The following is a 54,587-nucleotide window of genomic DNA, read 5'->3' on the forward strand; positions in this document are numbered from 1 at the left end:
CACTACACATAGTAAGGCAATCTTGGATTTTTATAATGTCCTTTATAATAGAGATATAAGTGAGTTCTTATAGAAGAAACTAGTGGCCTCGTGCATGAAAATTCATGCACTGGAGGGGGGGTCCCTCAGCTTGGCCTTCCCCCTCTCACAGTCTGGGAGCCCTCAGGGGTGGGAGGCAACCTGGCGATCAGGGGAAGATGATGCCCCCATCATACCTCTGCTACTGCCACTGCTGGCATTGCAAGCCTCAGCTGGCCCTGCTTACCTGAGCCTCGGGTGGCCCTGGGCAGCTGAGCAGCTGCCATCCGAGGCTTGCCTGTGCCTCAGGCCGGCCCTGGGTGACTGGGGGGCTGATGGGATTGGGAGACTCCGAAGGCAGTTGTGCCCCAGGGGGGGTGGTGGCTGAGGGGACTGGGAGCCGCCATCTTGTGGCTGTGGGTGCTGCCATCTTTGAGGGTGTGGCAGTCAATTAGCATATTCCCTCTTTATTGGCTATGGGCACCTCCATCTAGGGAGGGTGTGACAGTCAATTAGCATATTCCCTCTTTATTAGATAGGATAATAGGCTCCTGAGTGACTTAAAGAGAATGAGTCAATCATTCATTCATTTGTCACATAGTTGCTGATCCCTGTGTGTACTCCAGGTGTACAATGTAGATAATTTGGACAGAGCCCTGTAATGATGGAGCTGACAAGATTATACATTGAAGGTTTTCCCCAACAGAGGACGATATTATTTCATAAGGGAAGAGGGTACGTATCCTTTCATTTCAACATTGGCAGTTTGTGAGGCTTGGCTTTCATCTTTGACTAAGGAAAAGCAATAAGTAATATGAATAAATCACCATTTTATTGATAATGTATTTCATAAAATCAGAAATGTAGACATGTAAGGAAAAAATAGCACATGACATGATTCTTAGACAATGTACACAATTCAACATTGGATTGAAGTGTTACAGCAGATGTAAATAAATTTAAAGAAATGTAGGTGTAAGGCTAATACATTTGAATAGTAGATATAATTTTTGAAGCATAAAATGTGGTATTTCACATGTAGATGGTAGAGTATTGAAATATCCTTTTACCATTCCTTGAACATTTTATCCCAAAGGTAGAATTATCATGGGGAAATAATCTACATGTATTTGTAGAAAGAGAGGGACAAACATGCTCTTTCACCTATTACAGTCTTAGTGATGACTATGAGATTGGAAAGGAAAGCTAAAGAGAACCCATTTCCTGCAATCAAAGTACTGGAACAACTCTGTTACCCTCCCCCTAAAGCAGCAGCATGCTAATTGCATCTAAGGGGACAAGAATCTGCCAAAGAAGAGAATGCTATTGGTCTTGTTGTGCTTGATGAGGAACAGGAAGGGGTGATCACAATGGAACATTTCATAATTTGGTGCTGATGTGACAGAAATTCCTACGCCAGTAGCAGCTGCAGCCTCTGTACCCTCCTCTGTCACCTCCACAAAGGACTTGTGTAGGATTGCAGATATCACGAGACCCTGGCTTCCTGACATGCCCGAGAAGTCGGCATCCCGTGGACTGAAGGCGTCCACCATCCCCAGGGCTTTCATGGTGACCTGGAGGTTAAAGCTTTGTTCCACTTTGAACCGAGGTAAGTGAACATGCACATGACTCATGCTCATATTCTGTGAGCTCGTCCACTCTATTAATTTCTCCGCAGTGAGTTTGTCTTCAAGCTATAATGATGGAAAAAATAACAAATGACATGATTCTCAGTGGACACTAAACACAATTGAGCATTGGATTAAAATGTTCCAGCAAATATAAATACAGGAGATTGTTATATATATTTTATAATAGATAGTAATATCTAAGTACATATTATATATAATAAACCTAATCATCTGTATTATATATAAAGCAATAGAACCATTAAATAAAATTATTTTGTAAAAGATGAAATATATACCTCCATTCTTAACTGCCTGTCCACTGTATGTTTACATTTTAAATAGTTCTCTTCTAGTTAATGTTTTTTTGTACAAAATTTTTTACAATTTATAGCATCCAACTTACTTTTATTCTTTTTTTGTTGCTTGACCTATTTTTAAACATCTCCACATAGCTATATATTTCTTGAATCAAGTTTAAATTGTTATATACTGCCATTAAACTGATAGTCAATGTATATATCTTTTCATAATTAATATTTTTAAAGTATTTACTGGGTGTCAGCCCCTAAGCTAAACTATTGGCAATACAATGCTGCACCAATGTTCCCTGTTTTGAAATGTTCATTACTTTTAGACACTTTGGTCCAAATGCTTTTGCCTTGTTTAGACTAATTAGCAGAGGATAAGTTCCAGGACTGGGTCTCCTAATGTTATTGATAAGGAGGACTGCTGGGTAGGAGGAAAGAGAAAGTAAAGGCTATTCACATATCCCACCAGACTACTTTCCTGGAGGACTTCCCCTGCCAGTGTTGCCACAGTATATACTTTGAGTGTGGTAAGCTCACTGCAACTCTGGCAGCATCCTTTACTATTATAGGGATTGTATATGCCATTTTTGGAATGTCCTCAATATGTCAGGTATTGTTATTGATATTTTTTTACACATTATCTTTAATCATTATAAAATGCTAAGAGGAAAATTTCTCTTTTTTCTCTCTCACAGGAATGAGGGTCCAAATGACTTTGAGCTCTTAGGGATAGACTACTTCTAAACTGAAAAGTGAAAATCAAGATAAATCTATTTGTTTACTGTCCACAAGCTCATTGTGAGTCAGTATGCAAAATAGTACCCATTGGTGCTTTAATTTGCTTGCTTTTGTTTCTGGGTGAACCTGCATATGTTTTTCCATGTGTCACCTACATCAAAGTCTTAGTTTTTTGGTCTTCAAGTGAATAAATTGGAATATATCTGAGGTTCCTATGGTTGCAAAATAGTCCATCTGTGTGCCAAGGTATATGTATTTTTCCTGAACTGACATTCATGGTTTCATCAGAATGTTAATGGGACCTATGATCCTACAAACTTCTATATATTTTTCCATATCACACACACGTGATACTTAAGATATTATTTATTTTTTGGAACATGACCGAATGCTAGGTTCTCCTTAACACCTCTCCTTCAGGCTGTATTCATAGAAGAGACAAAGTATCTATTCTTGAACCCCTTCAGACATCACCCATGGGCTGTGAGCACCGCTTCCGTAAACAGCCCACACAAGCATTGTACTACGAGGAAATTGGGCAATAGAAAGAAGAATTGTAGATACAAGGTTTTACCTGCTGAAGACCATCTATTTCATTTGGCAGCAACAACACCATGCTCAGATCTTTGTCTTTGTATGGTATTTCCAGGATCTTGGCTTGCATGTCCTCCAGTGAGGTGAACTTAAACATATTGCTTTGTTTCATCATCTGCACAACTTTGCTTGTATCCTGCAGTAAATTAGTGTGGCAAACAAATGCCAAGGGAGGCATAAGTTAAAAAAATAATATTATTGAGAGGGAAAACACATCCTCTTTCTAAGAGATAATCTGGGACATTTGTGAGTTAGAGAGAAGAGTTTCTTTAAGGGTTCCTAACTAAATAAAGTAAAAAATAAAATAAGAAAGTGCAGCTGTGAGAAATTCTGTTCTCTACCTGCAGTTGTACATTAATCAAATATGTGTTGAAATGGAACATTCTATGTCTAGCTATGTTGCATTATATAAGTAAAAAATAGACAATACCTTGTTCAGCCAAAATTGCCCCTGCTCAGTTTTTTTTGCATCAAATTTTTCATTCCACTGCCCCTTGAAATAGATGGCATTCACCAGAACCAGAATGGTGGAGCTGTCAAGAGAGTCTTTGGGAAAGAGATCCTTGATTTTTTCTGCAAAAGAAAGAAAAACAAAGGTCTATCATGAAAGGAACAAGTGGTTTGTCTGGAAGATGCTTTGAAAATTAAAGTGATCATTAGTTATTCATACAAGTCACCACTTTAGTGATTCCATGACCAAATAGTTGACAAGGTACAATCTTTCTTATATCACCAGCCTGATGGAGTTACCCCCATGGAGAAGACAACCCTTTTTATGATTAGGAAGGTGTTCAGATTCTCTGAGGGTGACTTCAGTCATCTCACACTGAATACTGATGAACTGATTTCATCTACTCTTTCAACAAATGCGTTTTCCCCCCTCCATGCCTCCCTCCCCCCTGGACTTCCCTCCTCCTTCCTTCCCTCTGTTCTTTCCTCCCTTTCCATTCTCTTCTTTTCTTCCTTCTTCCCCTTTTTTTCCTTTTATTTCAAATTTAGGCTCATGACTCAGGGGAAATAGGGCCTGAATGTTCTTTAGAGCCAATGTCACGAGCTCTATAACCGGAAGCACATGCTCAATGTGGTCAGCTGCCATTCCCTGTGGTGTCCTCCTCTTCACTCCCCACTTTGAACTGCTGTTGGTCTCGTCTGGGCTGCAGGTGGGAGGGAGAATACAGCTCATAGAATGGAGACTGTCAAACTCTGTGCTGTGGTTGGGGAAGAAGCTGTGGGTATGGTCAAGTGGGATAGGCAGCTGGCAAGAAGGGGGATTTACAGGAAAGTTGTTTGTTTCCCAGTTAACAAAGGATAAGGGATCCCTTTCTCATCTTTTCTCTTAGGGATCGTAATACAGAAGTTAAGTCTCTGATTTAAAGTAAAAGAGGTGAACCTAAGATGGGGTCTGAGCAGAGAGTTGGGATCCACAAAGATGCTATCAGTCTCCAGCTGCATTTTCATGTAGCTGTTCCCCCGATCCCTCATGGGCTCCCCTTGTTTCTGTCCACATTTACTGGGACCATGCCACCATCCGCAGTGCCTTCCCCCAGACTCTCTGTGGACTCCCTATCCTGGTACCCCACGCAGTGTCAGCACAGGTTCATGCACAGCGGAGACTCACGGTGACTTTTCATGGGTGACCCTCTCATACTGTACCATTCGTTTGGCTTTCCACCCAGGAATTAATCATCTTTCGGGTTTCTTCTGCAGCATTTGCAAAATCAGCAGATTCCACACTGGCTAGGTAGAATTTCTTAACATTATCCAAGTATTCCTTTGATGTGGGAAGGAAGAAAGGAGGAATTAAGAGTAATTTATCAGTAACTATGTATTCCCAAGTTAAATTATGTTTTATCATGACCAACTATAGTACATCAGCTCATCCCTAAACCCACACTTTACTGGTGGGTTGTCAGGTTCGGGGACACTCCAGTGGACAGAACTGTGGTGAGGGATCCTGACTGACATACCATGAATAAATGATCCCCAGGTGGGTCAGCCAAGCTCATGTGACTCAATTTCCCCAATTTGGTCACTGGGGATAGAGGACCCAGGAGGCAGGCGACAGGTGTGGCAGATCCATGAAACTCACCTGAAAAAACTGAAACTTCTTATCTCCATAGAGCCTGTTGGCAAGGCTCAGCTTGTAGGCATCAGTGGGCTTATTTAACTCAGTCAGAAGCTTTTGAAATTGCTGGTGCACGTTTCCCGACTCTTCAACCTTCAAACATCAAAAATGAGCTCGCTGAATTCTCTGTCATTGTAAATACTAAACCATGTACTTAAGTCTGTTAGATCCATATGTAACGTTTGGCAGCCCCATAGATGACTTTTGTTGTTATTCTCTGATATTTGGTGTATTTTACCTCATATATCCTTTATAATCCTCCCATTGACTTATCCAGAAATTTTTTTCTTTCTGCTCTAACACACTCCAGTCTTTTCTCATGTGAACTGTAGGGGCAGCACCATTTCACTATTGGGTTGTCTTTTGATTGGTTCAGTGGTTAGGCTTAAATCTCCAGCTAAACTTAAGCTCCTTAAGGACCAACAGTGGTTCTCAACCTGTGGCGGTCGAAAGACCCTTTCACAGGGGTCATCTAAGACCATCCTGCATATCAGATATTTACATTACGATTCATAACAGTAGCAACATTACAGTTATAAAGTAGCAACGAAAATAATTTTATGGTTGGGTCAAACATGAGGAACTGTATTTAAAGGGCCAGAAGGTTGAGAACCACTGGACTAGACTGTATGTCATTTCTAACAGCCACCAATGGTATGAAAATGTTGAACTTGAATGTTTTAATATTCTGTGACATGAAGCCCAATTATTCTCCTTGGCAGAATTATTTCTAAGAACGATTGACTGGGATCTATGCTTTTTACTCATAATGGTCATACTGGAAGAGTGGTAACAGTGTGTGCCTGGTACATTACAAAGGACTTTACATCTACATCTCTAAGTCTTTAGTCTAATTCAAATGAAAATAAGAGTTAAATAAGTTCTCTAAGGATACAATGTCACAGAGCCAATTTTTGAAACTAGGCCTGCCTGAGTCAGAGCCTTCCACTTGCTAGGTCAGAGTTTTGGACTATTAAGGATATAAGCCATATATCTCATACAATCATTTCCCAAAATATACTTGGATGGATGCTGATTTTTCTGAATCCATTTGTGAGTTAATTAAAATTATATGATTTTAGCAATGCTATTATGATTATTAGAATCATTATCTATGCTAATAAAAGGGTAATATGCTATTAGATCAGATAGACCGGATGTCTTCCAGATGTCCTTCTGGAAAAAGCCACGGTGGCACCGGCTAAGGCAGAGGTGGTTAGGGGTGATCAGATAGGCAGGCAGAGCAGTTAGGGGTGATCAGGCTGGCAGGGGAGAGCAGTTAGGGGCAATCAGGCTGGCAGGAGAACAGTTAGGGGCATCAGGCAGGCAGGCAGAGTGGTTAGGGGCAATCAGGTAGGCAGAGTGGTTAAGGGGTAATTAGGCAGGCAGGTGAACGGTTAGGAGCCAGCGGTCCTGGATTGCAAGAGATTGTGCCTAAACTGGCAGTCGGACATCCCCTGAGGGGTCCCGGATTGGAAAGGGTGCAGGCTGGGCTGAGGGACCCCCCCATGCATGAATTTCATGCACCAGGCTTCTAGTCTATATATATAAAAAGCCAGTGAATGGAACACTGTAATGACCGGAACGACCAGTTGCTAGGATGTCCACTGTGGCCAGGGAACCAGCCCGATCAGGGTTGGGGCTGGCTGGCGTACCCCCTGTGGCCCCTCCCCCTGGCCAGCTCTGCCCCAGATCAGCTCCCTACCCCAATCAGGGGTGGGACCGGCTGGCCAACAACCTGTGGCCCCTCCCCCTGGCAGGCCCTGCCCCCAATTTGCCCCCCACCCCATTGGCTTTCGGCTCCTCCCCCCAGCTGGCTCCGCCCCTGATCAGCCCCCCCACTCCAATCAGGGGCAGGGCCTGTGACTACAGCCTGTGGCCCCTACCCCCAGCTGGCCCCATCCCTGATTGCCCTCCCTTCACACACCAATGGGGGTGGGCCAGCTGGCCAACCTCCCACGGCCCCTCCCCCAAGCCACTGGCCACTGATCGACCTGCCCACCCCATTCGGGGGCATGGCTGGCCAGCCCACTGCCCACAGCCACTCCCCACATCTGGCCCCACCCTCAATCAGCCCCCCCACCCCAATCTGGGGTGGGGCCTGACGGCCAATTGCTCCACAGCCCCTCCCCCCGGCCACCCTGGCCCTGATCATACTGGGCCGGCGGACCCCACCCATGCATGAATTTGTGCACTGGGCCTCTAGTTATTCTATAATAGTAATAACACATTATTTTTATCAAGGTTTCCAGTAATCCAGTGACTGTTGCAATGTTTTGAATGTATTTTCATGAATAGAGGCAGCTCTTTTATTGCCCCTAGTTTATTAGGATAAGGTCACTGTGGCTCAGAGCAGTTTTATCTTGCCCATGGTCACAATGTGTGAACAGCAGAGCAGAAATTTGAAGGTAGCTTTTTGGTTCTAGTACTCATGCTCTTACTCACAATGCTGATCTCCTCTCAGGAAAACAAAAATATGAAATAAATAAGCATGTAATATGAAATAAAAAAACAACAACTCTGTTTGTTTAATCTATTTTGCCTAAGATTTCCCCTAAAAAATGGACTTTTCACAGTTTATGTGAAATTCCCAATTTAAACTATGACCCTCTGGGATATTTGATGCTTATTCTAGACTTGAGTGCTGTGACTCACCTGAGCTGTTTTGGTTCCTCCTTTTGTGTTCTCTATGACCTCATTAAAGTGCAGAACCTGGAAGAGATAAGAAGTGGAACAAAAAAACTTTACTCAAAAGATCTGTCTACAGCAGAGGAAATTAAGAGAATAAAAACAAAGAAAGAAAGAATGGAAGGAGAAAAGTAAACCTAAACCCCAAACAAACAAACAAACAAACAAACAAACAAAAACCCTAAACCAAAGCAAAACAAATAAAAAAGAATAAAGAACACTTTAGCAAGAGTTTTCTTCTTGAGATAACACAGCTAAGCTGGGTTGTAACCAACCCCTTCAAAGAATCCAATTCATATTCATTCATTGCTGAGGATACATGTGATAATGTTTTCCATGGATTTAAGTCAATGCATTACTTCTACCAATAATTCTCCATTTAAGCCTCACCTCTGGTTGGTGGGCAAAGGTAGGGGTTCATTCTAGCTCCCAGAGGAAGTCTAGGAGTATGGAAGCAGTTGGACCAGTCATGGGAATACTTGCTTCTCCTGTGCTACCTATGGGGACAGCCAGCTGTGACCATCTTCACACACAACAACGGCGGGATAAGCCCAATCTAGTCAAAGTAAAGAAAGCTGACACCTACCTTTTGAATTTCTGATGCAGTGCGTTTTCGGGACCCTAAGTATGTCATGGCTAAGGCTGTTGTGATACTAAGCGGGGAATAGAAAATATTTTCCTTTGTTGATTTTCTGAACAGCTGGAACAGATCATATGCAAAGCGGGTATTTGCTTCACTGAGTGAATTCATGGTGTCGTTGGTGTGATCTGGAACTCCTGGAAAAGCAGCAGATTCATTATATAATGACTTTACCAAACAGAAGGTTACTGTTTAATCAATTTTTCTTAAAGAAACAACTTGTATTTGGGTTTTAGGATTCTGGCAACTCAAGTGTTTCTTGTTTTTTACTGTTTAAACCTTCTATAAAGCACATGTTTTAATTTCATAATTAGAAGACAAGTACAATTATTATTTTAAGAGTTTTGTGAGAAAGTAAGAGAACATTTTTATCTTTCCTTTGTAACTGGCTGGACTAGGTCTGTGTAGAAAAGACTTTATAACAGATGCCAAGACCATGTGGATAACATCCAGCCAGCTCTCCTGAGGCACCTCTGCCTTCTCCTTCAAGGCTATGTGGTTGCCTCTCTCCACAAGTGCTCCTAAGAGAGTGGTTCTTTACTGGGAAATACATTTGATAAGTACATCTTGACAAATCAAGATCAAGTATTTGATTTTTTCCCTGACAGAATAAGTAAAATCCCTCATACAGAAAGCAATGCATGTATGATAGAAAACACATAATTGCTATTATTACCCGAAATAATTCATGTTGTTAAGTTGGAGCAACTGAGCCACTTACCCGTGTTCGTGGAGGAAGCAGATAGGCAGGGAGTCTGTGAGTCTATGTGTGGTGAATGGTGAGCTCCTAAATATATACCTCTCCTGCCCCGCCTTCCTATAGTTGCAATGTCAAATAATTCAACATTTGATTTCTCAATCCTTACCCGCAGGGGCATGAAATATTTATTGGTAAAGACATGAAAGCTGCCATATTACTCTACCTTTTCCCCCCTTTACTGCAATTGTGACCATCATTGGGCCATAGGGCATGCATGCAGTTGCCTTACCAATATCAATGAGAATAAAGTTAAAATCCCAGACTCCTCACATTCCTCCAGCTCAACCACCCAGAACCAACACTTAAAAAAATATTTCTCCTCTTGAAAGTGAATTGTCTTTCAGGTCCACTTCAAACACCAACCAACCAAAAACTTACATTTGCAAATTGAAGTTATAAAAGGGCTTGTGCATCCTACCACTTCCCTTAGTGGTTATACTGCATAACCAGGAAAACAGCTCAACTTCTGACCAGGTATTGAACAATACAGGGAGGACAGGAATTATCAAAAATTGTTACAAATGACCATTTGCATGGCAGCATTTTGTGTGGCAGCATTCTAACTATGAAACAAAAATAAATCATTTGAGCAGCCAGGATCATGACACTTCTCTGTCACCCCGCCTTTTAATATGCCAGCTTCAGATTCATGGACTGGAGAATGGAGTTAATGACCTGTAAGAAAAAGTGAGAAAAAGGTCTTCATTGAATGCCATGGTTAATTTTGGTACCATCGGAGCCTTAGTCTCTTAGTGTGCATGGTGTTCCTAGAGGCGGAATAGTATTAAAGTATGTTGATGTTTATGAGCTGGGATATGTATTTGCCCACTTATGCCTTTATTAACCTATTGAAGCAGGTCTCTGTTATACCCATTTCACAGAAGATAGAACTGAGTCATGGAGCAGTTGAACAAGAAGCCCAGGTTTTTACAGGTGATGACCTGCACAGGTGAGCTATCTAGACAGATAACCTGGCTCAGGAACTGTACATGTATCCACCATCCACACTATAGTAGGCAGACTCCAGGCTAAAACAAGGTATTTCCTTGTCTTTCAATGAAGAGAACTCTTTTCGTTGGCACTCACAATAGAGAAAATATCTTCACATAGAATCCAAAGGGGCAGACATGGGTCAATTACTAAGCCCCCAACCTTTCATCTGGGCCTGACAGTCACCAGGAGAGGAAGCATGGCTTTCAGTCACCCTTTTAGGGATCCATCCAGAGGTAACCATGAACAATGTGTGGAGACTGGAATGGGGTGACCTCCTCTGGGCTCAGAGAGAGAATCAAATCATGCCTAACCCTCCCATCCCTCAAACAACTCTGTTCCGCTTGGGTTTAGTAGAAATGAATGACCTTGAGAGGGAAGGAAACTGAAAACAAGAGAGTTTTCCCCCAGAGTACACTGTACCTGAAGCATGGCTGTGGCCAGGGAGAGAGCTGGCATTCCAAGCATCTAGCTCCTATCCCACAGGGGTAGGGATATTTGTCCTGTGGACTGACTTGCCAGGGTTCATGTCCCAGCATCAAGAAGGGTTCAGGAATCTGGAAAAGGGGCTGCGCGTAGATGACATAGGAATCCAGAGACTAATAAAGAGTCCGGAGATGAGATATAATTTTGAAAGGCATTGGGTGTCAGAGGACCTTCAGCCAAAGGAACTGAAGACTCCTTCCTTGTCTAGGACCCTTGCTTTTATTAACACAATTTGTCCTAAGGCAAGGTGGAGATAATACACTTCAATGGGTAAGGTTTCAAAGGGTACAGAGGCATTGTCAGTTTGGGGAATAGCCTACAGCTGTTCAGGTGTTTGACCAGTAGGAGGCAATAACATGTAGATTAAGATGCCCTTTAACTGTCTGGCAGCCACAATCAGTTTCCTATTCAGGTTTGGGGAAATGCCTTTAGCCATTCCCAGATGCAGGTGACTATATGTGTGACTCAACCCTGTTGAGTCCCCAAGTCTCATCAACCTTTTGATGAAACTCTTGAAATTATGCCATGCTGGAATTGTTCTACGGCACTGACTTTTTAATTGATATATAATTCATAAACCATAAGGCTCACCTTTAAAATATGTACAAGTCATTGTTTTTTAGTATATTCACAAGGTTGTACAACCATCACTGTAATGTAATTCCAGAATGATTTTTATCACTCTTCAGAGAAACCCCATACACAGTTCTCCCTTCCTCCAAAATCTGAGTGGAGTGACAGGGGGTTGTAGATAGTAAAGTTTTTATTAACTAAGGCATAAGTCCAATCCTATATAATAAAAGGCTAATATGCAAATTGTCCCCTCAACTGGGAGTTCAACCGGAAGTTCAGCCAGGGGGCGGGGCCAGCTGGCCAACCACCTGCAGTCTCTCTCCCAGGCTGGCCTGGCTGGATCTGCCCTGATTGAGGTGGGCGGGCTGGACCCCACCTGTGCACAATTTTTTTTTTCAACTTGAGAGCCATTTCCTATTCAATATAATGAACCAAAAGAACTTAAGAATGAAATTTGGTCACTCACAACTTAGTAATAGTAATGTTATTTAGGTGGTTGTTTCAAAAACTCCAGAAACCCAATTGTATTTTCATCACCTACTAAGAGACACTATTAAAATACAAAAACAGAAAAGAAACATAAGCTTTGGAAAAGGTAGACTTTTAATAACTGCTTTTATCACCAGGTTAAGTCATGCAGTTACAAAGTAGTTAGAAATTTCTGAAAGGATATTATTGTTAAAAAAAGAAAAAGCTCATTCTTACATAAATAATATCTAGCACTTCATTGGGACATTACTATTCAAAAGGCCCTGGCAAAACACAACCGCCAACCCCAGGCTGTCTCCAGGCCACTGTTGAAGCTGTGCCGAAGGGGAGGCCCCTGGAAGGGGATGCAAAGTCAGGGTGAGTTGGGCTATTATTGGCAATGCCCAGAGCTGCCAGCCAGACTCCAAAGAGGGCGCCCAAGTGGTTTTTTTCTGGGACACCCCATTTGAATTATTGTTCAATCAGGCAACACAATAGATTCTGAAAAGAGAAGAGCAATTAATTAACATGAGGAGGTTACTACGTTCTTTGGACTATATGTCATCAATGTGGTTAATAAATCCTGACAGTCTCACACAACAGAAATAGGTGCCATCATTTGCTATGCACCAACAACTGGGCTTGTCACTGGAAAAAGCCAAAACAAAACCCAGCAACAAAATACTAGTCCTCTTAGAGTTTCTTGCGCTTTGATTTTTTTAGGGCTTGAGCCCTGTTTCACTTATAGGGACTAGGATGCTTGTGTTGAGTGAAAAGGAGATACCCCAATATTCAAAGCTGCTAAATGTTCTCTTTGCCATAAAGACTCCGTGTAACTGTGTGAACATTTGGGATTTTTCTCCTCCGTCCTGAGATCTCTGTCTGCTTTCTTCTTTGAGTTTCTTCCTCGGAGGATTAGAAGTGCATGAATGGAGGTTTACAGCATCTTCCCCTGCCCCAGGCTCTTTCTTGGCCATAGGCAACCCTGAGCTCAGCAAGGGCTCCTGGAGGACTGCCTGGGGGAAGCAGAGAGGGGAACGCCAAGGTGGCCATATGGTTCCAGGACTAGTGTCTTTATTTTTAACTGTGTGCTACTGCTGCCCCTCCCCCTCCTTGTCTGGTTCTGGGGTACAGTCTGCACTAGCAGGAGTTGAATGGGGGAAATGCTGGTTCCCCCCACTTTGGGGGAGGGGTAACACATTAATTGAGCAGTAGGGATAGAAGGTATGAGCCTGGGAGTGCTTTAATAAATTATTTTCCTTGTAGATTTTATTTTTAATTTATCTGTGACCTGCCAGGGGGGGGAGAGGAGAGGTTGTGAGCACATGACAAAATAAAATAAAATGGATGATTCAAAAAAAAAAAAAGACTCCAAAGAGGGAGCCCAAGTGGTTTTTTTCTGGGACACCCCATTTGAATTATTGTTCAATCAGGCAACACAATAGACTTCGAAAAGAGAAGAGCAATTAATTAACACGAGGAGGTTACTACATTCTTTGGACTATATGTCACCAATGTGGTTAATAAATTAAGTTAATAATTTTATTTTTTATGAAAAAGTCTTTATTTGAAGGCAAAACTGTAAAACCCACAAGAAATTGTTAACAGCACGTGTTTATGCTTTATATCCTGAATCAGACACATTTAAACAATTCACAGCTACAGAAAACCTAGAACAAAATCAAATATTTTATCACATCAGGTTGAAAAGTTGGAGGATTTTGCATCTTATCGAAAATAATTTTTTGAAAATGTTTCTGTACAAATAAACGGCACCACACCCTGCTGGCTGAAGATGCTAAGTGCAGCCGATCGGAGCGTGGCCGCCCGTGGCTCCCTCCAGGCCTCACCTCCTTGTGGTGCACCGGGCCTCTAGTGATAGAAGAAAGCAACAAGAAATAAGATGCAGGATGGAAAACGATCACAAACATGAGGAATAAGAATTCTCAGTCAAGGTTGTATCATAGGCCATTGTCACAAAATAGGGTGGAAATTCCTGGAGCAGGAGAAGGATGGGTTTATTTGGGCTCAAAAAGAAATCAACCTGACTCCCATAGGACAGAAGGCAAGTAGCTCAGCCTGGACATGGAAGAAATAGTGTGATGAGGTAGGATGAACTGGCCTTCCAGTGAACTTCTGAGGCTGAATTCTGAGACTAAGCTACCAAGATCCCTCATGCAGAAGTTGGGTTTGAGGAAAAGGCAGTAATTGATAAAAAACCAGCAGTTTGCTTAAATATAGAGTTTGGGTTAGCTCAAATAAGCAGACATTTCATACTCTTCCCCCTCCCCGCCCCCCCACCCTCCAATACACAGGATTATGACATCCTGACCATAGTGTCACTGAAGACTCAACAATTCTCAGAAGTTTTTGCATATGAGTACTTGTCAACTTATGTCTTTGGGTATTTTCTGAATATACACTGACATCATTGGTTCCAGGAATCCAGGAACCCAATGAAACACAAGAGGAAATTAAGTTTCAGGAACCATCTTTCTATTTCTAGTGTCTTTACAGGTTGGTTAAGAAATATTTCCTAGTTTATCCTGAACCTCACTTCCCTGTGAAGGGCATGATGATTTGACAGCATTGTTAAGTTGTAAATTATAGGGGACATTCTCTTTCTTTCTTTCTTTCTTTCTTTTTTTTTTAAACCAAGAATGTGGTTGTACCTGTCTACAGGACAACCGGTTAGTGGAGAATATTCTTTAAGCTTAGAATAATAGAATGCCTGGTTAGCACAGAGCAGGGGCTTATTGGCAAAAGAGGTTTGCAAGGTTGCTCAACTTTTGGGAAGCCAAGCTTCTGAGTCCATTCAGTCACCATATACTTCCCATCTTATTACCTCTGAAACCAGCCTCTGTATGTCTAGAAAGAATCCTGCTCTTAATTTGCATCTCCCAGACTTGCAGAAGAAGTTATCACTTCCTTGAGTCTTCCAGTGGCCCAAGTCTAATAATATCTACTCCCACACATACTAGTAATGATCCGTTATTGCAAGAGAAACTCCTATTTTTGAAATCATCCCAGTGATATCTTCTCTACACTATGAGGGTTACTTGAGAAAACATGGTAAATAATTGTATTCTATGTAAGAAAATTGTTCTTGAAATTCAGGGCATTAAATTGAGTACTCTGTCAATACTCATTTTGATTTACAATATCATTCGTATGATGCTTATCGTTTTAAAAGTATCTTTTACAAATTTCTGAAATACAAGATTCCTGCCACAGTAGTTAAGATAATTCAGAAATGTAGACAGGAAAGTATGAGAAGGAGCTTTGCCTCCACTCTCAAATAGGGCTGCTGTCATAAGGTACACAGATGGGGCTTTCTGTGACTGAAATTTATTCTCTCACACTTCTGGAAGTTAGACGTCTAAAATCAAGGTGTGCTTAGGCCCACATTACCTCTGAAGGCTCTGGGAGAACCCTTCCTTGTGTCTTCCTACTTTTGGAGGTTCTTAGTGTTCCTTGGCTTGTGCATTTAGCCTCTGTCGCTGTCTTCACATGACATTTCTGTGTGTCTCTTCTCTTCTTACAAGGGTAATAGTCATTGGATTAGGACCCACGCTGATCTAGTGCAACCACATCTTAACTAATTATGCCTATGACCTATTTCCAAATAAGGTCACACTTTGAGATTCTGCATTTTTGAGAGATACTATTCAACCCACTATAATCAGCATGCCCATCAGCCAAACTAACCACTTTAAAGAGTTTCAGGAGAAACCATCCAGCTATTTACCCTAATATATAAAAACCCTGGGTCTGTCACATCTGCAACGGCCGGGAGGCTCCACCAACTGGAAGTCAGTCCTGAAGTCAGCGCTGGGTTGCCACAGCTGACTGCTATGGCTTGACTGCTGAGGGGGCTGTGAATCAGGCCCAGAGAGAGGCCTGAAGAGAGAAGCAGGGTCTGATCCGTAGCCTCTGTGGCAGCTGTTGATCAGCACTTGCCTCTCTCTTTAGCTCCCAGCCTGATCATCAGCTGCACCTCCATTTCTCTCCAAGCCTCTACCGGGGCTACTGATCAGCCCTGCCTTTTTGATCAGGCTCCATTAAAAGGCCCAGAGATGCTGACTGGCATAGAAACCGACCAACCAGAAGCAAATCTGGGTCAACTGTGAGGAGCCAATGGCTGCCTAGGAGGTGAAGCTTTTGACGCTGACTGGCATAGAAACTGACCAATCAGAACCAAATTGGCCAGCAGAGGAGGGCAGTTGGGGGTGAGATCAGGCCTGCAGGGGAGGGCAGTTGGGGGTGATCAGGTAGACAGAGGCAGTCAGGGGTGATCAGGTTGGCAGGGAAGGGCAGTTGGGGGCAAGATCAGGCCGGCAGGGGAGGGCAGTTGGAGGCAACTAGGCCAGCAGGGGCGGGCAACTGAGGGTGAGATCAGGCTGGCAGAGGAGGCAGGTTGGGGGGAACCAGGCCAGCAGGGAAGGGCAATTGGGGGCAACCAGGTCCGCAGGGGAGAGCAGTTGGGGGCCATCAGGCCGGCAGGAGAGGGCAATTGAGGGTGAGATCAGGTCAGCAGGGGAGGACAGTTGGGGGCGATTGGGCTGGCAGGGGAGCAGTTAGGTGTTAATAAGGCTGGCAGGGGAGCGGTTAGGGGGTGATCAGGCTGGCAGGCAGAAGTGGTTAGGGGCAATCAGGCAGGCAGGCAGACAGGCAGGCAGGCAGGCGAGAGGTTAGGAGCCAGCAGTCCCAGATTGTGAGAGGGATGTCCAACTGCCGGTTTAGGCCCGATCCCTAAACCTGCAGTCAGACATCCCTTGAGGGGCCCCAGATTGGAGAGGGTACAGGATGGGCTGAGGGACACCTCCCCAGTGCACGAATTTCGTGCACCGGGCCTCTAGTTATTAAATAAGATATATATTTGTATCCATATGATCATGAATAAGCCTGAATAGCCCAGACACTGGGAGATCCATGCACTTCAAAATGTACTTCTTCATGTTTATCTATTGAGGGTGATGGGGACAAGATGGTATTAGCACTGCCAATCATCCTGGGGCAGCACATGTGCAGACCATGATGCTTGCAGTAGGTGAAACATTCTGTGGCCTTGAAGGGCCAGCCAGCATGGTGTAGAGTGACTGAGGTCATGCCTCCTGTGTTGTTTATCCACTCTAGGCCTCATGAAATGAGCTCAGGGTAAGCTGCACTCTAGTTTCTCCATTGTTTTTTTGGGGAGGGTCAGGTGTGGGGGGAGGGGTGGTCACTTCTGGTGGCAGCAGTTGAGAGACCATAGAAGTAAAGTCCTAGTTTCAAGGGCAAAGATTAAAAGGACAATACAAAAAAGTGGCATATAGCCCTTCCCAAGACCTTAAAGGAGGAGTAGTTCCAAAGGCAAGATGTGCTTAATGATGGACAACTTCTGACCCAGCCCCCTCAGTCAGATGGTGTGTGTGTGTGTGTGTGTGTGTGTGTGTGTGTGTGTGTGTGTGATTTGGCAGAAAGAAAGGGAGGTGGGGGAGAAAAACAAAGACAGTGGGGAGTCAGGAAGGAAAAGAAACACAGAGAGAGAAATAAGGAGAGAAGGAGAGAGGGAAACAGAGAGAGAAAGAGACTGTGAGACAGCATAGAAGGAAGACAGAGAGAGGGAACAGAGAAAGAGAATGACGCCACTGAAGTGGATGGCATGTCATGGAATCACTATTACTGACTGTATCTGGGAGTGAAGAGACTTGCTCTAACCCAAATGCCTTCTAAAAAGTGGTCTTCAAATTAGAGTAATCCTAAAGGTGTCCACAGAAGCTCTTCTGTTGTATGAAAATTTCTAAATATCAAAGGCATGTGTTCTCTTCTCCAAAATTTATCTGCCTGAAAATGTCCTGTGTTCACAGTAGTAGGTTGCCCAATTCTCCCACATTTCACAAAAGAAAGGCAAACTTGTCACCTGCCTCAAATCTTATACCAGTGAGATGCCCAGGAGTGACAGGCAACATCTCATTGGGTCAATCAAGATGCTCTATGCTTTAGGGTTTCCTGCTTTCCCATTTTATAGGAAATCCTGGAAACTGAAGAATGGATATCAGACCAAAGTATTTTAGCTCAGATTGACTTGTTCTGAATAAGAATATTTAAAAATTAAGGCGGCAGTGGTTGGAGTAAAGACAAATTTTTAATAACAACACAGCGTCTTTGAAGCTTAGATGACTGTCGAGATTATGTTCTTCTGAAGACAGAGCATAAAAATATCTACAAGAGCTACTAAACACTAAATATGATTTTTCTACCCATGAATTTACACGTGAGAAAATTTTTTCTGCTATTCCTGATACTTACTGCAGGCATAAGAAAATGCAATACTAACTGGCATGTTTTACTGGGTTATATATTTTCAAGATACATTGGATAAAACCTATGGATAAAACCTATGAAATTTATTTCAGATTTGCCATGCACTCATCAATTAAAACATAAAGTTGATTTCATCAAATCATATCATGAATATTTCTCCTATGAAAGTTACTCTTCATTTTATTTCATCTCTCAAAATGATGAATGGTTCAATCTTTTATAAACAAAGTCCAAGATTCTATGTTAGATAAAGAACCCTTGAATTTTTAGCAGTATACATTTTTATCTTACATTAAAAAGCAGAGAAAAATTTTTTAATGATTTATCTCATTAAGAGAAGTTGCTCCAATAAAAACATTAGCTTTTGTGCTTAATAACTGTCAAAATTTTAATGTATTTATTATATTTTCAATTTTATACTAACAATAAATGTAGCAATAACTCAATCTAAAAGAGACCTTTTAAACATTTAGAGCAATATGTTCATGAAAAATACAAACATTTCATATTTTAAATTTATATACATCTTTTCATTGGTGAGAAGGATAATAAAGTTATCAGTAAGAGACTTTAAAATCTAAAAATATTTAACTATAATAAAATTCTTTGAAGGAAGTGTAATGGAAATATAATTTCCATGTAAAAAGGAATGATATAAAATATTCAAAAGTAAAAGGGATTGTGCATGTATTTTAAAAATGGATGATATCATTCACAATATATGTAAAGTGAACCATCATGCTGTATGCCTTAAATGTATACAGTGATGTAGGTCAATTATTTCTCAATAAAACTGAAAAAACATTTTGAAAAGGATGATAGTGGGTATCATATGGGCAGACTCCATTGGATGCTTTTAAAAGAGTGATGTAACAGTTTTATTTTAAAAGAGCAATGTTCATAACAGGACATAAATTGTATCCTTTCCACCTATTTATATTATTTAGATGTCATCAAAAAATATGTCAGGGTTTAATGAGAAGTTATGAGTTGTTTTTGAGCAAAGGGTTTGCAGGGCCCAGACCCAGGCCATGGTGGAGCTGTTTGCTAACAAGTTCAGCATATCCCAGGCCATGCCTCTAGTGACATCATGTAGCAATGGCTGCAACAGCAACTCGTTAGTACACACTTCATAGGGACAAAATCCATTTCTGGCTTTCTCTCTTTAAAACAAGGGCTGACCATTTCTTGTCACACACCAACTGAGTAAACACCTTGGGTTCTGAAAGTTATTAAGGGAGGGAGGATCCAGGCAGAGAGAATGATATCATTATAGACAGGATGTGGCTGAATGACATTTCATCGGATTATAAATAGGAATGTGGTATTTCTACCAACAAACAAGAACCCTGGCCCAAACGGCTTCACTGGTGAATTCTACTGGATTAAAAGTTTAACATCAATCCTTCTGAAACTTTTCCAAAAAATTGAAGAGGAGGGAGCATTTTCTAATTCATTTTATGAAGGCAGTATTACCCTGTTATAAAGCCAGATAGACACTATAAAAAGAAAACTACAAACCAACACCTCTTATAAATATTAATACAAAAGTCCTCATAAAATACTAGCAAACTGAATTTAGCAGCATACTAAGGGACTGTTTATCCTGACCAGTTAAGATTTATTTCTGGAATGTAAGGTTAGATCAACATATGAAAATCAGTCAGCTAATGTACTAAAAAACTAAGGAATTAAGAGTAATTTATTAGTAACTATGCATTACCAAATTAAATTATCTTCAATCATGACCAAAAATAGTACAGGATTCCAGATCCTAAATTAATCTATTTTTTTTTTTTTTGCTCATGTGTGTTTTTGTACAGGGGCCAAAGGTTGTGACTGGCCTGACTCTTGTAGTTCTTATTATGACTGAATGGTACACTTCAGGAAAAAGTATCAGGGAACTTTGAGAAATGAGATTCTCAAAAGTCCTGGACTTTACCCAGCATGCCTGAGGGGTACATATCAAGAGAGAGAAAAAGAGAGAGAGAGAGAGAGAGAGAGAGAGAGAGAGAGAGAGAGAGAGAGAGAGAGAGAACCTCAGGTTAAGGGATCAGGTGCCAATCCTGAGTCAAGGGTGTCACCTGTGCTTCTCCATGGTTTCAGGTGAGAAATATGCTGTCATTAAAATGAGTGGTTTTTTTATGCTTACTCTGTGCCAGTTTTGTCCTAGGTTCCATAAAAGAGAAAAAGTAAAATGAGACAGATTCTATCTTCATGTCGCTCAGCCACTCATTGGCAATATCTGCCAATAAATACACATTAAATAGAGTAAGTAAGTAACTTGAGAGGCTAAGATGTAGAATATGATGAAACTCAATGGGCAAGACAGCAACAGGAAGTCTGTGCAGCTGCCTAGAAAATCTGGGACCATTGCTTTAACACAGTACATCTCAAAGCCTTAGCTCTTGCACAGTCTGCACCCCAGGAGGAAGCTCCAGTGATTCTGCAAGCTCTGTTCTTTAATAAATTAAGCAAACATGAACGAAAGGGGCTGGTACCTTGTCTCTATTCATTGTGCTGTGTAATTGAGAAACTCAAAGCTAGTGTGCCTCTTCTCGGTGAAAAAACCAGTTAGGCAACAGAGCAGTGTCCTGACAGTCATACAGTGGTACTGGGTGCTGTGAGGAGTGGGGATGGAGGTGGGAGAATAGGGGTGGGGGTGAGCGTGAGGGTAGGGGGTGGGGGTATGGTTATAGAATCTCAAGATTCAATACTTTATGGGCTGTCTTCCTTGGCTAAGGGCACAGGATCTCATTTCCTTGAGGCTGTGGGCTAGTACTATAACCTTGGAGAAGCAGATAACTGTGCCGCGCCAGCACAGCCAAGGGTGATCCTGAGTTGGGTGGTGAAAGGATTGAGAAAAGACAGACAAGAGAATGAAAGCTGGGTCTCAGTGGAACGCTGCTCCCTGATGAGGAGACAGCACCAGCGCCCACAAGCCGTGTCTTTATTTTATAGCAGATGCCACGAGGCAAAGTAGGCGCGTGATCAAGTTGTTTACAGCATTCTCGTGAGATTCAAACCTACTCAACTACATGCACCCAAACTCTATCACAAGGCACGTGGGGCCACGTGTTTGGACCATAGGTTCAAGCTTACAACCATAGCTGTTGGCTATAATTGTGCTGGGAGGGCCCTGCCCTCCAGCTGGGACTTGCACGTGGCAATGAGAGGACCCTGTCCTTTCATTAGTCCGAGGCTTGAACCTGGCCAAAACACTGTAGCTGCGCCCCACAGATAACCAAATAGCCCTTGGTTCCAGAATCCTAGACTTGAAACTAAAAAGACCTTCGAAGCAAAATCAGCAGCAAGCATAAATGACAATAATATATTTAAAGGGTGAAAAATACACAAGTAAAATAAATGTTTAGCAAAACAAACAGCAGCATGAGTGTTTTGGTAGGTCAGCTGAGCTGTGGCACTTTGTGGGGGCCAGCTTCCAGCCTCAGAGATGGGGTGAAATACCAGGACCCCAGAAAGGACTCCAGCAAATCATTTGCTTCAATTGCCTGATTTGCAACTGCAAAAAATGGGGCCCAAAGGATTTTCTCAAGTTTGCCAAGGAAAGAGGACTAATATTTTGGCCTCAGTTAGAGGGACCTAAGGGGCATGGTCCCTACTCCCAGAACTCTCCTGGAGCTTGTGGGGTAACCAATGCCTTCTTCTTCTCCAGTTCTCAAAGCTTCTTCCTTCTTCTCCACCATCCCTTTTATTCCGCCACTTAGATCCCACCACATTGAACTTAACTCTTTCCACTCTTTTCTTGTCTGGTATGCTATAGAAATTTTAAGTATTCTTATACTGATTAAATCAAGTATTCTGATTTGAATCTTTACAAAATTTTTACAAGTGGATATATCAACTATTTTATATTTATCTCTCTAAAAATTAGTACATTAATTAAACTGCTTGGTGACCGTGCATTCACTCTGATTTGAATATCACTCCTTCCTACTCCTGAAGCTCTCTCTTGGGTCCCAGCCCTGGAAAAGTTTCTTTTCTTTTTTAACTCTCCAAATGAAACTCCATAATATACACAAACCTCAGATAACAGTAGCACATAAAATTTACTATTTCCTGCTTTCAGCATTACTCAGTACCTAGGTTGGAAATCTAAAAATAACAAGGCAACAGTACAGTAACTCCCAGCAGTCAACCTGTGTGTTCTCTGGGTAAGCCTTTCGTTGGGAAACTGAACTTTGCCTCCTTATCCCACCAATACAAACACTGGAATGCAGTCTCCAAGGAACCTGGAAACAGAGAAGGTGGTGCCTACGGGGCGCGGCTACAGTATATTGTCCAGGTTCAAGCCTCGGACTAATGAAAGGACAGGGTCCGCTCATTGCCACGTGCAAGTCCCAGCTGGAGGGCAAGGCCCTCCCAGCACAATTATAGCCAACAGCTATGGTTGTAAGCTTGAACCTATGGTCCAAACACGTGGCCACATGTGCCTTGTGATAGAGTTCAGGTGCATGTAGTTGAGTAGGTTTGAATCTCACGAGAATGCTGTAAACAACTTGATCACGCGCCTACTTTGCCTCGTGGCATCTGCTATAAAATAAAGACACGGCTTGTGGGCGCTGGTGCTGTCTCCTCATCAGGGAGCAGCGTTCCACTGAGACCCAGCTTTCATTCTCTTGTCTGTCTTTTCTCAATCCTTTTAGCCCCCCACTCAGGATCACCTTTGGCTGTAACAAGTGGCGTCCGAAAAGGCCTGAGTTTGGGGGAATTTAAAAAGTGGTCAGGTGAAAGCAGGCTCCAAGGCGCGCGCAGAGAGTAAGCTTAAAAAACAAAAGTAAGAAAATAAGTTAAGCTTAAAAAGCAAAAAGTAAGAAGGCCAAAAAAACAAAATAACGTAGGGAGCCGAAGTGTGGTAAAATTAGCTCGTGTAAAACATGGGAAAATGCTTAATTGAAGCATTTTTAAAGTAAGCATTTTTAAATTCCTAAGGTAGAAATAAGTGGAAGCAACTTAGAGTTTGCTATATAGCTGAAGGCCCAGAGAAAATTCCTGGTTCTATCTTCAGTTTGTGGTCCATGATTTGGGACTACCTAGAGCCTCTTCCCAAAAAGGGATAGATGTAAGACAAATAGTAGAAAGTGACCAGAGGCTTTCGGCTCCATTTATACCTTTGGCAGCTTCATTACCTCCTCCAGTCCCCGGGGCTACCATTCCTGTGGGGGAAAGACCTCTGGACAATGTGCTTCCTCCCCAAAAAGAACTAGAATTGGAGGAGGAGGCAGAGAGGGAACAACGCAGGCGGGACTGGGATGATGGGGTCTAAGACAAGCCTTTGGAAAGCTTACTGTTACTCGTAAGCCTCTCCAGTCACATTCTAAACAAATAAGAACAAGAATGGGATCTCTGTCTCTACTCCAGTGGTCTCTGCATGAGGCTAGGCAGGTTGGGGAAGGCACTTCAGGATTTAGTAGCCAATCGTACTCTTAAAATGCAATTACTAAAACAAAAAGGGGGAGAAGAGGTTGTGTTTGTATCTTTCCAGTAGGAGCAGTACAGTCAATCTGGGTGCCAGAACGGTAGGTGTGACACCACAATGGACCCAGAGAAGCTCCTGTCCCTCTGTTCAAGAGACTGAGAGTTGCACCAATGACAGCAAAGAGGAAGAAAAAGAAAACAAAGGCAGCACTAGGGGCTGAGGTGCCAACATGGGGTCAGCCGCAGAAGCTAACAACTGAGGCCCAGCAAATAGCAGAAAAGCAAGGAGTGGAAGCTACTCCTTCAGCCATGTTTATGGCTGTTAGCATGGAGAAATAAAGAAATAAGTGGTAGAAAATAAGTAGAAATAAGCGGTAGAAAATAAGTGAATTGGAAGATACAAAATAAGGTAGAAAATAAGTAGAAATAAGCTGTAGACATGTAGAAATAAGCGGGGGTTTGCAACCCAGGAAAGGTTTGGGCAAGGGCAGCCAGGTCTACCTGTGGTTCTGTAAGTGGGGGTTGCAACCCAGGAAGGTTTGGGCAAGGGCAGCCAAGCCTACCTATAGTTCATAGTTAGAGGTAGAGAAATAAATAGAAAATAAGCGGTAAGAAATAAGCTGTAGAAAATAAGTGGTAGGAAATAAGCTGTAGAAATAGAGAAATAAGTAGAAATAAGTGGTAGAAATAAGCGGTAGAAAATAAGTAGAAATAAGCTGTAGAAATAGAGAAATAAGTGGAGTTTGCAACCCAGAAAAGGTTTGGGCAAGGGCAGCCAAGCCTACCTATAGTTCATAGTTAGAGGTAGAGAAATAAATAGAAAATAAGCGGTAAGAAATAAGCTGTAGAAGTAAGAAATAAGTAGAAATAAGTGGTAGAAAATAAGCAGTAGAAAATAAGTAATTAGGTACAAAATAAGGTAGAAATCTCCTAGGTTTTGTTTAAGCTACTGTAAAGCAGAAGATGGCTGTGGTTGATGATGTTTAAGGAAGTAATTTTTATTTTCGACCTAGATCGTAAGCTCTTGCAGCAGTTGAATTGTTTCTAGGCTTTGGTTATCTTTGCTTGTGTGACCTGATAGCTCCCTGGGACTTTAGGTCTGTGTGAGATGCCAGACCCAGAGTTGAAGGTCTCCAGCTCTGCAGGACCGAGGGTTGCTCGTTTCCATGCAGCAGCGGCTAAAGAAAGAAGCTGAGAAGGAACCAGACTTCCACCGGTGTGGACAGGGCTGATTTGACTGGGACTGGTGCGGACTCAGTGTCAGGGTCAACCGTCCAAACAGCCTGATCCAGGGGACTAGTTTTGCTAAGGCAACATCTTTGCATCGGTGGCATTTTACTATATAAGTGGCCGAGGTATCAGCATGGAGTCAGCTGAAGAAGATGGTGACTAAGGCCAAGCAGATGTTAGAAAAGCAAGTGGAAGCTATGCTAGCATTGGTGAACTGTCAGTTTTCTGTGGGATCTTGCAGAGCTAAATCTAAAGACTCTGGGTGGAATGTCCTGAAAATATTAACATGTTTGTAGCTTGATTTTGCATTGGTATTGCTTTGTTATTAGCCAGAGTTTTGTTCTCTTGTTAACATTGTTGTTTATAGTTTTGTTAATAGCCAGGGGTTTGTTTTGATGATGCTGAATAATTTATTTAGAGTTTTTTGGATAATGTAAATAGACGTGTTTAAAAACAAAAGTAAAAAAGGCTATGTGGGGTGTGGCTACAGTGTTTTGTCCAGGTTCAAGCCTCGGACTAATGAAAGGACAGGGTCCTCTCATTGCCACGTGCAAGTCCCAGCTGGAGGGCAGGGCCCTCCCAGCACAATCATAGCCAACGGCTGTGGTTGTAAGCTTGAACCTATGGTCCAAACACGTGGCCCCACGTGCCTTGTGATAGAGTTCGGGTGCATGTAGTTGAGTAGGGTTGACTCTCACGAGAATGCTGTAAACAACTTGATCACGCCCCTACTTTGCCTCGTGGCATCTGCTATAAAATAAAGACACGGCTTGTAGGGGCTGGTGCTGTCTCCTCATCAAGGAGCAGCGTCCCACGGAGACCCAGCTTCCATTCTCTTGTCTGTCTTTTCTCAATCCTTTCACCTTCCCCCCCCACACACACACTCAGGATCACCTTTGGCTGTAACACTTATTGAGAAATGGAACATTTCTAGTGCTCCAGGAAGTTTCCTTCTCCAAGAGAAATAACCGCTGCTTCCATTTTTGTTACCATATGTACTTGCGTGTGTAGTTAGTTACTGGTCTTATTTTTTATTTTTTGGCCTGTCTTCATTGACTCAGCATGATGCTTTACAGATGGATCCAGTGTTGTCATGTGTATTAGCAGTTTCTTTATTTTTAATGCTGTGTAGTGTTCCGATGTATGGATGCACCATAGTTTGTTTATACCTTCTCCTCCTGATGGACATTTAGTGGTTAGCTCTTATGTGTAAAACTACTATCAACATTCTTGTACAAGGCTTATTGTGGAAATATGTTTTCATTTCCCTTGGATAAATACTTTGCAGAGGACTCATTAGATCATAGAGTAGTTGCATATTTAACCTTTTAAGAGGCTGGCACTTGCCCCAGTGGTTGTAATATTTTGCATTCACACCAGCGGTATAGGAGAGGTCTGGTTGCTCCTTACATCGGTCAACATTTGTTGTAGTCAATCTTTCTTATTTACTCATTCTAGTGGGTGTGATGTGGTATGACTTTGTGTTTTAATTTGCATTTCTCTGATGACTAATCCCGCTGAGCACCTTGTTATGTTCTTGTTGGCCATTCATACATAATCGTCAGTGAAGTGCCTATACAAATATTTTGTTCATTTATTTATTTTATTATTATTTTTTAATCCTCACCTGAGGATATTTTTTTCCATTGCTTTTCAGAGAGGTTGGAAGGAACAGAGGAAGAAGAGAAAGAGAGAGAGAGAGATAGAGAGAGAGAGAGAGACAGAGAGAGAGAGAGAGAGAGAGAGAGAGAGAGAGAGAAACATTGATGTGAGAGAGACATGTTGATTGGTTGCCTCCAGTACAACCCCTGGGCGGGGCTGGGGATCTAACCTGGAACCCAGGCACATGCCCTTGACTGGGAATTGAACCTGAGAGTCTTTGGTGCTTGGGCTGATGCTCTAACTGCTTAGCAACACTGGCCAGGGATTGTCCATTTATTTATCTCTAGCTTGTGGGGTTGTAGTTCTTTGTGTTTTCTATATACAAACACGTTTGCAGGTTTATGCATTGTGAATATTTTCCCCAAACTGCAGCTCACCTAGTTTCTTAATTGTGGCTTTTGATGAGACTTATAGAATTTTTCAAAGGCAAATTTCAGGTAGTGAATTCCTTTTGACTTACTTGAGGAAATACTCCAAGTGGACAGACTAAAGTATTGAGACCTATATGAGGCTTGAAGTATCCGTCTTTCTAATCCTTAGGGTTGCTTATTATGGTTGAAAGGCACTTTCTGTGTCTCCTGGAAAATAAAACAGTAACATAGCTGATTATTTTTCTTTTTTTTAAAAAAATATATTTTATTGATTTTTTTACAGAGAGGAAGGGAGAGGGAGAGTTAGAAACATTGATGAGAGAGAAGCATCAATCAGCTGCCTCCTGCACACCCTCTACCGGGGATGTGCCCGCAACCAAGGTACATGCCCTTGACTGAAATCGAAGCCGGGACCCTTAAGTCCGCAGGCCAATGCTCTAGCCACTGAGCCAAACCAGTCAGGGCTGATTATTTTTCTTGAGTCTGTGCTTCACACTCCATTTTGTTCCAACTGGGTATTAGATGCTAACTAAGTACAAAGTTTTCTAAATGTTGTTTTCAAAACTCTTGATTTTCACATGGCATGACTTCTTTTGAAGCAATTGCTATCTGTAATGGAAAATAAGAGTTATAGGGATTCATTGAAAAAAATCCCACCGTTTTGAAAACATCCTATCAAAAAAATGGATGTTTTGCAAGCTGGTTGTGGGGAAGCCCAGGAGGTACAAACCATAGCAAAATTACTTGTTGGAATATCATTCTCACTTTATATTACTGATCATGTGTGGATCCTCCTCAACTGCAGTCAGTGAGGAAGCCTTTGGTGTGTTCTTGACCAGGCTACCCTCCAATTTTCCAAATGGCCAATTCCAAACCTTCATCTCTTGTCTTACCCCAACCTGAACTGTATCACTTTTTCTTCCTCTCAATAAAGAGATAGCCAGTTTAGTGTAACACATGGTTATTGAGTGCTTACCACATGTTGGGCATTTAGCAAAACATAGTCCCTGTCCATGAGGAATTAACAGTCTAGACAAAATTTGTAACAGTTATATGTGCAAATTTATTTAAATGCGTATTCATCCTTCTCTGCTCTTGTGTTTGGGAAGGGCCATCTATCATTGTGTAAAGTTGGTTCTTCCTCCCTCATTTTGTCTTACCCCTTACATCTCCTGAATAGCTTTCCCCACCAATTGTTCTCTCTCTTTCCTCTAACAACCACCACTTGGTGGTCATTTTAGTTTGCTCTTCATTACAAAAATTGAGTAGCCAGCTTCACATCAAGCTGCCTTGTGAACCTTTCTTAATTCTGTATCTAATTCAAACAAATGTCAGTAAATATATATATTTACCACAGTCTCTCAAGAAAATGCCAAATAGGTGGGGCTGCCCGATAAAATACAGAGCACTATTTACACAATGTCTTAGGACACCATTTATGCAATGTCTGCTAAGATCACTTATACCCTCTTAGTTCGCCAAGTTACCTCCAGGTTTTTCTTCTCCCTTAACTTCTGATGAAAGCCAGCAAGTACAGGTGGGGCTAGTGGTGACCTGGGCGAGCTGAGGGAGTAGCTGGGGGCAGAAATCCAGCCTGCACTCCACTCTCCAGCCCATGCTCACTGTCCTAGGCTATGAGACCCAGTAAAGAACACTTCTTACCTCACTCAAATCCTGAAAAATTTTGAGAGAAAGTGAATTCAGGAGGATGGAGAACAAAATATTTATGACAGATAAAAGACAGGTTGAAACAAGATTAGATATGAGCCTAAAATGGGTTTTCTAATTCTGGTTCTTAGAGTTAGACATACATCCAGCCTAGTCACGGAAATTACTGGGATCTCAATGGAGGGTGCTGCCCTAGAAAACCTAGGGCAGAAAGAATAGACCGGAATGGGCACTTTCTTAGGACAGCTAGCACCTACATCAGGAAACTGGAGGGAACCTCCTCTCCCAGAACCACCAGCAGGCTACGGCATAGATGAAATGTGCCATAGGGGAAAAAAATTGCATTCTCTGGGCACTGTCCCCCTGGGCGCAGGATCCTTTCTTGCAGTCCACAGATACCAGCTGATTGCTAAAGGAAGAAGGCTTTGTTGGTGTTCGATACCAGCAAAACAGGGGTATCCACTTCTGAGCCACTTCAAATTCTGTCACCCCACCTCCTAATCTAGCTGCTAGCAAGACTACCGGTTCTGCACAAGCTCTAAATAATTTTGTGCATTTCAACTTGACAGCACCTCCCCTCACATCTCATTTCCAGCTCCAGAGCTTTTCTGATGGCTTGGTGTGGGTTGCACATGCTTGGTACTCATACAAGTGCAACCTGAGTTCATAGGTCAGTGGGCTGAAAGCCAATGGGCTGAAAGCCAAGAGACAAAGGCTTCCCTCATTCTTCTACTGAGAAGGCAGTTTCAAGATACTTTTTATAAGGTTCTTCTGAAGGCCTATGGCAGTGGTCGGCAAACTGCGGCTAGCGAGCCACATGCGGCTCTTTGGCCCCTTGAGTGTGGCTCTTCCACAAAATACCACATGCGGGTGCACACAAACAATGCGATTGAAACTTCGTGGCCCATGCGCAGAAGTCGGTTTCTGAAAGGAGATAGATGAAACAAGTATACAAGACGAGTGTGGATGGGAGAGTTGGAAGGGGTCGACTTCAGCGAACGTACCTCAATCAAACTGAGGACGTTTTTAGCAAAGGTCAGCTTAGGAGTACCCTAATTAAGTTAATAACAATGTACCTACCTATATAGTTTAAGTTTAAAAAATTTGGCTCTCAAAAGAAATTTCAATCATTGTACTGTTGATATTTGGCTCTGTTGACTAATGAGTTTGCCGACCACTGGTCTATGGGATCAGATACCAGTGGCCAACTTCTAACAATTATTGTATAACTTTTCCTGTTTCTTCTATTTCTATTTCCTGAGGTAATTTCCCAAGTAAATTACATGCATGCAAGACTTTGTCTAAGACAGCGGTTCTCAACCTGTGAGTCACAACCCCTTTGGTAGTCAAACAACCCTTTCACAGGGGCCGCCTAAGACCATCCTGCATATCAGATATTTACATTACAATTCATAACAGTAGTAACATTACAGTTCTGAAGTAGCAACGAAAATAATTTTATGGTTGGGTCACAACATGAGGAACTGTATTTAAAGGGCCAGAAGGTTGAGAACCACTGGTCTAAGACTAAAACACTAGGAGTGAATGAGAGAGTAAAGAGAGGCAAACAGTGCTCTGTAATGGATGTCCTTCCACCTGGAAAGAAAAATCAAATGGGCCCAAAAGCCCTAGCTCTGTGGTCAGCAAACTGCGGCTCATGAGCCATATGTGGCTCTTTGGCCCCTTGAGTGTGGCTCTTCCTAAGCCTTAGTAGTACCCTAATTAAGTTAATAACAATGTACCTACCTATATAGTTTAAGTTTAAAAAATTTGGCTCTCAAAAAAAATTTCAATCGTTGTACTGTTGATATTTGGCTCTGTTGACTAATGAGTTTGCCGACCACTGCCCTAGCTGGTTAGCTCAGTGGATAGGACATCTGCCTGCTTACTGAAGGGTCCCGTGTTCAATTCTGGCCAAGGGCACATGCCTGGGTTGTGGGCTCGATCTCCATTAGGGGGCGTGCAGGAGGCAGCCGATTAATGATTCTCATCATTGATGTTTTTATTTCTCTCTCTCCCTCTCCCTTCCTCTCTGAAATCAATAAAAATATATTTTTAAAAAATGAGCCCAAGAGCTTCCCCTCTGATAAGGAAAATAACAAGAGTACAGTATAGACCAAGGATGAAAAAGACCTCCTTTGATCAGCCCTTCTTAGTTAGCAAGGAAGCTAAGAAAATCAGTCCTTTTTTAATTAGACCTCAAGGGAGATGAAAACAAGATGAAGAGGTGTAGGATTGGCCTTACGCATTGATATGAGGTTTCCAAGCCATGGAAATCTCTGGCTGGAATTGGCTCACATCAAAAAACACTTACTCTGAGCACAGAAAGACTGGACAGATTCTGGACTCCTTTTAGTTCTGTGGTTGGTTGCATACAGGTATTTTTATGTGCAAAGTGGCTATTAGGGCCATCATTTTAAATCTAACTTTTCTAGCTCATGTCTAGTAGAGTGGTTTCCTTTTGTCCAGGGATGACACCTTGCCTGCTGAGGAAGAAGAGAGAAGTCACCGGCCATGAAGGGCTTTTTTTTATAACCTCAGTGCAGTGCACTCAGCCATCAGAGCTTACCTTTGGGCAGTGGAATCAACCCAGGAGGATGGGCTGTGGGTAATGTGGACAAGAATGGTTTGGTAAGCTGGGCTTGTCACATAGTGCTGATTCTGGCTACTGTATACTGCAGACATTTTTTTTTTGTCTCCAGCTTGCATCCCTAACCCTAATCTATAATCTCTTTTACACAGTCTTGAATCATACTTCTGAACTCACTTTAAGTACGGTTGGCTTGTTGCTTCTACCAAGCTTTTAAACTGAAACCACAGAATAACTCCTGCTGGAGCTCATTATTCTGTTCTTTTTATGGGACAGGAATTACCTGCCAGCAGATTGCTGAAGCTCCACGTAAAAACCTATGCTCCATGGAGGAGGGCACAAAAGATCTAGGAACGAATGTGTTTGGGCCAGGAAGCGTCCATCACGGCCAGAATCTTCCCCATTGAGTAGCTCTGTGCCTGCAAGTGGACATGGGCAATCCCTGGGATGTGGAATACGGCACTGCCAACTTGAATGTGTACACATTATGCTTTTTAGACAGCTGGCTTATTTTCTTGAATAGAGGTTAGCTTGCCAATGTGTCCCCTTTAGCAGAGCAGAGAATGTTCAAGAACTGGGTGCTTCTCCAGAAAACACTGGCCATCCTGAGAATCTCAGGGACTCAAAGCCGCTCTGATGACATTTAAGGAGCCTTCCTCTGAGGGCTGAACTTACCTCCCAGCAAGTGTGGAGCTGAATCACTAAGGACACAAATGGAAAGGGAGGGGCAAAAAGTGAAGGCTTTATATTTCCTCTTCAGGGACGCAGCTCCAATCTCACCTACCAAACTGTCCACTTCACCACCAGAAAGCAACAAAGGTAAAGAGCTCCAGCTGTGCTTGTTGTCAAAGGGGAACAGATCAGAGTAGCAAAATATGGCATTTGGACAGGGTTGTAGTGAACCAAATGAGGGGCAGCTTGTTCTTTAATCAAGTGTGGCTTTTGCTGACACCTTATCATACCTGTATATCCTGGTGTTAATTTGATTGAAATTTCTTCCTTCCATAGATGTTTAGTGAGTGGCTAGCCAGGACTGGTCTAGATAGTGAAATAAAGCATAAAAAACAAAGTCTTTGTTTTAATGGAGGTTGTACTCTAAAGGAAGGGGGTTTCAGGACAATAAATACATGTATAATATATAACATACACTATAATATATTCATGTATAGTTTATTTATGTTTATATAAATATATAATATATAAGGCAAATAAATAAGTACACTGTGCATATATAATACATAGGGCAAATAAGTAAAACTGTGCATATATATGTATACACTATTGTAATGGACTGAAACTGGAGAAATGTGGCCAGTGAAAGCCTTATTGATGGTGTTATCTGAGCAGAGAGAGAAATGAACTGCTGGAGTGAGCCATTTGGATAATTTTGGGAAGAGCATCCCAGCAGAGGAATAGAATATGCAAAAGCCTTGAGGTGGAATCTGCTTGGCATGTTAAAGGAATGGAGGGCATTGATATGACTAGAACAGAGGGAGCTGGTGGGGAGGCTGGTAGCAGATGAGACTGAGAGGCCAGATCATGAAGGAGTCTGGCCTCTGCTCTGAAAGAAAGGGAAGCCACTAGGGTTTTTGAGCAAAGGCCATAAGCAGTTCTGCTGTTAGTACATAACCAACTGGTATTTAAAAACATCACTCTATCTTCTCTAGAAAATATAATGGAGGTGGGTCAGGACTAAAGTAGGAAAATGAATTGGGAGATGACATCATCCATGAGGGGGATGATGATAGTTTTGACCAGGGTGGTAGCTGGAGAGTGTGAAAAATGGGTAGATGGTGAGTATTTCTGAAGACGGAGAAAAGGGGATTTTTTGATAGATGGAATGTTATGTGAATGAGAAAGTATTTAAGGATGATCCCACAGTTTTTAGTCTGAGCAAATGAAGAAATTGCACTGCCATTTACAAAGATCAAGATAGCTGCTAGGGGTGTATGCTGGAGAGAGGTTCAGGCAGTCACGAGTTTGCTGTTGGACATGTTAAATTTGAGATTCATATTAGACACTCAAGTAGAGATGTTGAGTAGGTAGTTAGATATGTGAATCTGGAATTCAAGGGCAATATAAGTTTGGTGGCTAAAAGCATATCAGTGACAATTAAAGCTGGAAATTGGGTGAGATCACCTGTCTGAGTGTAAACAGAAGAGAGGACTAAAATTTGAGATTATGCAAATGAGACCAAGAAGGACTGGCCCAGTGAGGCAGGTGGTGAACCAAGAAAAAACAATGACCTAGAGGTTAAAGGAAGAAAGTTTTTTTTTTTTTTAACTGACTTTTTACAGAGAGGAAGAAGGGAGAGAGATAGAGAGCCAGAAACATCGATGAGAGAGAAACATCGATCAGCTGCCTCCTGCACATCCCCCACTGGGGATGCGCCCGCAACCCAGGCACATGCCCTTGACCGGAATCGAACCCGGGACCTCTCAGTCCACAGACCGACGCTCTATCCACTGAGCCAAACCGGTTTTGGCTTTTTTTTTTTTTTTTTTAAGGAAGAAAGTTTTTGATGCCAATGGAGGTTTTTGGAGAATGACACCTCCCCAAGGACAAGAACTGTGCTCAATAAGTTTTGTATCTACAACCCCTTTTAGTTAGGATTGCTCAATAAGTGTTTATGGGACTGAATAAAATAAACTCTTCCTTCCTGACAAAACATTGTCTTTAGATAACACATATTCCAGAATTATATTTTTCTCTCAGATTTTCTTCTTCCAGTCCTCCATTTTCATTGACATCATGGCTGTGGCCCAGGGCTGAGGGCTTTGGGCACCTTCTCATGGCATGACCTGTTTGCTAGTATTGCATTACTTTCATGGAGGAAATGAGCAGAGAAGTTTGCCTGAGTTTGTCTTACTGATTCTCACCTTGTTTGTTCATGAATGACCAGGATGCAAGTGTTTGCTCCTTGTGACAGTGGGCAGTCTAGTGGGAAAGTACCTCATTTAGCTGAGTCTATGTAGCTCAAGAATTTTTCTGTACAAATTCCAGGGTGGGGAGTGTTGTTAAACATGAAAATTCAGAGCACAAAGATCTAATTCCTTCTGCTCTTTTGCTCCAGAACAATCAGATCACTTTTAGATGTGCACAAATGATAGCTTTGAAGTATTGGTTGAAATGAATAGTAAACCTTCTATTCATTAGAATCTAAAACTACTGTGAATTCCCCTCTCTAGCATTTTCTAATTTCTGAAGCAGTGTGCTCAGGCTCTTTAATTCCTGAAATTAATAACTAAACTCCACGTATTATCTATATCTGCAAGTAATATTCTGAGCTGTTTTCTTTTCTGTTCTCAGGTAGTGCTGGTCATAAAATGGATTCCCTCAGCACAGCAAACATTGAATTTTGCCTTGATGTGTTCAAAGAGCTGAACAATAACCATGTGGAAGATAATATCTTCTTTTCCCCACTGAGTTTGCTTTATGCTCTGAGTATGATCCTCCTTGGTGCCAGAGGAAACAGTGCAGAACAGATGGAAAAGGTAAGGAATGAACCAAAGATGTCCCCAGAGGCTGGAAGTTTTATCTGTACCCCCCTATGGGTCAGCCAAATTACTTATATCTTTACACCAAGAAAACTGCCATCTTGTGAAAGAACACACTTGGGCAAATCATATTTCTTAAAAGTGGATAATGAGCCGAAACTGGTTTGGCTCAGTGGATAGAGCATCAGCCTGCAGACTGAAAGGTCCCAGGTTCGATTCTGGTCAAGAGCATGTACCTTGGTTGCGGGCATATCCCCAGTAGGAGATGTGCAGGAGGCAGCTGATCGATGTTTCTCTCTCATCAATGTTTCTAACTCTCTATCTCTCTCCCTTCCTCTCTGTAAAAAATCAATAAAATATATTTAAAAAAAGTGGATAATGACTTAAATAATGTAATACATTATCCTATATAATAAAGAGGTAATATGCAAATTAACCCTCATGCTCTCACAAGATGGCTGCCTACGACCAGGCTGGCAGCGGGGATGACCAAACGACTGAACAGCAGGCTGAGTGGGGCGACCAGGCCGGCAGGGGTCTATGAGGGACCACCAGGCCAGCAGGGGGGGCAGTTAGGGGTGACCAGGCCAGCACACAGAGGCAGTGAGGGGTGATTAGACCAGTGGCGGGGGGGGGAGGGCAGATAGGGGTGACCAGGCAGGCAGCCAGGTGAGCGATTAGGAGCCAGCAGTCCAGGATTGTGAGAAGGATGTCTGACTGTCGGTTTAGGCCTGATCCCGAAGATCAGGCCTAAACTGGCAGTTGGACATCCCCCAAGGGGTCCTGGATTGGAGAGGACGCAGGCTGGGCTGAGGAGACCATCCTTCCCATGCACAAATTTCGTGCACTGGGCCTTTAGTAATATAATAATGCAATACATATAATACAGTCTCTTCCTCACCATCGGTATTTTCACACATACATTTCCACAATTACTTTTAGAGTTCTTCCTTTCAATGATTTAAACATAACAGAAAGCATATATACGATACTATTCTTGCCCTCTAGAGGTTTAATTTATAATACAATTTAATGTCACTTTAAGAATTATTGAGTTTTTAAAAAATTCTTTAATGTATTTGAATGTCATAATAACCCTGTGTGGCAAGTAGCTATTGTTATCCTTATTTCATAGTTGGGGAAACTGAGGCTAAGAGAGAAAGGGTGACTTTTCAGGTTACCTAGGCTGAGGGTGACTTTTCAGGTTACACAGGCTGATATACAGTGGTTTTTCATTACGTATGTAGTTTATTGATGTGAAAATCCTAGAAGAATGTCATTCAACAACTTCCAGGATACTTGCACATTCCATTATTATTTATCTTTTATTTCTTTATTCCATATTTTGATGCGCTTTCATGATTTATTTTGCATTTAAAATAGGTATTGTGCTGGAAAACCATGTAATGTTTTACATGGCCCTGGATGGGTTCTGTCACAGTGAATAGTGTGAGAAAAGAAGGAGAGGAGAGAAGGGTCTAGTGAATGATAACTCAATCCCTGGACTCTCACAGACAATGGTCCCAGGCATGTCACTTAATCTTTCTTTGGCTCAATTTCTCTCACAAAAAATGGGGATAATAGTATCTACTCATAAAGTTGCTGGGAGAGTTAAGTAAGATATGTAAAGGCTTGTAAATATAACATTTTTAAATGTTATATTTAGGACTTGGAATATAACATCTTTAAATGTTAGCTATTGCATTGGTCTTTATCTGAAATGGAAAAACAGGTACTTGTAACTGTTAATCTTTATAGACTATATGTTGCTTTTGATGCCAATTGATTCTTCTTTCATTTTCTAGGTGCTTCACTTTAATCATATTGCAGAATCATTAAAGCCAAAGTTTAAGGACTCAGCTAAGGTATGACTGCTGAGCTGTCAAGCGCTCTTTGTGAGAGCACCAAGAGATAATGGTGCAGGGGTTGAGTAGCAGAGCCCCTTTTTGTTCCTTAAGGAGGCTTACAATGTCCTCCTTGGTATCCTCCTTCAATCTTCCTTATAATTGCTAGCCTACAGAGTTAACATAATGATAACGACGACAATAATAAAATCCCCAGATTTTATCAGGTGACTTACTGTCATCAAGCTTTTCTGTTCTTTTACGAACTGTGTGCATGTTGAGCCTGCCATGTGCAGTGTTACATTTTTCAAACTAGTGAGGGGACTGAGAAAAGACATGGAGGCTTTGTCACATAATTATACACCAGGAAAACAGGGCTCTATGCTGCCCAGCCCAGCTGTTCTTAATTCCTTTCAGTAAGAACATTTCTTTAGAAATGAAATGTATACGAAACTCCCATATGACAATAGTTGTGTGTTGATTGTGACCAACAGAAAGCATATAAATGGGTATAGATTCACAGAATACTTGTCTCACAGAACCTAATTTATTGTTAGGCAATCTTTACTTTAGGGAATATAGGCATAACCCCTCTATTGTCCATGAATTCCAATGCATCAAAGCTGCATGCTTAACCAGATTCCTCCTATGAGGGACAGATGGGCGTGGAAGGTCAGTTCAGGGAGGAGCTGAAGAGATCTATTAAGTGGTCACAGAAACGGAGATATTGAAAGGAGTGTGAGAGAAAATAGAAATGATTCTCTAGGTACAAAGGCAGAAAAAAATGCACAGAAAATTTGGATTATTGCCCTGAATATCCAATTAGGATCTCTTTATATATGATAACTTCAAGTTTTGAATTAAAATGTTGGGGCTGGAAGTACATGTGCTTTTGCAATAGCTTTCAGTTCTGCACACAATCTGTAACCAGGGTCACGGAGAGCTGAGATTATTGTGCCAGAGGAAATTAGAGAAGAAAAATGCTTTCAAGTCTCTTTGTTGTTTTCATGTTATTTATAACTCTTCTATAAATCAAGTAATTTAATCCAGCAACTTTATACTATATTCTTTGTTTACTGTGCTTTAGTGCAGCCAAACTGGAAGGATTCACTCAGAGTTTGGAGCCCTATTCTCTCAAATCAACCGGCCAGACTCTAACTATACCCTCAGCATTGCTAACAGACTCTACGGGACACAGACAATGGCATTCTATCAGGTAAGTCCATTTGGAATGGTGGTCAACAGCTTTCTTTGGCATCTGAATTTCACACCAAAAAGTAAATCACAAATGAAGAGTCACATTTATCTTTAAGAGATTAAATTTTGAACCCTGTTCGAGTTTCAATGAAATGGTTTCACCAATCCCCCATTTAAAGTTATGAAATATAACATAAAAAACATTACTTATGCAATATCACCAAAGTTGTCCAAGGACCAATGTTAGGGATGAAGCACAAAATAAAGCAGGTAAGAATTAACCCTTATGGACCAGAAAAAAACCCCCAAAATCCATTTCTCATCTCTTCTTCAAAGGTCCTAAAAGGCAAAGTATCAAGAATTAGTGGAAAGTACACTGGACTGGGAGCCAAGAGATCTGAGTTCTGTTCTCCTTTAGACATATGACTTTGAGCAAGTCACTTCTACCTTTAAAATGAGAGGATTAGGTCAAGCGTTTTTTTTTCTTTTGCTAAACAATTCTAACACTATTTATGCCATTTCCCAATAGCATTGGAATATGGAGTTTTATTGAGTATTTACTGTGTGTCAATCATTCTACTACATACTTTATAGACATTATCCTATCTAATAATACTATCTAATAAAAGGGTAATATGCAAATTAACCATCACTCTGTCACAAAGATGGCAGTGCCCATAGCCACAAGATGGTGGCGCCCAGTCCTCTCAGCTCCGCCTGAGTCCCCCAGTCCCGGGGGGGGGGGGTGGCTGCTAAGAGTGGGCAGCATGAGTGGCCTGGCGGAATGCTTGCTTTGTCACCCTGGCCATGGAGGGCCTCTGGGCAGTGGGCATGGAGCGGTGTGTGTGTGTGGGGGAAACACTTGCGTTGTCGCCCGGTGACAAGGCAAGTGTTCTGTGCCTGGCTGTGGATGGGCCTCTGGGCTGCAGAGAGCCTCTGGGCAGCTGGCACAGAGCGGCCAGGCCCCACAGAGAGCTACTGGCACACGGAATTGTGCGCAGGGCTACTAGTCTTATATAATTCTTACATAGTCCTAAGATGCAGGTACAAAATTGTCATTAATACCACAATTGTGAAGCAAATAATAAAAAGTCAAGTTGAGAAAGGTCAAAGAGATAATTAAGTGGCAAAGCTGGAATTTGATCCCTGTCCAAATCCATATTCCTGTTTTTCACTGCTACATCATCCTGCTGTGATTGAGCTGATCTGTTGGCTTCAGTGTCTTAGCTTTTGTTTGACCAGTGTGATTTTATATAAAGTTGAAGAAAATGTCAATGTCTATATCAGAGAATATTATTATTAATTTTACTTGTGGTGGCTCATGAGGAGGTTGAAATACACCATATAGAGACCTAACCTTTTGTTAGACCTCAAACAAGGAAACCATTTAACCATTCTGGTTCTCAGTTTTCCTATGTGGAACATTAGAGCAGTAACTTCCATTTGTTTGTGTCCTTTGAAGAGGAAATTGGAGGGATAGAGTGAAAAGGTAGGCACTCTACCACAATTTGTCATTTTGCTTTGAACATTTTGAAGCTAAGAATGCCCATGAGATGACAGAAGTAGCAACCAAAACTTCCTGAACATTTCTTTGGGAAAGTTCTTTGATTTGACTAAATGTCTTTGTATGGATTCCGCTTCCTTTCCAACATATATGCACGAACTGCTTTTGTCTGTTATAATTTTACAATACATCGAACTGGAAGTATTTGTTTTCCTTACATTATTTTTGTGTCCTTATGCAGTTATCCTTTCTTTTACAGCAATATTTAAGTTGTTCTGAGAAACTGTATCAAGCCAGGCTTCAAGCTGTTGATTTTCAAAAGTCTACGGAAGAAACCAGGAAAACTATTAATGCTTGGGTTGCAAGCAAAACTAATGGTAAGGATAAGTCACATTTATGTCTACAAACTTAATTTGTGCTGGTAAACTCCCTGAGGCAGTGTTAACGAGGAAGCAGGGTGAGGTCCAGAAACAGACACAACAAATTAACAGTGGAGGAAGTGGGGGAATATTTTGGAAAATCTCTTTTAGCCATTGTCCTCAATGATCTAGCTAGGTGACTCTGAGAATGGAAAGAACACTGTTTCTACATTAGAGAGATGTTGTCATACATTCTGCCAGTAAGTTTAATTAAATTTAAATCTACCTTTCCCAGTTTTAAAACAAACCCTATATGTATTGTTAAATATTTCTTTTTTAAAAATGGAACATTAAATGTTCATGTCAGAGATGTGTTCATTTCTTTTAAAAAATCTATTTAAGGAAAAATTTAAAGAGAAAAGAGAAACTAGAAGGAATCCTTATTCATCCATCATTCAGCTGCAATACTTATTACTTAAGCCAATATTATTTAAGATAGCCATGCCCTTTACCCACCACCTCTTTCAGATTATTTGGGAGCTAACCCCAATATCTTTTTTTCTCTCTATATGTTTCAGTTTGTGCCTGTCAAAAATATAAGCTTTTAAAAAATATGAACACTATACCATTATTACACCTAGAAAATTAAAAAATCATTTAAAATTAACAAATATTTAGTGAGCTTTTGTATTCCCCCAGTTGCCTCTTTTTTTTGTTTGAATCAGAACCCAAATAATGTTTGCACATTTCAATCGGTTAGTATGTTCCTTAGAGCTTGAGTTTTTAAATAAACTTTTCGATTGAAATATATGTATATTTAGAAAAGTATATACATGATGTGTTTGCTGCTCAGTGAATTATCACTATGATGAATACTCTGGTGTACCACCACCCAGGTCAGGAAAACAAAATATTAGTTACTGGGAAGGGCACTCCAGGGTCACCCTCATGTCTTCTCCCAGAAACTAACCCAACCCGTTCCCAGACCTGAAGACTTCTCTGACTTTTATGCTAACATATTTGTATCTATTATATCATTTAACAGCAGTGACCTCTCAAAAGTATCTTGTCAATTGATGGACGTCATTCAAATTCAGTATTAGGTAACCAGATTAAAATATGTATCAATTCAGGTCTTTGTATTATTAGAAAATGCATGGAAAATTCTACACATTTTTTTAGACATGTTAATTTACTTAGAACAGTAGAGGAAAATATATTTTATCTCACATGCCAACTCTGATCTACTGCTAGTGGCTGCCTGGGAACTCTGTGGTGAGAAAGAGTCTGAGACTTAAACGAAGGTTACCTGAAAAAGCCCCCAATGGGGTCACTAGGATGTTAAGCATGGTAGGGATTTTTGTTTGTTTAGTTCAGTGTTCTAGCCTCAGTTTATTGCTCTCGTGCCTAGAACAGTGCCTGGCACATAGAAGTCTCTTAAAATACTTTTAGCATAAATGGATTGATTATTGTTATCTGCCATGGGTGTGCATTAGGGATCCACATGCTGGGCATTTATTTATACACATGTCACTTAATGGTAGTTATTGTGACTATTTAACTATTATCAATAAGTTTAAATCCAAATCTATTATTTATTCTTTTTCTTATTACAAGGAAAAATTACAAACCTCTTTGGAAAGGGCACAATTGACCCTTCTTCTGTGATGGTCCTGGTGAATGCCATATATTTCAAAGGACAATGGCAAAATAAATTTCAGGAAAGAGAGACGATTAAAACCCCTTTTCAGCTAAGTGAGGTACGTGTTTCATTTTCAGAGCGTTGATAAATTTTGGAGACTACAATAATTTTTATAGACAGCTTAGGAAGTTTTAGTGGAAACACTCTTCTAGATCTCTGTAGGTACCTTTAACTGTGTAGTCTCTGAATTTTATTTTCATTTTTCCCTATGAAGTGACCATAACCTTTCTCACAGGCACCTGAATGGAGTCTTCGGACACTGGGGTGTCCTGGAAGAAGAGAAAGCCTGTTCTCTTCCGGCTGTTCTCCATATATGCTGTGGCTATTTGCTCTAGTGGCACAACACAACTATTATTTTTCTCCTAAAAAATATCTAATTAAATTAAAAAGGAAACGATCCTATGATACCATTTTCCTATATAACTCATTTTATCGGGAAACCCTGGCTTTTTTTGAGGGGGGAGGGAAACATCTATATTATTGTTTTTATTACTATATTCATTATTCAAACAATTTGGCTCTCACTAGGACTTATTTTGGAATACAGAATCATAACCTTTGCATAAGAAAGTAATAAGTGTGTGTTTTGTAGTTGATATTTTACCTCCGCATTTATAGTGTTAGTGCAGATATTTGTCATGCAAGAAAATCAGTGCACATGCATGTGCACACACATGTTTAGCTATTGTCTAATTATAATCTTTCAAAAACATAGGGTAAGAGCGTAATTGTGGAAATGATGTATCAAGTGGGAAGGTTTAAATTGGCCGTCATAAAGGAGCCGCAGATGCAAGTGCTTGAGCTGCCCTACGTGCAGGACAAACTAAGCATGATCATCCTGCTTCCCATGGGCACAGTGACTCTAGAACAGGTATGTTACAGGAATGCCGACAGCAGAAAAAGCATGCGTGCATGTGCACCACACACACACACATACACACACACACACACACACACACACACACACGCACGCCCCCCACACTGTGTGTATTCCACAATATCAGTGCAGCCAGCACTAATTCGATCACAAGCTGATTTAGCAGCATTGCCCTAGGACTGTGAGAGGAAAGGGAGGATTCCTGGCCCCGGCCTTCAGGATAATGTATTTAGGGAAAAAAACCTAGTGTTATATTTAAAAAGGCATCTGGTAGCAAAAGGGCCATGCTGTACACACAGACACACACATATTGATCATTTGACACTTGGGAAACACCTTCGTAATGAAATTATAATGCAAGTCGAGCTCCCAGTCTGTGGACATCTAATGAAGTCATCTTCCTCTCAGGAGCAGGAAGATGTATTGCTGACCCAAAAGTCGCATGTTTTTGTGGGCCAACCACCATGTTTAGCGTCTTGGTTTTGTGGGGAAATGAGAGCCACAGACACTGAGAAGAGTTCAGGGTGGTGGTCTGAGTTTGAATATGACCCCCCCTCCCTGGCTGCCGTCAGAGCTGCCTGGCACAGAGCAGGCAAGACACTGCTATGGCTCCTCCCAGCCTTGCTGAGACCATCCAGTGCTCTGCCAGCATGACTGTTGCCTAGGAAACCAGTCTAGCTTCTGGGCCCTTGCAGTAGCTCACATACACACACGGGGGCTGTTCTAACCAGAGCAAAGAGCACCTGCAAAGGCCTTAGAAGTATGAGGCAGCGGGATGATTTTGTGTCATGAAGTTGTGGTAACTTGGATCAGGGCACAAACAGACAGAAGGAAAAGATAGAAATCAAAACCACTGACCTGATATTGTCAGGATGGTGAGGTGACCCAAAAGTCTTCAACTCTTGCAGGAGAAGAATGATGGGATTTGACATGCTAGTTTGGAGCTGTGGGGAGGCCTGTAGAGAGTTTCAAATGTCCAAGGACAGAAGTGTGAAGAGTTTACAAAAACATCTGGAACTGGGTGGAAAATAAGCCAGGGTTGTGAGGCTGCATTGGGAAATCTGAGCAGGGATGTGGGAGTTGACTTGCTAAGTGTAGGCACCCAGAGGTCAGCTTCAAGAGTGGGGCAGGAGGAGATTAAAGTGGAGTGGAACAAGAGGTCCCCATGTCACAGAAGCCAAATAACAAACAAGTTCATAATGGAGATTGCTATTAAATGTTTCAGATATGAGAACCAAGAAGTACTTGAGTTCTTCAAGAAAATGAGAACACAATTGCTGAGGCATTAGAGAGAGTTTAGGTAAAGCCGACACACTGAGGGAATGAATTAACACACATTGGATAAGTTTAATTATAAAATATCAATGAGAAGTAGACAATAGAAAATAGAAGATGTGGATGAATGCAGGATTCTTTTCTCTTTCAGATAAAACTTGAGCACAGTTTAAAGGTAGAAAAGAAGTCAGTGGAATTGAGTAGTTCACTCTGAGAATTACAAAACAAGCAGCAATTAATGCAGAGGTGTGTGCCTGGCTCGTGTGGGTCCATCTGTGTTTTGTCTCTTAGATAGAGAAGCGGCTGAACTCGAAGATGTTTCACAAGTGGACCAGCTCCTCCAACATGATGGAAAGGAATGTCGAAGTCCATTTGCCCCGATTCAAACTGGAGATCAAGTATGAGCTGAATTCCCTGCTAAAATCCCTCGGGATGACAGATGTCTTCCACCAGAGTAAAGCTGATCTGTCTGGAATGTCGCCAGCCAAGGGCCTGTATGTATCAAAGGTCATCCACAAGTCATATGTGGATGTCAACGAAGCGGGCACGGAGGCAGCAGCAGCCACTGGGGACAACTTCGTCCTGAAAAGACTCCCCATCCGAGCCCAGTTCATGGCGAACCACCCTTTCCTGTTCTTCATAAGGCACACTGGCACCAACACCATTCTCTTCTGTGGCAAGCTTGCCTCTCCCTAAGCAAATGGGGTTGAGCAAGGCTCAGAGTCACAGAGGAGGTGCAGGGATAAACCCATGACTCCGAGCAGTTCCCACCTATCACACCTTTGTGCCTCAGTTTGCTTGTCTGAAAATGGGTCGAGGATCTCTCCCAACTTATTCCATGAGTCACTGAACCCTAAGATTATGATAATCCTGGAGGAAGGTATATTTACAGAAAACACTTTTCTGGCTCTCTTATCTTTGGGGCCTCATTTTAGTACTGTCTGGTGACATAATCAAGTCATTGAGGGAAATTTTAAAGAATTACATTTTCTTGACTTGTGTATATCGGTGAGTTCAGTGAGTTCTTGAATAAGTGACCACTCCACCTCTAGAAAACCAATCAAAGGGTTCCCACTTTGGTTGGGTTTTAAAATATTGACATTTTCCTTGCATGTGTAAATGTAACATCCTGAATTTTAGTTCAAACTTCTGTATTGACTATAATAAATACATGAAATGCCTTTGAAGCCATTTTAGTGGAATTTTTGGCCAAATTTTTGTCAGACCCTAAATGGAGTAATAGACTCTTTTGATCTCTCTCCACTGGTGGCATGTGTTTCCTCTTTGTGTCAATAGAGAAAGCAGAGCTCAGTGAGGCATTCAGCTCAGCATGGCCAGACCCCCAAAGACACATATACCTCCAGCCAAAAACCAGATTTACTACCCCAAACTAGTGACTTTAAAAGATTCTGGTCCTTTCATTATTCATTTCCTGAAGAAATATTTTAAGTATCTACTAAGTTCCAGCACCATATATATCAGTCTTTGTCTTCATAAGCTAATATGAAGAGAAGGCAGACTATAGAATAGTAATGACAATGGGTGATGGCTGCTGTGAGAAGACTGTTCTCAATGAAAACAAGCCCTGAAGATGGAGTGATGTGGTGGGAGGGGGATTCCTTTAAGTGATGATCCCTGACAGGCATTTCAGGGAGTGAGGGCTCTTTTCTGAGGAAAGCAACTTGATCAGATTCACATTCTAGAAAGATCACTTGGGTTTCCAAATGGCCATCTTCATGATGGGAAGGAGGCATTATAAACTACATGGATTAAATCACAGAAGAACATTTTCCATGTCAATAATCACTTTTGTAGGACTGGGACAGTTTTGCAACTGGCTCATGGTTTATTTTGGTTACACATAGATAGATAGCATCATTGACAATTTAGGTGTGACAGTGAAAGGCGCCACTGGAATGCTTAATTGGGTGATGGAATTGTCCAGTAATATGGACATGAGTCAGAGTCAGCCACAACAGCTCTGACATTTATGCCAAGAATTCCCCAGTCTAGTCCCCAAGCACCTTCAGCACATGTTGAAAAGATCCTTTGTTAAGACGTAATAAAGCTGTTGGTTGACATTTACCAGACTGGGATTTGGCAGGGTTTCCGAATCCCATATGCAATCTACAGATTTATTTTTTTTTTAAATACTGCTTTCTGTTAATTAAATCTTTATGTGACTTTGTATACCCTGTGTCTCTCAGACTACATGAAACTTTGTATTGGATCTCACTGAATATTGTGGGTCCTTCAGAGTCTCATGCCTCACTTCCCTAGTTCCCCAAATCCTGTCTGGGATTCCACACTTTTCCCCAATTCATGGTTGGCTTAGTGTGGAATCTACTCCCTTCCCTCTAGTGCTACAGAGCAGTGGGGAAGCCTATGACTTCACCAACAGGTCCACAAAGGTGCCACCATCTGTTGGTGCTACATCCAGAACTGCATTAGGCCAAGACTCCCTGAGTTCCTGGAGCTGCTGTTCCTGCCCAAAGGGTCCCATAAATTTGAGTGGGGAGGCGTTTCAGTGCTCGAAATGGAAGCTGGGATAGGAAAACTCTCCCATCCATGGATATTGGCTATCCCATCCCATAGTTTCCAAGCAGGTCTCCGGCCTTGTTCAAGGAGAGGCTACTCAAGCTGTCCCATGGAGGCTTTTCTCCCTGGGATTTAGGCTCAAGCACACAGGTGGGCTGCTTGCACAGTTGCCCTTTGCCTCCAAATGTGAACCACCGTCCTTGGGGCATGGACACCCTGAATTTCCTCCTGAGCACAGACTCTTTCTAGGATGCAAATAGGTTCCTGTGAGCTTCCTCAACACCTCTTCATGCATGTCATACCACCTGAATTTCTGCATTACTCTTCCCTGTTTTACTTTTCTCATTAGCACTTATTGCTCTCATTACACATTTTATTTATTTATTTTGTGTATGGAGAATCTCTTCCCATTATCATGTGAACTTGATGAGGTCAGGATTAAAAAAAAACTTGTGTGTTGTTGTCCTAGTGCAGTGGTTGGCAAACTCATTAGTCAACAGAGCCAAATATCAAGAGTACAACGACTGAAATTTCTTTTGAGAGCCAATTTTTTTTATACTTAAACTATATAGGTAGGTACATTGTTATAACTTAATTAGGGTACTCCTAAGGCTTAGGAAAAGCCACATTCAAGGGGCCAGAGAACCGCATGTGGCTCGCGAGCAGCAGTTTGCTGACCAGGGTCCTCGTGCAAACAATGCCTGGAGCATAGTAGTCAATAAATATAGGTTGAATGAATTAAGGAATTCATCCCTTTAATGCTTCAATGTTTTGAGTGCCTACTATGTTCTAGAGTTGGAAAGTGAAGATCATTGGTTTAAATAAGATAGGCTTGCCTGGCTGGTGTGGCTCAGTGGTTGAGCGTTGATCTATGAACCAGGAGTTCTCTGTTTGATTCCTGGTCAGGGCACATGACCGGTTGTGGGCTCCATCCCCAGTGTGGGGAGTGTAGGAGGCAACTGGACAGTGATTCTCTCTCATCATGGATGTTTCTATCTCCGTCTCCCTCTCCATTCCTCTCTGAAATCAATAAAAATATATTTTAAAAATAACTAAATCAGATAGGCTTGAGATAACGCCATGAACTTGACCAACAGTAGAGTTCAGCAGACAATTCTAATAGGATGGTCTATAAAAAATAGTCCCAGGCTGTACTGTGGACAAATGTTTTGTTTCTGCATGGTCTTTTCTGATAAAGAAGATGAAAGAGTCTGTATACTCCCACATACCTCAGATGGTTTAAGGTACACCTTGTGTTGAGCTGGGTTCCCCAGAACATCTAAGTTACAGTTTAGGAGAGTCAATGACCACTGTGATCAGCTGACTCACTGCAACAATTGTCACAAGTGCCAGGGGAATTTCAGCCTGTCTAACTGTGAAAGGTGTTGCTAACAGGGAGCTGAGCTGTTTAGTGGTTGCTGATTTGTTAGGACACCATTCAAATGAAGTAAAATTGCTAGGGATGGTCAAAAGTTAAACCTCATTGCATTAAATAATGTAACCGATTTGACCAGTTATTCAGCTAAATTTTATGCAGCTTTTACACTCAAGGTAACCCTGTGTGTCAATTGGTGTGTCGTGAGCTTCTCCTAGTGGTTGAGACAATGACATGAGATGTATATAAGATATATCTGTGCTGTGGGAAGGCATCCATGAAAACTACCATTTCATGAGGATGACATCAATGAAAACTACCATTTATTGAAGTATTATTGCATGCCAGGAACCACTTTAAGTATTTTATCAATTTTATCCCCATAACTGTATGTAATGTCACCTGGTCACTCCGACTTAGAGTGTCAGTAACATATCTAATGTCACACTGTTAGTTGGAGAGCCAAGGTTTGAGTCCATGCTTTGCCCCCTGCGCTATTGCTGCATGCTACTCAGCACCTTTGTGGACTTTGGAGGAGAGGTTAGCGTGTCAGTGTAGAGACTGCTTCTGCCACAGCTCCTCTTAAAATCCTGTAATCCCTAGTTTTTAGCTGACTCATTAATTTAGAGCAGCGGTTCTCAATCTGTGGGTCGCGACCCCTTTGGGGGTCGAACGACCCTTTCACAGGGGTCGCCTAAGACCATCGGAAAACACATATATAATTACATATTGTTTTTGTGATTAATCACTATGCTTTAATTATGTTCAATTTGTAACAATGAAAATACATCCTGCATATCAGATATTTACATTACAATTCATAACAGTAGCAGAATTACAGTTATGAAGTAGCAACGAAAATATTTTTATGGTTGGGGGTTACCACAAGATGAGGAACTGTATTAAAGGGTCGTGGCATTAGGAAGGTTGAGAACCACTGATTTAGAGGTTGTAGATATATTGTTGTAGTTCCCCATCCTATCACTAGATGGCAGGCTTGCTGGCAGAGGGAACAGAGGGTGAGGTAGATACCTGGTATGTAATTTGTAAATCTCATCAGGAATCTTGGTAAAATAGTTCATAGGCTATTTCAATCAGATATTATAATATTTATTAAATTTATACTTATTAAATTTATTTCACTTTGTATTTAACAGCTCAATTTTTCCTTTTTATTTGCTCAATATTTGCAAAGGAAGTATAAGTCAGATAGTGGGGAATTTGACTCATTCATGACTATGTCTAGAATAGTTTTTAGCCTATAGTAGGGACTCAAAAAATATTTGATAATCCCTTTTCTTTCTTTCATGTTTTAAGCATCTAATTCCAAAAATTTCTTTTATTTTGAACAAATTTTGGTCTTACAGAAAAGCTGCGAACATAGTAAAAAGTCATTTTATATCTCTCAACCCATTTCTGGTAATGTTGACATCTTACATAACCATGGTACAACTATCAGGAATAAAAAATATAACATTGACATAGTCTTATTAATTAAACTACAAATTTTTTTTGAATTTTATCCATCCCCCCGCCCCCATGTCCTCTTTCTGTTCTGGGATCAGACCCAAGGATTCATGTTGCATTTAGTTATTATTTATACTTAGTCTATTAAAGTCCCTTGGTCTTCCCTAGTGTTCGTGACCTTGAAAGTTTTGAAGAGTATCTATCTATTATTTTATAGGATGTCCTGTTTTGTTTTGTGTGATGCATTTCAGTTGGAGGGAGATGGTGCACTTTGGGGAAGAAAACCAGAAGAATAATGCTGTGTCCTTCTCAGTTCACCATATTAGTGACGTTTACCTTGATCACTTGGATAATTTAGTGATTGCTAGGTTTCTCCACTGTCAGGTTACCTTTTTATCCCTTTGTAGTTAATAAATACCTTGAGGAGATTTTTTAAGATTATGCAAATCCTGTATCTCCTCCAACTTTCGTCCACAAACTTTAGCATATATTGTACATCCATCACCTGTTGACCATTTTCAGATAAATATTTTTTACAGGTGTGTAATTATATCCCTCAAGTGGGCATCTCTTCAAATATTTTTAAAGTGAGAAGCTATGTTCTATAAAAATACTAGAGGAAAATATCAACAACTGATATTGGATCTAGCCTCTTAAATCCATTGAAAATATAAAAAGACTTTGCTGTTTATAAAAAATTTACCCAGGGGTATAATCATTAGAAATTGGTGATCATAAAGGAAAAGAACTCATTACTAATTCTTCTCTAAACTCTAACCTTGTTAAAATTATGCCAATATCCTTCCAGAAATTTATATATATATATATATATATATATATATATATATATATACTAGAGGCCCGGTGCATAAAAATTTGTGCACTCAGGGGTAGGGGGTCCCTCAGCCCGGCCTGTGCCCTCTCTCAGTCTGGGACCCCTCGGGAGATAATGACCTGCTGGCTTAGGCCTGCTCCGGGTGGCAGAGGGCAGGCCCAATCCCTAGGTGCAGCCCCTGGTCGGGCTCAGAGCAGGGCCGAATGGGGAGTTAGGGCGCTTCCCCCTGTCATGCACAGAGCAGGGCGGATTGGGAGGTGGCGATGCCACCCTCAGTCACGCTCAGGGTAGGGCCAATTGGGGGGTTGAGGCACCGCCCCCTGTCACACTCAAGGCAGGATCGATGGGGAGGTTGCAGCGCCACCCCCAGTCACACACAGAGCAGGGCCCATCAGGGGGGTTGGGGCGCCGCAGCCTGTCACACACAGAGCCGCAGGATGATCAGGGGGTTGGGGAGCTCCCCCCTGTCAGGCACAGAGCAGGGCTGATCAGGGGGTTGGGGCGCCTTCCCCTGTCATGAACAGAGCAGGGCGGACAGGGAGGTTGTGGCCCCACCCCCTGTCACACACTGCCGGGAGCCGGTCCATCCTTGCTGTTTTAAGGGACCTGGCATATATGGCATACTGTTCTTAATATGTTTGCTCACCTTCTTGGCACTATGTGTTTTAACCAAGGTCACCTCTCGGAGAAAGGTTGTTTCCCCTGGTAGGGATTTTCCCCTGAAGTTAGGGAGGGAATAAAACCCCTTAACTAAGTGCCAGGCGGGTAATTAATCACTTTAACTATGAACAATCATGCTTAAGCTACATAATCTTTACTCCCTGGAATGGAGATAAGAAACGCCCTAACCTTTGGAATAGAGATTGATAGGATTGGAATCAACTGGTATAAATACAGATGTAACAAGACAGCAGGAGACAGAACTTAGAAGACAGAATTCAAAAGACAGAACCTACACAGAACTTAGAAGACAGAAGAACTTCACTGGAGAGAACATGGCAAAAGATCCTGGACTGAACCTGACTACAGAAATTGGCAAGAGAACCTGCCTAGAACCTGGTGACTGAACCTGGCTGGAGAACCTAGCGAGGGAACATGGCTACAGAACCTGGCTGGAGAACCTGGAGAACCTAGCAAGAGAACATGGACACAGAACCTGACTGGAGATCCTAACCAGAACTTCGCTGGAGATCCAGACCAGAACTTGGCTGGAGATCCTGGCTAGAGATCCTGGATAGGCTGCTGATCAACTGAACGCTGTCTCCGTGTCATTCCTTCTTCGCCAACTCCGTCCACACCTTTGGGGACCCCTGGACCTGCTGGGGTTGGATCTCGGCAACACACAGAGCCGCAGGGCGATCAGGGGGTTTGAGCACTTCCCCCTGTCACACTGATCCCGGTGCTGAGAGGCATATTACCCTTTTACTATATAGGATAGAGGCCTGGTGCACGGGTGGGGGCTGGCTTGTTTGCCCTGAAGGGTGTCCCGGATCAGGGTGGGGGTCCCCACTGGGGTGCCTGGCCAGCCTGGATGAGGGGATGATGGCTGTTTGCAGCTGGTCACACACCCTTCAGGGTGGGGGTCCCCACTGGGGTGCCTGGCCAGTCTGGGTGAGGGGCTGAGGGCTGTTTTCAGGCTGGCGGGTGACTGAATCTCCCAACTGCTCCTTTTTTTCTTTCTTTTTTTAAATTCTGAGCCAGCTTTAGCTCTGAGGCTTGGCTCCAGCTCTTAGGCCTCCACTGCTGAAAGCAGGTATCTGGTTTGTTTGGGTTCTATAATCGAAACACTGTTTCAACTCCAGCTCTGAGATCCCGGCTGGCTGAAAGCAGGTTTCTGGGGTTTTGTTTAGCTTCTATATTTGTAACAATGTTTGAAACTGCAGGCTCAGAGGCTGGCAAGGCAGGAGGGAAACGTTGGAGTCCTCCGTCACTGAAGCAAGCCTCATGTTCGCTTTAAGCTGCCTGGCTGCTGGCTGCCATCTTGGCTGGCAGTTAATTTGCATATCGCCCTGATTAGCCAATGGGAAGGGTAGCGGAGGTATGGCTAATTACCATGTTTCTCTTTTATTAGATAGGATATATTTTAGAGGCCCAGTGCACAAATTTGTGCACAGGTGGGGTCCCTGAGCCTGGCTGGCAATCGGGGCTGATTGGGGCATCTCACCCAGTCCAGATTGGGGCCGGCTGGCTGGGAGTGGGGGGGTGTAGGGGCCACGGGAGGTTCCTAGCAGGGCAATTAGGGCTGGCTGGCCTGGGGGCAGGGGGCGTGCCATGGGAGGTTGGCCAGCTGGAGGGGAAGGGCTGTGGGAGGTTGGCTATGGGAGCGCACTGACCACCAGGGGGCACTCCTGCATTGAGCATCTGTCCCCTGGTGGTCAGTGCATATCATAGCAACTGGTCAACTGGTTGATTGGGTCGTTCCGGTCTTTCGGTCGTAACAATTGTATATATATTTTGAAAAAGATCATATTGCATATACCATGTTACACTTCATTTTTTTGTACTTAATATATTTTGGAAATATTTCTGTGTCTATTAACATTCTCTACAGAATCATTCTGTTTATTTTAAACTTTTTTAAAAATGTATTTTTATTGATTTCAGAGAGGAAGGGAGAGGGAGAGAGAGAGAGGGGGAAACATCAATGATGAGAGAGAATCATTGATTGGCTGCCTCCTGCACACCCCCTTCTGGGGATCAATCCCACAACCCAGGCATGTGCCCTTGACCTGAATCGAACCTGGGACCCTTCAGTCCATTGGCCGACGCTCTCTCCACTGAGCCAAACCAGCTAGGGCTACAAAATCATTCTTAAGAGCAGCACAGTATTCATTTACAGGATGCAGAAGGATTTATATAAATAATTTATTATAATATATTTTTTCCAGTTTGTTTACTTTAAAAATTTAAATGTATCAGATGATCATTTAAGATAATAGTTGCAGGGTTACTTTCCCCCTTGATTCCTCACATCCACTTTCTAGACTTTCTATGCACCCACCTTCATGAGAAAAGACTATATAAGTAGGACAAAGACATTGCTCAGATTTCTCAATAGATTTTCTAGACAATAGCCTTGAATGTCAAACTTTAACTTGCATAGACCTGAATTTGAAAGAGGCTAGGCTCTTTGAATTTGCAGAATGTGGCACTAAATATGCAGTGGGAACCATGAGAGGAGCAGAATCTGTGGTTAATTTGGTACACATTTTGGTGGAGTATGTGTTTAGAGGACTACAACAGCTTCACCACACAGGCTTAAGATCAGTTTTAGCAGACACGGCCAAAGACTGTTATCCCAAAGTGGGTTTTCCAATGTAAACTTCCACCAGCAATGCATGAGAATTTCCTGTTCAAATCTTTTGCACATATTTCTATTGGGTTGTCTTTCCTTTCATTACAGATTTGTAGGACTACTTTATTCATTCAGGACGACAGATCTTTGTCACAAATATTTATTGCAAATATTTTCTACCATTTGGTGGCTTGCCTTTTCTCTCTCTTGAAGGTGTCTCTTTGATGACCAGAAGTTCTTAATTTTAATGAAGGCAATTTACTGATCTTTTTAACCCATGCTTTCTGTGACCTGTTCAAGAAACTTTTGTCTACACCAAGTTAACAAAGATATTCTATCTTCTAGAAATTTTGGTGCTAGTTTTCCATAAGACCTGCAATTCGTCTAGAATTTATTTTTGCACATGCTGTGAAGTATGGTTTAAACTTTATTTTTAAAGAAAAGTGTGGATATTCAGTTGGTCCAGAGGCATTTGTTAAAAAGACACCTTTCTCCTCCTCCTCTTCTACTTAATGGTATTTTTGTTTTAAGTGAAGATCAAATTGGTTTATCTGTTTGTCTATCCTTGCACTCCTATCATTCTCTTAATTACTATAGCTTTATTTATTAAATAAATTATTTATTAGAATTTGTCACCTGCTAATGTGAGGTTGCAATTTTGTTTTTATACTTCAAGATTGTCCCTTTACTTTAATGTAAATCTTAGAATCAGCCTGTCATTTTACAAATACATACAAATGAAAGAACTTTGTTTAGAATAACAAAAACAAATCTATGGAAAAATTTGAGGGACTTGACATATTTACAATATTTAGTTTTTCAACATATAGACATGATATATCCTGCTATTTAAGTTTTATTTTACTTCTCTCAATTATATTCTTCAATCTTCTATTAAGAGGTCTTGCACATGCTTTGGTTTTTTGATCTCTTTATAGATACTGTTGATATTTCTATTTGCTAAGTTAGCAGTGCAAATGTCAGGGCAGAAGATGAGATTCAGAGTCATGGACAGGTCTGGTGGGGAGAACTCATTTCTCTGCAGTCACGTCTGTTTTGATGTTTGTTTGCGTTCGTCTTGATGTGTTGGTTGTTTTCCAAAGCCTTGAGGTTGGTTCAGGATGCTCTGTGGCCAGGCATCCAATCCATTTTTGACAAAGCCACTTTGGGAATTCACTCTTCTAAAACGTTGCCAATGATGTATATCTTGGTATAACTTCTAGTACCTTTTGTTTTCAACAGTGTCTACTAAAGCTGATCTTTGTTGTCAGGCAACTACTGACTCCAAAGAGATGGCTTGCCATCTCAGGAAATCCCCCCTTTAGGGGCTTCCTGCTCTTATATTTAAATGAATTTCTAGATCACATGCTGCCACCAATCTGCAGCGACAGAGGAGAATAATAGAAAGCCACTCTGGGTTGGTCTTGCTGCCTCATCATTTTCCCTCTACTTTTGTCCTCTTTTTTCATGTCTAGGTGTAGAGTGTAGGACAGTGATGGTGAACCTTTTGAGCTAGGCGTGTCAGCATTTTGAAAAA

At 41.8% G+C, this 54,587-nt stretch overlaps 2 protein-coding genes across 3 annotated transcripts; one reads left to right on the forward strand and one right to left on the reverse strand.

The window, feature by feature from the left end:
- Positions 1-851: 851 nt before the first annotated feature.
- On the reverse strand, positions 852-9,529 carry SERPINB3 (serpin family B member 3). The gene is made up of 8 exons (XM_059706305.1): positions 9,464-9,529; positions 8,689-8,879; positions 8,070-8,126; positions 5,379-5,507; positions 4,943-5,060; positions 3,720-3,862; positions 3,270-3,425; positions 852-1,712 (listed from the first exon to the last, which is right to left on the reverse strand). Exons 2-8 carry the CDS (start codon positions 8,851-8,853, stop codon positions 1,308-1,310), a joined length of 1,173 nt encoding a protein of 390 aa, XP_059562288.1. The 5' UTR covers positions 8,854-8,879; positions 9,464-9,529; the 3' UTR covers positions 852-1,307.
- A 15,661-nt stretch (positions 9,530-25,190) lies between these two features.
- SERPINB11 (serpin family B member 11) lies at positions 25,191-44,729 on the forward strand. Of its 2 annotated transcripts, none has more exons than XM_059706307.1 (8): positions 25,191-25,210; positions 34,595-34,779; positions 36,588-36,647; positions 37,714-37,842; positions 39,587-39,704; positions 41,304-41,446; positions 42,104-42,259; positions 43,832-44,729. In XM_059706307.1, the coding sequence occupies exons 1-8, from the start codon at positions 25,192-25,194 to the stop codon at positions 44,234-44,236; spliced, it is 1,215 nt and encodes a 404-aa protein (XP_059562290.1). In that variant the 5' UTR covers position 25,191; the 3' UTR covers positions 44,237-44,729. The 2 variants fall into 2 exon arrangements, with proteins under 2 accessions (XP_059562290.1, XP_059562289.1); XM_059706306.1 differs by lacking the exon at positions 25,191-25,210 and adding an exon at positions 31,979-32,104 and having other exon boundaries at positions 43,832-44,728.
- The last annotated feature ends 9,858 nt before the right edge of the window (positions 44,730-54,587 follow it).

The sequence above is a fragment of the Myotis daubentonii genome, chromosome 8 (assembly GCF_963259705.1).
Source record: "Myotis daubentonii chromosome 8, mMyoDau2.1, whole genome shotgun sequence".
Taxonomy (NCBI): Eukaryota; Metazoa; Chordata; class Mammalia; order Chiroptera; family Vespertilionidae; genus Myotis; species Myotis daubentonii.

What these genes read in the sequence shown, in the direction of transcription:
- SERPINB3 (XM_059706305.1), bottom strand. Translation starts at nt 8,853, where the DNA reads ATGAATTCACTCAGTGAAGCAAATACCCGCTTTGCATATGATCTGTTC. An exon ending in CTGCATCAGAAATTCAAAAG is followed by an intron (nt 8,127 to 8,688) that starts GTAGGTGTCAGC and finishes TATCTCTTCCAG; the next exon opens with GTTCTGCACTTTAATGAGGT. An exon ending in AGAAGTTTCAGTTTTTTCAG is followed by an intron (nt 5,061 to 5,378) that starts GTGAGTTTCATG and finishes CCCACATCAAAG; the next exon opens with GAATACTTGGATAATGTTAA.
- SERPINB11 (XM_059706306.1), top strand. Translation starts at nt 31,999, where the DNA reads ATGGAAAGGGAGGGGCAAAAAGTGAAGGCTTTATATTTCCTCTTCAGG. An exon ending in AGTTTAAGGACTCAGCTAAG is followed by an intron (nt 36,648 to 37,713) that starts GTATGACTGCTG and finishes ACTGTGCTTTAG; the next exon opens with TGCAGCCAAACTGGAAGGAT. An exon ending in GCACAGTGACTCTAGAACAG is followed by an intron (nt 42,260 to 43,831) that starts GTATGTTACAGG and finishes TTTGTCTCTTAG; the next exon opens with ATAGAGAAGCGGCTGAACTC.